Raw genomic sequence first — 72,089 nt, 5'->3', positions numbered from 1 at the left:
AAGGTTCCAACAATATAAAAAAAATGTTAATTCAATATGCATGTTCCATATAACCATGATTAGATTGATTTTGTACCATAGGTCATATTCTGATGATTGAGCTTAAAGTTGGCCCAACTAGCGAAAGTTCCATTTCAAACTCATCGTGTGTTCGATTCTTAGGACGTCCATTCTTTATTGAAATCAAATTCGTTCAAAGCTCGAGATGGAAAGTAATTCAAGTGGGTTCAGATAGTTGTGGTCCTCCGTAACAATTTGTCTTTAAGTTAATTGGTTCTAATAAGACTCTTATTAATTAATAAATAGGGTCGAACTTTTAGTTTGAATTAATTAGAATCCCTTAAAGTTTTTCGTTAATTAACTATTTTTTAAGGGGATTTGAGGTGAGTCATAATAAATGGTTTATGGCCTTTCGAGCTTTAGTTTGAATATCCTTTCAAAAAAACGGAATCAAGGTGCATCACGCCAAATAAAATCCCAAATGTGTGGCCCTTATTTAATTTTTCCTTTTAAAATCATTTAAACTCGAGGCATGCCATTTAGCAAATTTTCCGTGGCCCTTGCAAAGTTGCAAATGCTTAGGTGTTTTAGACACATTATTTTAATAATGTACCTTCCTAAACCCGGGTGCACATTTATGTGACCCAAATCCAAATCCTAACAAAGTTATATAAAATATGTCGTGAACCGCGGGTGCATTTCATGTGGCGTGGTTCATGACGTGTTTTAGATAATATTGAATCTTCCTAAAATATTTAAAAGCGGTTAATAAGTTAACAAATTGTACCATAGGTTAAAACATGTAATAAATCGGATAATAGGCCAATTTTAATAGTTTAAGCGACCGTGCTGGAACCACGGAACCCGAGAATGCCTAACACCTTCTCCCAGGTTAACAGAATTCCTTACCCGGATTTTTGTGTTCGCGGACTGTAAAACAGAGTCAATATTTTCCTCGATTCGGGATTCTAAACCGGTGACTTGGGACACCATAATTTATCCCAGGTGGCGACTCTGAATTTTAAATTAAATAATCCCGTTTCGATTGTCACTTTAAGTTAGAAAAAAAACTCCCTTATACCCCTTCCGGGGGTAGGTAAAAGGGAGGTGTGACATCAATCCCTTCACTCAACCCCAAAGAGAATGGTCCCAAGGTAAAGTGATTCATATAGACATACGTGAACCCTTCTTTGGAGTAGGTAACTTGCTCTACCATATTAGGGGCAAGGATTTCAATATGGTGGTAGTGGCAGTCCTCCTTCACAATTGGGATACTAGAAGGGTGAATAATACGTATAGACATACGTAAACCCCTCCTTGGAGTAGGTAACTCATTCTACCATATCAGGGGAGAGGATTTGAATATGGTGGCAGTTTCAGTCCTTCTTCACAATTGGGATACTGGAAGAGCAAATGGAGGAGGGATACCTACAAACTGGCGAAAATCGATGGCTTTGAGGTTTTGTTGAAGAAGTTTTTTCTTGGAGATCATTTGCAGTGTTGAGCTGCAATGGTATGATAGTGTTAACAGTTGGAGAATCAAATTCAACGTCAACCTCCATGTTTTTGCTTTCGTCGGGCCTCCACCGAATAAGAGACCGGTATTACCGAAAGAAACAGTGTATGAAGACATGATGGTAAGAGGTTTGCGAAAGAAAGGTTTTTGCTGAGAAAGTTGAAGGTAGTAAAAGGTTTCTAAGAAAATGCAGAGAAGGAGAAAACTTACGAAAATTTCTGAAAGTAGAGAAGTAAAAAGGATGAGTAGTAGAGAAGCTATTGACGGCAAAAATTGTGGTCATGATTACCTCAAAAATCGACGAAAATATTTGTTGAATCGTTGGACAACACATGTTCGGTGTATTAAATGCGAGAAGACGTGCGTCCTTTCAAGCGTTAGAGACCGTTCAAGAACTTTCCCACCAAGAAAGGAATCTTCACCTACTTCCCGGTAATACTAAGTTACGTCACTGAAAAGTAGTGGGACTATTTGTATGTGGTACAATTGGTTGATAACAGATCGTGTGATAACATGACACGTGGAATCGAAGATAGGCAAAGGATGAGTCGGGAAGCAACCAATACCGGATACAACGGGTGTGACCGATACTAGATAAATTTCGAAGGGAACTTAGTTGACGATACGAGTTCAAAAATTTGTCGTCGTATAGCATTCAATGAAGGAATATTTGCTAACACTAAATGAACGACTGTTATAGAGAATATTCTTATTGAAGGCTTGTCGTTACATGTTCATTAATGACTCTTTTATCACCATTTAATAGGAGTTTGATTCTAGAATCTGTTTTCCTAGGTAGAGCTATTAATAGCGGGGTCAGCAACCATTGTAAGATCATGAAACATTCTATACAAAAAACTATATTTTACTATTTTGCTCTCAAATTAATAGATTTCCTTCACTTTGTCATTATTTTTACTTCTGCTCTTGGAGACGCCGAGATCGGAGCCAGGCTTGTTATCTTCTCTATATTCAATCGTTAAATCTTAATTTTACTTCTATCTCTTTATCATTTTTGGATCAAATCAATTCGCTTGTCTATAAATCACGTAACAAATTTAACTGTACCGTCTTAGGTAAATAGTAACTGTCTTCAGTGTTTTCTTCTGGTTATTTTTTATTGATCCTGTCTCAAGAATCCAATGAGCAGGTGGTGTAAATATGTTTACTTGGTTAAATAAAAAAATTTGTTTAACCAACAAAAAAAGTGGTCATAAACAAAAAAGGAAAATGCACTTAATGGCTAGACTACATATTAAAATAGTAGCGCATAATGGTAGTACTTCTTCCAGTTTCTTTTTTTATGATCTTATCTACCTTGAAATATTTACGTTTAAATGTGAAGAAGGTACCTAGTGAACCTTATGAAAGGGCATTGAAATGTTTCCAATTAAATTTTTTTTATTAATACTTGAAAATCTCAAAATACCTAGTTGATGAATTTCTTTACGACTGAGTTGGTGGGTGCCTTTAACGCGATTAGGCGAGTATAACTGTGACGACCCGAAGGGTCATCACCGTAGTTCTTCCTTGTTCCGCGCTTTCGAGACATTGAAAACCTTGCTTTTAGTTGCCTCGATTAGCGTGCGCAGTTCGGGCGCGTAGCCGGAAATTTTTATGTTAGAATATGAGAATTATGTAAAAAAATTGATGAATTTCGAATCACAGGTCCGGGTCCATTTACCCAAAATGTTGACCGAAGTCAATATTATGCAAAATGTGGGACTTGGGCGTGTGCCCGGAATCAAATTCTGAGGTCCCAAGCCCGAGAAATGAATTTTTGAAAGAAATTGTTTTTCTGAAAGTTGATATGAAAATTTGAAATGAAAAAAAAAGGTTAGAAAATATAGGTATCGGGCTCGTATTTTGGTTCCGACGCCCGGTACAAGTATTAAATATGTGTTAAGCACTATCTGTAAAGTTTGGCTAAAAACGGACGTCATATGACGTGTTTCGGACTAAAAATGAAGAATTTGAGTTATGAAAGTTGAAGAAAGAAAATCATGTGTTTGAGGCTTGATCCTATGTATATGATGTTATTTTGGCGATTTGATCGCACGAGTAAGTCCGTAAGATGTTTTTAAGGTTGTGTGCATGTTTGGTTTGGAGCCCCGAGGGCTCGGGTGAGTTTTGAATGGGGGCCGGGAGGTTTTGGACTTAAGAAAATGCAGGTTCAGGTGTTGCAGACACCAGCGCGGCCACGGTCATTTCCGAGCGGTCCGCGCTGGAGCCGCGCGGCAGCGATGCCTTTCTGTGTGGTCCGCGTGGCTGAGTCTGAGGGCTAGGGTTTCAGGTCAACCAGCGCGGCCGCGCACCAAAACAGTGCGGTCCGCGCTGGAAGGGTTCAGAGAAGCCCCAATTTTTCTCCCACTCGACGCGGCCGCAACACATTTTTGTACGGTCCGCGCCAGGTCCTCAGAAAGGTATACAAGTTCGGTAAATCTCAGTCATTTTTCACTTTTCAAAAATCCAAAACCTAAGAGGCGATTTTCCAAACAACCTTTTTTCTCCAAAACGATTGGTAAGTGATTTCTAACTTAATTTCTTTATTCCTTAACATCTTTTAACATAATTTCAACTTCAAATCAAATATTTTCATGGGGAAATTGGGTGTTTTGGGTAGAACCTAGGTTTTCTACAAATTGAGGAGTTGTAGATTCATTTAGTAATTATTAATGTAATTAAGTAACTTATGACTAGATTCGAGCGGATTGGTGGTGGAATCAAGAGGTAAAGCTATACTAGAAGCGTGAGTTGAGTTTGGAGCATTCGAGGTAAGTGTTTGTTCTAACTTTGGCTTGAGGGAATAGGATTAGGATGATATTTGCTACTTGCTAATGTGGAGTACGGTGTATAGGCATGGTAACTGTTATCTATGCACCGGAGTCTAACATGACCGTGAGTCTTGATTGCTTTTAATTCGAATAATGTGACACAAGCTCCTTGTTTATTTGATAAGTTTCATATAATGTGAACGGTTGAGGAAGAATGATTTAAAAGGAGAATGTGTTGTGAATACTCCCTTGTCGGGATGTGTAGACTGATATATATATATTCTCCCTTGTCGGTATATTTTGGGCTGTTAGCTGTACCCCTTGTCGGGTTAAAGGTATTGAGTTGTTATTCTCCCTTGTTAGCTGTACCCCTTGCCGGGTTAAAGGTATTGAGTTGTTATTCTCCCCTGAAGGGGTCTACTATATGAAGTCAGATATTATGAACTATATAATGGGATCGTGTGGCACGCCGTCCACTTATATATGATATTATGGGATCGTGTGGCACGCCGTCCACTTATATATGATATTATGGGATCGTGTGGCACGCCGTCCACTTATATATGATATTATGGGATCGTGTGGCACGCCGTCCACTTATATATGATATTATGGGATCGTGTGGCACGCCGTCCACTTATATATGATATTATGGGATCGTGTGGCACGCCGTCCACTTATATATGATATTATGGGATCGTGTGGCACGCCGTCCACTTATATATGATATTATGGGATCGTGTGGCACGCCGTCCACTTATATATGATATTATGGGATCGTGTGGCACGCCGTCCACTTATATATATATATATCATGGGAACCCGAGTCTCTTCTGCTTATTTCCGATATTTCATTTTTATCTGTTACTCCCCGATAGCATGTCCCCTCCCAGTTTTACTTTGTATTATCTTGTTATTGTTTTCTTGCACTTGTTGTATATATATCTGTACAGGTTAATTGTGGTAGGTACTGTCTAGCCTCGTCACTACTTCGCCGGGGTTAGGCCAGGCACTTACCAGCACATGGGGTCGGTTGTGCTGATGCTACACTCTGTGCATTTTTGTGCACAGATCAGGGAGCAGCTTACGGACCGCAGCAGTAGGTCTTCTGGGAGCTATCTTCAGTCCAGGGACTCTTGAGGTAGCCTAGATGACGTTCGCAGGCCGAAGTCCCTTATCCATGTTTTTTTGTTTGTTTATCTTGTATCAGACAAACATGATGTATTTTCCCTTCAGACATTGATTATAGTATTCTGTAGTAGTCCGTGAGCTAGTGACACCAGACTCTGGGTAGCATTTTGGTTCAAACTTCCGCACTTTTGGTTTTCAGTTGCTTTAGATTTAAAGTCTTCCGCTTAGATTTTGTCTCGTTTATTATATTGTTTGAAAGAAAGCAGGAAAGATGTTTTAAATTTTTGGCTTGCCTAGCTCCGATAGTAGGCGCCATCACGACACCCGATGGTGGGAAATCCGGGTCGTGACAAGTTGGTATCAGAGCACTAGGTTACTTAGGTCTCACAACTCACGGACAAGCTCAGTAGAGTCTGGGGGATCGGTACGGAGACGTCTGTATTTATCCCGCAGAGGCTACTGAGTTAGGAAAACTTCACCTTGTTCATTCTTGTCGTGCGATTCTGTTTCTCAAGTACTGATTGACTTTCCACTCTATTCTTTCGCAGATGGTGAGGACACGTGCTTCCTCTTCTACCGCGCAACAGCCTGAGCCCCCAGCAGCAGCCCCTATTAGGGGCAGAGGGCGAGGCCGAGGCCGTGCCAGAGGTCGAGGCCGGGGTAGAGCTCAGCCCCGAGCAGCATTTCCAGCGACGGAGCCTCAGGTCGGTTTTGAGGAGGAGGTTCCGGCCCCAGCTGTTCCAGTGGGCCCAGCTCAGGTCCCAGAGGGTTTCATAGCCACTCCTGTGCTTCAGGACGCTTTGGTCCGACTGGTAGGCTTTATGGAGGGCATTTTAGAGCGGGTTTGCTTCTCATTGCTCTAGCCACATCTCAGGCTGGGGGAGGAATTCAGACTCCCGATACTCGTACTCCAGAGCCGGTAGCTCCTCAGGCTCAGGTTCCAGCAGTTCAGCCAGCCGTGGCAGTTCAGCCAGCTGTGGCAGCCCAGCCAGGTATTGCGGCTCAGTCCAGCGATGGTGCGGCTATGTCCGCGGATGCTTTGTGGAGGCTTGATCGTTTCACCAAGCTCTTCACAACCACATATAGTGGCACCCCCTCAAAGGATGCTCAAGATTTCATATTCAACTGTCATGAGGTTCTACGGACTATGGGCATTGTAGAGACCAATGGGGTCGACTTCGCCACTTTTCGCCTGGCAGGATCCGCCAAGACTTGGTGGAGGGATTTCTGTTTAGCCAGGCCAGCAGGGTCGCCATCATTGACCTGGGATCAGTTTTCAGAGTTATTTCTGGGGAAGTTTCTTCCAGTTACTCAGCGAGATGCTCTTCGCAGGCAATTTGAGCGTCTCCAGCAGGGTCCTATGACGGTCACCCAGTATGAGACCCAGTTCATTGATCTTGCTCGTCATGCCATTGTGATACTCCCCACCGATAGAGAGAGGGTGCGGAGGTTTATTGATGGGTTGGCCCAGCCGATCCGTGTTCAGATGGCCATGAGTGCCGGTAGTGAGATTTCATTTCAGGAGGCGGCAGATGGTGCCCGCCGGATAGAGATGGCACTTGCTCAGGGAGGTGGTCATGGGTCTGATAAGAGGCCCCTTCATTCGGGTAGATTCAGTGGTACCTCGTCTGGAGGTAGGGATTCTTATGGTAGAGGCCATCCTTCGAGGCCCTTTTAGTCAGCTCTCCAGGCTTCTCATGGTACACCAGGTGGTCGTGGTTCTCAGCCGCAGTATTCTGACCAGCAACTCTTCAGTTCACCATCAGCACCTATCAGTGCACCACCACTTCGTTATTCTCAGCAGCCGAGGGCTTGTTATACTTGCGGCGATGTGAGTCACATTGCCAGATATTGCCCTCGAGCTTCCAGCAGCTCGCAGCAGCAGGGTTCTCGCCCAATGATCCAGGCACCAGTTGCCCCACCGCCTGCCCAGCCGGCTAGAGGCGGGGGTAGAGGACATAGAGGTGGAGGTAGAGGTCTTAGAGGTGGAGCTCAGACCGCTAGAGGTAGGGGTCAGCCAACAGCAGATCGTCCCAGGGATATGATTCAGGGAGGTGGGGGCCAGCCCCATTGTTATGCTTTGCCAGCTAGGCCAGAGGCTGAGTCATCAGATGCTGTGATTACAGGTACCATTCTGGTCTGTGATAGGGATGTTTCTGTGCTATTTGATCCCGGATCTTTGTATTCATATGTGTCGTCCTATTTTGCACCCTATTTGGTTATGCCTAGTGACTCGTTGAGTATTCCTGTTTATGTGTCAACACCGGTGGGTGATTCTATTATGGTCGACCAAGTTCATCGTTCTTGTATCGTAGTGTTTGGGGGTCTTGAGACCCGTGTTGATTTGTTGCTTTTGGACATGGTCGACTTCGATGTTATATTGGGGATGGATTGGTTATCCCCGTACCATGCTATCTTGGATTGCCATGCCAAGACCGAGACCTTAGCCTTACCGGATTTACCCCGTTTAGAGTGGAGAGGGACTTCTGGTCATTGTACCCGCAGTGTTATCTCGTATGTGAAAGCTCGGCGTATGGTCGAGAAGGGATGTTTGGCCTACTTGGCGTATGTTCGCGATTCTAGCGCGGAGGTCCCTTCTATTGATTCTGTGCCCGTTGTTCGGGAGTTTCCTAAGGTTTTCCCTTTAGACCTGCCGGGTATGCCGCTCGACAGGGATATCGACTTTTGTATTGATTTGGCTCCGGGGACTCAACCCATTTCTATCCCGCCATATCATATGGCCCCGCCGGAGTTGAAAGAGTTAAAGGAACAGCTGCAGGATTTTCTTGAGAAAGGTTTCATTAGACCCAGTGTTTCGCCTTGGGGTGCGCCGGTGTTGTTTGTAAAGAAAAAGGATGGTTCGATGAGAATGTGCATCGATTACCGGCAATTGAACAAGGTTACAATTAAGAATAAGTATCCACTGCCGAGGATCGACGATTTATTCGACCAGCTTCAGGGTGCGAGGGTGTTTTCAAAGATAGATTTGAGATCTGGCTACCACCAACTGAGGATTAGGGCGTCTGATGTCCCTAAGACAGCATTTCGCACTCGGTATGAGCACTATGAGTTTTTGGTCATGTCATTTGGATTGACTAATGCCCCAGCAGCGTTCATGGAGTTGATGAACCGAGTGTTCAGACCTTATTTGGACTTGTTCGTGATAGTCTTCATTGACGATATTCTTATATACTCCCGTAGTCAGGAGGAGCATGAGCAGCACCTCAGAGTGGTCCTTCAGACCCTAAAGGATAGTTAGTTGTATGCTAAGTTCTCAAAGTGCGAGTTTTGGTTGAGTTCGGTCGCATTCCTGGGTCATGTCGTATCAGCAGCAAGTATTCAGGTAGACCCGAAGAAGATAGAGGCAATCAAGAACTAGCCTCGACCAGCTTCAGCTACGGATATTCGGAGTTTCCTGGGGTTAGCAGGTTAATACCGTCGGTTCGTGGAGGGGTTTTCATCCATTGTAGCCCCTATGACCAGATTGACCCAGAAGGGTGCCCAGTTCAGGTGGTCGGACGAGTGTGAGGCGAGCTTCCAGAAGCTCAAGACGGCTCTGACTACGGCACCGGTATTGGTTCTGCCCACAGGTTCAGGGCCATATACAGTTTATTGTGATGCGTCTCATATTGGGCTTGGTGCAGTGTTGATGCAGGAAGGCAAAGTCATTGCCTATGCTTCGAGGCAGTTGAATATCCACGAGAAGAATTATCCGGTTCATGATCTCGAGTTGGCAGGCATTGTTCATGCCCTGAAGATCTGGAGGCATTACTTATATGGCGTGACGTGTGAGGTTTACACTGATCACAAGAGTCTTCAGTATCTATTCAAGCAGAAAGAGTTGAATTTGAGGCAGAGGAGGTGGTTAGAGTTGCTAAAGGATTATGATGTTACTATCTTATACCACCCGGGGAAGGCCAATGTGGTGGCCGATGCATTGAGCAGGAAGTCCGCCAGCATAGGTAGTCTTGCTTATGTTCCAGTCAGCCAGAGATCGCTTGCTTTGGATGTTCAGGCCTTGGCCAATCGTCTTGTGAGGTTGGATATTTCTGAGCCTAGCAGAGTGTTAGCTTGCACGGTTGCTCGATCCTCACTATTAGAGCGTATCCGTGAGCAGCAGTTTGAGGATCCCCATTTGTGTGTCTTGAGAGACACAGTGCAGCGTGGAGGTGCTAAGAAAGTAACCTTAGATGATGATGGTGTATTGAGATTGCAGGGGCGAGTTTGTGTGCCCAATGTTGATGGGATTCGAGAGTTGATCTTAGCGGAGGCCCACAGTTCTCGGTATTCTATTCACCCGGGCGCCGCAAAGATGTATCAGGATCTAAGGCAGCACTATTGGTGGCGTAAGATGAAGAAAGAAATCGTTGCGCATGTCAGCTCGGTGTTTGAATTGTCAGCAGGTTAAGTACGAGCATCAAAGACCCGGTGGTTTATTTCAGAGGATTGCACTTCCCGAGTGGAAGTGGGAGAGGATTACGATGGATTTCGTTACTGGACTTCCTATGACTCGGAAAAGGTTTGATGCAGTTTGGGTCATTGTTGATAGGCTAACCAAGTCAGCGCATTTTGTTCCTGTTGCAGCCACCTATTCGTCCGAAAGGTTAGCCGAGATTTATATCAGGGAGATTGTTCGCCTTCATGGGGTGCCGCTATCTATCATTTCGGATCGGGGTACGCAGTTTACCTCGCATTTCTAGAGAGCGGTTCAGCGAGAATTGGGCACCCAGGTTGAGTTGAGTACAACATTTCATTCCCAGACGGACGGTCAGTCCGAGAGGACTATTCAGATTCTTGAGGACATGCTCCGAGCCTGTGTCATTGATTTTGGAGGCTCGTGGGACCAGTTTTTGCCTTTAGCAGAGTTCGCCTACAACAACAGCTACCAGTTCAGCATTCAGATGGCTCCGTATGAGGCATTGTATGGTAGGCGATGTCGGTCTCCAGTTGGATGGTTTGAGCTGGGAGAGGCTCGATTATTAGGTACGGATCTGGTTCAGAAGGCCTTGGACAAGGTCAGGATTATTCAGGATAGACTTCGTACAGCTCAGTCCAGACAGAAGAGTTATGCAGACCGCAAGGTCAGAGATGTTGCTTTCATGGTCGGTGAGCGGGTATTGCTCCGTGTATCGCCTATGAAGGGCGTGATGAGATTTGGGAAGAAGGGCAAGCTCAGCCCTAGGTTCATCGGTCCATTTGAGATTCTTGATCGTGTGGGAGAGGTGGCTTATAGACTTGCCTTGCCACCTAGCTTGTTAGCTGTGCATCCCGTGTTTCATGTATCTATGCTCCGGAAGTATCGCGGAGATCCATCGCACGTGTTGGATTTCAGCACTGTCCAATTGGACAAGGATCTGTCATATGAGGAGGAGCCGGTGGCTATTCTAGACCGACAAGTTCGACAGTTGAGGTCGAAGAGTTTTCCTTCGGTGCGTGTTTAGTGGAGAGGTCAGCCTCCTGAGGCATCGACCTGGGAGTCCGAGTCCGATATGCGGAGCCGTTATCCTCACTTATTTCCCGACTCAGGTACTTCTTTCTTTTGTCCGTTCGAGGACGAACGATTGTTTTAGAGGTGGAGAATGTGACGACCCGAAGGGTCATCACCATAGTTCTTCCTTGTTCCGCGCTTTCGAGGCCTTAAAAACCTCGCTTTTAGTTGCCTCGATTGGCGTGCACAGTTCGGGCGCATAGCCGGAAAATTTTTATGTTAGAATATGTGAAGTATGTGAAAAATTTGATGAATTTCGATATTAATATGCATAATATTGACTTCGGTCAACATTTTGGGTAAACGGACCCGGACTTGTGATTCGATAGTCCTGGAGGGTCCGTAGAAAAATATGGGACTTGGGCGTGTGCCCGGAATCAAATTCTGAGGTCCCAAGCCCGAGAAATAAATTTTTGAAAGAAATTGTTTTTCTGAAAGTTGATATGAAAATTTGAAATGAAAAAAAAAAGTTAGAAAATATAGGTATCGGGCTCATATTTTGGTTCCGACGCCCGGTACAAGTCTTAAATATGTGTTAAGCACTATCTGTAAAGTTTGGCTAAAAACGGACGTCATATGATGTGTTTCGGACTAAAAATGGAGAATTTTTTTTATGAAAGTTGAAGAAAGAAAATCATGTGTTTGAGGCTTGATCCTATGTATATGATGTTATTTTGGCGATTTGATCGCATGAGTAAGTCTGTAAGATGTTTTTAAGGTTGTGTGCATGTTTGGTTTGGAGCCCCGAGGGCTCGGGTGAGTTTTGAATGGGGCCCGGGAGGTCTTGGACTTAAGAAAATGCAGGTTCAGGTGTTTCAGACACCAGCGCGGCCGCGGTCATTTCCGTGCGGTCCGCGCTGGAGCCGCGCGGTCGCGATGCCTTTCTGTGCGGTCCGCGTGGCTGAGTCTGAGGGCTAGGGTTTCAGGTCAACCAGCGCGGCCGCGCACCAAAACAGTGCGGTCCGCGCTGGAAGGGTTCAGAGAAGCCCCAATTTTTCTCCCACTCGGCGCGGCCGCAACACATTTTTGTGTGGTCCGCGCCAGGTCCTCAGAAAGGTATACAAGTTCGGAAAATCTCAGTCATTTTTCACTTTTCAAAAATCCAAAACCTAAGAGGCGATTTTCCAAACAACTTTTTTTCTCCAAAACGATTGGTAAGTGATTTCTAACTTAATTTCTTTATTCCTTAACATCTTTTAACATAATTTCAACTTCACATCAAAGATTTTCATGGGGAAAATTGGGTGTTTTGGGTAGAATCTAGGTTTTCTACAAATTGAGGTCCAACTCCTCAATTTGAGGTCCGATTTCAAAACAAATCATATATTTGGACTCGTGGGAGAATGGGTAACCGGGTTTTGGTCCGAACCTCGAGTTTCAACCACGTGGGTCTGGGGGTGTTTTTTACCATTTTGGAAAAAACCTTGAAAAAATCTATTTTCATGCATTGGGGATGATTCATTTAGTAATTATTAATGTGATTAAGTAACTTATGACTAGATTCGAGCGGATTGGTGGTGGAATCAAGAGGTAAAGCTATACTAGAAGCGTGAGTTGAGTTTGGAGCATTCGAGGTAAGTGTTTGTTCTAACTTTGGCTTGAGGGAATAGGATTAGGATGATATTTGCTACTTGCTAATGTGGAGTACAGTGTATAGGCATGGTGACGGTTATCTATGCACCGGAGTCTAGCATGACCGTGAGTCTTGATTGCTTTTAATTCGAATAATGTGACACAAGCTGCTTGTTTATTTGATAAGTTTCATATAATGTGAACGGTTGAGGAAGAATGATTTAAAAGGAGAATGTGTTATGAATATTGCCTTGCTGGGATGTGTAGACTGATATATATATATATTCTCCCTTGTCGGGATATTTTGGGCTGTTAGCTGTACCCCTTGCCGGGTTAAAGGTATTGAGTTGTTATTCTCCCCTGAAGGGGTCTACTATATGAAGTCAGATATTATGAACTATATTATGGGATCGTGTGGCACGTCGTCCACTTATATATGATATTATGGGATCGTGTGGCACGCCGTCCACTTATATATGATATTATGGGATCGTGTGGCACGCCGTCCACTTATATATGATATTATGGGATCGTGTGGCACGCCGTCCACTTATATATGATATTATGGGATCGTGTGGCACGCCGTCCACTTATATATGATATTATGGGATCGTGTGGCACGCCGTCCACTTATATATGATATTATGGGATCGTGTGGCACGCCGTCCACTTATATATGATATTATGGGATCGTGTGGCACGCCGTCCACTTTCCCCTCCCAGTTTTACTTTGTATTATCTTGTTATTGTTTTCTTGCACTTGTTGTATATATATCTGTACAGGTTAATTGTGGTAGGTACTGTCTAGCCTCGTCACTACTTCGCCGGGGTTAGGCCAGGCACTTACCAGCACATGGGGTCGGTTGTGCTGATGCTACACTCTGTGCATTTTTGTGCACAGATCAGGGAGCAGCTTACGGACCGCAGCAGTAGGTCTTCTGGGAGCTATCTTCAGTCCAGGGACTCTTGAGGTAGTCTAGCTGACGATCGCAGGCCGAAGTCCCTTTTCCATATTTTTTTTGTTTGTTTATCTTGTATCAGACAAACATGATGTATTTTCCCTTCAGACATTGATTGTAGTATTCTGTAGTAGTCCGTGAGCTAGTGACACGAGACTCTGGGTAGCATTTTGGTTCAAACTTTCGCACTTTTGGTTTTCAGTTGCTTTAGATTTAAAGTCTTCCGCTTAGATTTTGTCTCGTTTATTATATTGTTTGAAAGAAAGCAGGAAAGATGTTTTAAATTTTTGGCTTGCCTAGCTCCGATAGTAGGCGTCATCACAACACCCGATGGTGGAAAATCCGGGTCGTGACAATAACGAATGAATGTATCGTGACAGAAGCCTTAATCCTTCAACTGAAAATAGACTTTTATGAACTCTCAGTAATTATCGACTTTATTTTATTAGTTGGATAATTATTAGTGGCTTAGCTTAGTTGTTTAATAATTATGATAGATAACAGCTTTTTGATTTAGGAATCTCTTAGGTGGAAAAAAAGTAAAAAAGGTACGCGCAAACCTATCTAAATAAGTATAAAACTTGTAAAAAATTATACGAATATTATTTTTGAATTAAAATAAATGTGTAAATTTATTTCAACAAAGAATGTTGATTCTGTATAGCTAATTTAGTAAGGAATATCAATTTATACCTTTTCCTCTCTATGTTTTCTTTTAGCTCCTTTAGTTACTACCTTAAATTACTTATGAATAAATGTATCTAATTTATTTTCATTAATTTCAATAAATAAATTGATCTTATCTATGTTTTACTTTTTGAGTATTGTAATTGAATTTGTAATTTAATATGGTACAAATTTACAATATGTATTCAACTTATTCAAATAATTAACTTAAAGTACAATATAATACTTACTACTTTGAATTGAAATACTACTATTATTTTCAAAACGTAAGCGTGTCGTATTAAATATATTTATAAATATTTTCATACCCGACTTAGTATGTTGTAAGTTTGGTTTACATATTATTAGTACTTTTTAAGTTTTGAAGACTTGAAATTAGATCTAAAAATTTTTTGGTAGATTTCTAACATGTTTATATACATTTTGTCTAATACACATAAGATAAAGTCATAATTACTTTACATAATTTATTTAAGGAAATGATTTATAAATAAATTTTTATTTGGTTTTAAATTCTTAATATTTAGGAGTTTATATATATGTAGTTCGAATAAGGGAAGATTTAATGACCAAAATTTAGTTGATTTTAATGTCCTAAATATTAATAGAATAATTAAATTATAATTATAACCAATTATAACAACATTTCGCTAAGGGACTTCGTGTTAGGATATGCGCGATGTGTGTGTACCTTCTATCGATGCGTATAAAATTATCCAAAATATAAGCCTTTAAAAATAAGATTTCCAAAAATATAAGCTCTTGAATATAACGAATATTGAGCCTACTTAGTCAAAAATAAATAACGGATGGCCTATCTAAGCATGGCAACAACCAAGATAATCTTGAAAGTTTTGTGTTATTATGTATCTCGTTCTTTTATATTAATTTCATATCAAAATAGTCGTCTAGGTGTCATGTATTCTAAGACAGTTAACTATAAGAGAAGAAAAATTAACGATAAATAAATTATGTAGTTAAATAATAAAATTAATCGCTAGTCCTACTTAGTGACAGAAATAGTTATATATTATAAAAAATCTTATTAGCTATAAGATGAATTTAGTAACTAACTCCTGTTTTATAAAGTTAAATTATGTAAGAAACTTTCTTAGTAATAATAGTAATTTCTTCTTCACCAAAAAATAAAAATCCTTACCCATCTATTTATTTTAACATATGCATTGAGGTAACTTAGATATTTTTTTGTAAATTAAATTATGATAATTAATTTCTTATCACAAATTAATGATTACAATTTTTTTCAACAATAATTACGATTTCAAAACCTAATGCCATAGTAAATTTTAACGACTTTAACAACCAAGCTTCTAAGAAAATACTTATGATTAAATTTTCAAAAAAAAAACAAATAAATCATATGAAAGGAAAATAAAGGATATGATTAAACAAGGACAAAGAAAAAAAAATATCACATAAAAACGTGAAGTTTCCTTGTTGGAAACCAACAAAAATCTTTCCTCCTACTTTTTTTGTATTCTTTTATGTCTTAATATATTGTATCCTTATTAGGAGAATATAATATTAGAATTTTCTTATTTAGAACTCCTAAATATAAGGAAAATTTTTTGATTTTACAATTTTATCTAATGTAAGAAATATTTTTAAAGGGTAAAAAAGGTAAACGGCATTTCGTTAAGGGTCTTCGTGTTTTTAATATAGTATAGATATATAAAGGAGGGGAAAAATGTTGACATGGCATCCCTCTTAAGCTAGGATTACTATTTATCTCTTCTCTCATTTTTTTGGCATTTTTTCTCATATTTCTCCTTAGTTATTTCTTTTTCTCTAAAAGATGTGACCTTATCAAGAACTGGCCTAGACCTGCATCAGCTACAAATATCCGGAGTTTCTTGGATTTGGCAGGCTATTATCGTCGGTTTGTGGAGGGATTTTCATCTATTGCAGCCTCGAAGACCAGGTTGACCCAGAAGGGTGCCCAGTTCAGGTGGTCGGACGAGTGTGAGGCGAGCTTTTAGAAGCTCAAGACAGCTTTGACTACGACGCCAGTGTTGGTTTTGCCCACAGGTTCAGGGCCATATACAGTATATTGTGATGCATCTTATATTAGACTTGGTGCGGTGTTGGGGCAGGATGGCAAGGTCATTGTTTATGCTTCGCGTTATTTGAAGATTCATGAGAAGAACTATCCGGTCCATGATTTGGAGTTAGCAGCCATTGTTCACGCATTGAAGATTTGGAGGCATTATCTATATGGCGTGGCATGTGAGGTGTTCACGGATCACAAGAGTCTACAGTATTTGTTCAAGAAGAAGGAGCTAAATTTGAGGCATAGAAGGTGGTTGGAGCTACTGAAGGACTATGATATCACCATCTTATATCATCCAGGGAAGGCCAATGTGGTGGTCGATGTTTTGAGTAGGAAGTCCGTCAGTATGGGCAGTCTTGCGTATATTCCGGTCGGTGAGAGATCGCTTACTTTGGATGTTCAGGCTTTGGCCAATCAGTGCATGGGGTTGGATGTTTCTGAGCCCAACCATGTATTAGCTTGTACAGTCGCTCGTTCATCTTTATTGGAGCGTATCCGAGATCGGCAGTATGATGATCATCATTTGTGTGTCCTTAGAGACACGGTGCAGCACGGTGGTGCCAAGCAGGTTACATTAGGAGATGATGGGGTTTTGAGGCTACAGGGTCGAGTTTGTGTGCCTAATGTGGATGGACTCCGAGGGTTGATTTTAGATGAGGCCCATAGTTCTCGGTACTCTATTCATCCGGGCGCCGCTAAGATGTATCAGAATTTGCGGCAGCATTATTGGTGGAGAAGGAAAAGAAGGATATTGTTACGTATGTGGCTCGGTGTTTGAATTGTCAGCAGGTAAAGTACGAGCATCAGAGACCTAGTGGTTTGTTTTAGAGGATTGAGCTTCCCGAGTGGAAGTGGGAGCATATCACTATGGACTTTGTTGTTGGACTCCCACGGACTCAGAGCAGTTCGATGCAGTGTGGGTTACTGTTGATAGCCTGACTAAGTCAGCGCATTTCGTTCCTGTGACAGTCTCCTATTATTCTGAGAGGCTAGCTGAGATCTATATCCGGGAGATTGTTCGTCTTCATGGTGTGCCCGTGTCTATCATTTTGGACCGAGGTATGCAGTTTACCTCACATTTTTGGAGAGCAGTTCTGCATGAGTTGGGCAAACGGGTCGAGTTGAGCACAAAATTTCATCCCCGGACGGACGGGCAGTCCGAGCGTACTATTCAGATTTTGGAGGATATGCTCCGAGCTTGTGTCATTGACTTTGGAGTCTCGTTGGATTAGTTTTTGCCTTTAGTGGAGTTTGCCTACAATAACAGTTACCAGTCGAGCATTCAGAAGGCTTCTTATGAGGCTTTATATGGTAGGCGGTGTCGGTCGTCGATTGGATGGTTTAATCCGGGAGAGGCTCGGTTGTTGGGTATAGATCTAGTACATGATGCCTTGGACAAGGTCAGGATCATTCAGGATAGGCTTCGTATAGCTCAGTCCAGGCAAAAGACTTATGCCGACCGTAAGGTTCGTGATGTGGCATTCATGATTGGCGAGCGAGTGTTACTTCGGGTATCGCCTATGAAGGGCGTAATGAGATTTGGAAAGAAGGTCAAGCTTAGCCCTAGGTTCATTGGCCCATTTGAGATTCTTGATCGAGTGGGAGAGGTGGCTTACAGACTTGTGTTGCCGCCGAGTTTATCAACCGTGCATCCAGTGTTTCATGTGTCCATGCTTCGGAAGTATCACGGCGATCCATCCCACGTGTTAGACCTCAGCATTGTCTAGTTGGACAAGGAATTGTCATATGAGGAGGATCCGGTAGCTATTCTAGACCGACAGGTTCGTCAGTTGAGATCGAAGAGTTTCCCTTCTGTTAGTGTTCAGTGGAGAGGTCAACTTGCTGAGACATCGACCTTGGAGTCCGAGTCCGATATGCGGAGCCGTTATCCCCATCTTTTCTCCGACTCAGATACTTCCTTCTTATGTCCGCTCGAGGACGAACGGTTGTTTTAGAGGTGGAGGATGTGATGACCTTTTGATTTACGAGTAAATTCTGTGTTTCGAGGCCTTAGAAGCCTCCTTTTTCTCACCTCAATTTGCATGCGCGGTCCGGGCGTATATCCTGAACGCTTTTATGTGGAAATGTGATGAAAATGTTAATTTTGCCTTTAAAATTTAATTTAAGTTGACTTCCGTCATATTTTGGGTAAACGGACTCGGACTTGTGATTTGACAGTCTCGGAGGGTCCGTAGGAAAATATGGGACTTGGGCATATGCCCGGAATCGAATTCTGAGGTCTCAAGCCCGAGAAATTAATTTTTAGAGAAAATTATTTTCTCGAAAATATATGAGTTTTTGGAAATTTGAATATTTTTGAAATTGATGGTATTGGGCCCGTATCTTGGTTCCAAAGCCCGATACAGGTCTTATATGGCGTTTAGATTGAGCCTGTAAAATTTGATAAGAAATGGACTTGAAATGACGTGAATCGGACCCTCGGAGGTGAAATTTGAAACTTAAGTGTTCTTGAGATTTTTCTTTGATTTTGATGCCAAATTCGTTGTTAAGGCTGTTAATTTGGCGATTTGATCGTACTAGTAAGTCCATGTGATTTTTTGAGTTAGTATGCATGTTTGATTTGGAGCCCCGAGGGCTCGGGTGAGTTTCGGATAGGTTTCGAAAGGTTTTTAAACTTAGAAAAGTTGCAGGTTTTCAGTTTCTGGTGTTCTGAAGTTTTGTTCTTCGCGTTCGCGGAAGGACTCACGCGAACGCGAAGGATAAGTCAGGTTGAAGGAATTTTCCTTCTACGTGAACGCGAAGCTTTAGGGGTGCTACCCTTTGCGAACGCAGACCTGCTATCGTGAATGCGAAGGCCTTTGGGCTGGGGCAGGGGAGAAGGGGATTTTGTTCTACGCAAATGTGGCCACTGGCCCGTGAATGCGAAGGCTTGAGGAGTCAAAGCTCCGTAAACGCGAAGGCTAATGGGCCTGACCCTTCACGAACGCGACAGGCCCTTCACGAACGCGAAGAAGGCCTGTCCGGTGACTTAAAAACAGTAGCAAATCGGGATTTAGTTCAAAACTTCATATTTTCAAAACTAGAGAGCATTGAGGCGATTTTCAAAGAACAAGTCCTTCCCCAAAGCATTGGTATATGATTCTAAACCTTTTCCTTTCGATTTCCCATTGCATTTCATCAATTTTCATCCAAAACTCTAGGGTTTTTATGGTAGAAATTAGGAATTTGGGTAGATTTAGGGCTTTTTGATTAATTGGAATTTAGACCTCGTTTTGGGGTCGGATTTCGAAACTAACTGCATATTCAGGTTCGTGGGTGAATGGGTGATCGGATTTTGGTCCGAACCTCGAATTTTGACCAAGCGAGCCCGGGATCGATTTTGACTTTTTGGGGGAAATGATAGAAAACTTATATTTAAGCATTGGGTATGAATTCTTTAGCATTTATTGATGTTATTAAATTAATTTGGACTAGATACAAGTAATTTAGAGGCGAATTCTAAAGGAAAAGCGGTGTTTGAGGCTTGAGTTGGCCGTGGAAGTTTGAGGTAAGTGTTTGGTCTAACCTTAGCTTGAGGAATTAGGAGTTGTGTCTTATTTGCTATGTGTTAATTGTGGAGTACGATGTATAGGCATGGTGACGAGTATCTATACGTCGGTGTCAAGCATGCCCGTGAGTCTTGTATTGTAATTGTTGTGACTCCGTTGTGGTTTATTCGTGCTTCATATGAGGATTATCATTATTGTTCCCTTGCCGGGATGTTGTTGTGATATTATTGTTCCCTTGTTGGGATGTTGTTATCATATTATTGTTCCCTTGCCGGGATGTTGTTGTTATATTATTGTTCCCTTGTCGGGATGTTGTTGTTACATCATTGTTCCCTTGCCGGGATTCTTTTATGATTGGTGTTGATAAATGAAAAGGGAGCGGGTTGCACGCCTGCAACGGTACTATATGAAATGGGAGCGTGTTGCACGCCTGCAATGGTATTATATGAAATGGGATCGGGTTGCACGCCTGCAACGGTATTACATGTGTACTTGTTTCTTATTTCCTTATCTTTTGCTGGTAATTGATTTATGGCGTTCCTTATATTTCTCTATTGTTATTCTGTTGTTATCTGTTACTCCCTGCCGGATGTTTCCCCCGCCCAATTTTAGTTGTAATTATCTGCTTTTATTTCTGTTGTATATGATTTAACTGCACAGATTTATTTGGTAGTCTGGTCGTAGCCTCGTCACTACTTCGCCGAGATTAGGCTAGGCACTTACTAGCACATGGGGTCGGTTGTGCTGATACTACACTCTTCACTGTGTGTAGATATTGATACCGGAGCGTTTGGACCGCAGTGAGGGTGATGTCTTCAGTCCACTCAGGCGACCCGAGGTAGTCCTGCAGACATTCGCGGGCTTTGGCGTCCCCTTCTATCATTTCTCTTTCTGGTTTTACTTATTCAAAGACAGATTTGTGTATTTCCATTCAGACCTTATTTGTAGTATTCTTAGATAGTCCGTGACTTGTGACACCAAATTTTGGGTAGTATTATATTTTAGATTATGTAGCAAATGTTCGGTTAATGATTAAGTTTTCGTCTTCCGCATTTCTGGTTATTTAGTTTATTCTGGTGCTTAAATCACTTATTACTTTGAATTATTGAACATGCTTAATAAAAAGGGTAATGAATTTATAATACTCTGCTTGCCTAGCTTTCACGCGTAGGCGCCATCACGACTTCCGATGATGGAAAATCCAGGCCGTGACAGTTAAACTGAGAAAGGGATAACTTCAAATCGTATATGATTGTGCAATTACTTGTATGTAAAAACTGCTAATAATTAGAAGATGCACTGTTTTTAAATTAAAAAAGAATTAATATGCATAAATATATTAAATTACAGAAGCGTGAATGTCATTTATGTTCAATGTGAATGTAGTAACCAAATGCAAAATTCACAAACGCCAAGGCTAAGTCTCTTTCACAAAATCACAACTTGTGACCAAACAAATTACGAATCTAAATGATGGTTTCGGCTAGTTTATCGCAATAAACTGATAAAACGTGGTGTTAAAATGACAAAACTGAGGGATAACGTTGAAGGGAATCTGACTGTACAATCACACTTATATTTAAACTGTACGATCATTTATATTTGAAACCGATAACTAGATATCACTGTTTTGATATTAAAAATTTATGAATAAAGTAACAATAATGACCAGTGATTACGCCTGTGAAAAACGACGTAAAGAGAACCATGCATCACCTTTTTGGATTTCTTTTCAACGATCACATTTTGGATTAAACTAGCCATCAATTATGAGAATGAGATCTGCAACTCTGCATCGATGCTTCAGTTTTTGCTCATAAAATCAAGGGAAATAAATGGACAAATAGCTACTTTCTTAGCGCTAACTAACATTTTTGTCATTGTATTAATACTAGTCAAACTTTAGCCTTTTTTAAAATACAAAAACAACTTTAGCTAAAATATGGAAAAAATTTACTGGAGTATCAAATGCCACGATTTTGAATTTCAAAAAGAAATCTTGGATTTTGAACGACGATTCAAAAAGAAGGATGTATACCCGTAAAATGATACAGTTGAATTTATAAGTGATTTTTAGACAAGTAAATTAATTCGATCCTAAAATAATAAGATAATTGAAGAAATATATAACACTTAGCCTTGATACAAAAATGAAATGACAGAAATAAAAATTCTGGTAGTGAAGCTTCCGGGCTCAACAGCAATAAGAACAGTAATAAGAACAGAAAATAAGAAGATAAGATTGAAGAGCTTTGAGTAGATTGTAGTATCAGTTTGCCAGAAAATTCATGTCCTTAAAATGATAACAGAGCTCGCTATTTATAGCTACATCTAGGAAACAAGGTCTTAGGATCGTGCCTTCTTTAATGTCAATTATGAGGGTCATTGGTGAAGATGTAACGGTGAGCATAGACGCCAAATTCCTTGTAACGGACAGCGTACTTAATGTTGTGGAATATTCTTTATTAATGCCACCGGGGGAGGGCATTTATTGCTTCTTTATGAATGTCATTCCTTCTGGTATCGGATGGGATAATTGTCTTCGGTTCCATGCGTCATTCTTTTAAACGGCCACCTGGTATACAATATTTTACCCTATACAGATAGTCCCCCTACTTTCCGCTTTGTGTCACCAGGAAGTTAGTACAAACACTCTTTTGTCGGGAATTACTATGATTCCCTCTGAAGGCTTCTAACGGTTGATTAGGCACACGTCTCTCCGCATATAATACCCTGAACATGCGTCATCCCATGATTCACCACAGCTTTTGCCGATTATCGAGGTAATCATGGCTATGAATTTAGCCGCCAAAACTTTTACTTATACGCATCAATCTTCTCCCCTTATACTCCATAATTTTGCAAGCTCTCTAAAATCGTCCTTACTGTTAATTAACCTTTCTTAACTCCCTTCAAACGGAAAAGCTTTTCTTTCATCCAAATGGCTTCTTCTTCAAAGAACGTCAGCTCTTCAAAGCGCAAGAGCAAATCCGATGACGTTGCTCCTCCAACGGTAGATTCTATCATTCCTAGAAGTCTTGTTACAGCAAAATATTTCGAAGAGAAATTACCTTCAGCTCTCCCTCGCACGTGGGCTATTGGCAAATACCCTTCTTCCATCCGGCCTTCCAATATTTCTGTTATGAAGGAAGATTGTCGCGGTCCTAATTTGGATATTGTTGCTCTTGAGCTAACGGGATGAGTAAGCCTACCCTGGGAGGGTTTGACATATTTTTGCATGTATCCCTTTACTTGGGGTGTGTTCTTTTGAGTGGAGAGCTTGACTCCGTTATTGCGGAGTTCTGCCTCTACTATCAAGTATGTTTGGTACAAATAAGTCCTTCTGTGTGGAGGATGATTGCCTATCTTCGACGCTTGTGCCAAGAAACAGGAGAGGAGCTATCTTTAACTCATGTGATGAATCTATGCTTCCCCAAAATCTTTCGTGGGGGAATGATAAACTTTAGCAAACGCGACCATCATGCTCTATAATCTAGCATGGATGATGATAACGACCATGGGTGGATGGAACGGTTCGTTGCAGTTGCCACCAATGAAATCATTCCGGCAATGGCTTCATCCTTTCCGGGATCAAGGAACCGCACTCATAAGTCCCTTGTCCTATTTTTCTTTCGTTAGAGATTTTTTCATACTCGTATTGATCTTCCATTCTTCGCCTGTTTCAGCAATTCGATAGGTTCTACCTAGGGTTGAAGGCTTGGACTGGTGGGTTCAGAAAATCCTGGACTTCACTACGCCCGAAACCCGTTCATGGAAATAACTGGCCCTCAAATATGGCTGGAAGGCCAAAAATCATGGTAATTTAGACTCACCTTATTTCAGCTTTTTTCGTGAACAAATTGATTGATTCCTTCTACTTTTTTTCTGAAATCAGGTCTACCCGCGGGCTTGGTTATCGTCCCCAAGGAGGATGTTTTGGTTGGCCCTGTTGATACGGCGAGACTGCTTCAGGAGGTGCTTACTCGAACAGGTGTCCCCGGGTCTGCTTCGCATACAAGGGTTTCATTACGGAGTCCCTGGCCGGAGAACAATCAACCAAAAAGAAGGCGTTCCTCCGTGGCTAGGGGAAAGAATAAGAGGGCAAAGCCTGTTTCCCCCGAGTCATCTCCGGAAGTGGGTCGAAATCATCAAACCAATCAAAATCTGATTTCTAGTTCACTATTCTTATGATAAGAAGTTATGTCTCATTCATGTGATGAGAAAGCTGTGGTGACTAGCCCTCCTCCCGGGCGGTCATAGATACAGTGATGATCGACGATGATGGAGAAGCTAGTGATGGGGGAGCTTCTCTACATAAAAGGCGACAATCCTCATCAACTCAATCTTAATACATATCTTGATATTCAGATATGTATTCAAATTCAGATGTCTTAATCTTTAAAAAAATGAGACCTAAAAGACTCGATGCAAATACTGAATCTAACAAAAAAATGTCATTGTGTTCAAATCTTAATCCAATCTAGTTAGTATTGTTGAGTAACACCAAAATCCTGCATATGACGAGGCTTAGGTGACGGGCTAGGGATGCCTTAAATCAAAGTCATTATTGAACATGACGCTTGCTTAATGGTCTTGGATAAGAAATAAAGTTGTGCACCTTACTATCACCTATAACTTTTGGCGTGAAGGTAAGCGCTTGATCCTAACAAGTAGTATCAAAATCAAGATCATGTATTCTCTTCTCATGAACAACATGCTGCATGTGGCAGGTGTCGGAGAATGGGGGAAATTATTGGGTAACGTCAATATCCTGCCTATGACGAGGCTCAAATGATGTAACGGGGATGGCCCACGTCAGAGTCAAGATTGAACATGGCGCTTGTTTGATAGACTTGGTTAAGAAATAAAGTTGTGCTCCTTACTATCATCCATAGGTTTAGGCATAATTGTAAATGCTTAATTCTAACAAGTATAAGAGTTATTTTTTCATCCAGTATATTCGTTTTTCATTAATATAAATTTCTCTAAATAACTTATCTCCATGTAATTTTAGATTTAGCTCATCATTTTTAAAGATCTCAACCATAGATTTTCACAGCTATGCATCGATGCGATCAAGAGATATAACTAAAATTAATTTTTATTTTTCTAAAATATTTTAGAAGTCTCCTCAAGCACTTCAGTTATCCTGCATAAGAGTCCCTACTTAAATGTCACTTGCTCGTGATTAAATTCACTTAGCGTGGGTGGACATAAAATTCAAAAAACTAAGAAATCAAACCAGACTGAATTAATTCGATACTTCAATTTCGATTCTTTGGTACTTCGGTATTGATTCAATATGACTTTTTAACAATTTGATACTTTGGTACGGTTCTCAATTTTGAAGTTGTGACATTTTTGTTAACCGAAATACCAAACTTTTTAATATATATAATCCATTGATCTTATACGCTTACGCCCAAATATGCCAGCCCAACACATATACCATATTGGCATTCCCTTACCATTTATGACGTTAAAATTGCACGGTGTGTAAGAGAGATTTGAGTACAAGGTCGATGGGTAAAGTATGTAGTTTGCCAAATTTTTTTAACTCGTACCAATTATTTAAATAAATTCAGGCCCCTTTCTTCTTCTTCTTGGAGTAACAGTGATTTTATGGTGTTTGTGAACATATAGAGTTTTGTTGAATGAGGGGCTTATCCGTCGGAGATGGCAGACCTACTTCCATAGTCTCTTGATGAGGAGGGAGACAGGAGCATTGTACTGGGTGATTTGGAACTCTCCGGGAGTCGTTGTGACTTTGGGTATTGTAGGTGGATTAGAGTAGATAAAGTTGAGGGGGCTATGCGTAAGGTGAGCAGGGGCAAAGCGACCGGGTCGGATGAAATCTCGGTGGAGTTTTGGAAGAGTGCGGGAAAGACAGACTTGGAGTGGATCACTAGGTTATTTAATGTTAGTTTTAGAACGAAGAAGATGCCCGAAGAGTGGAGGTGGAGCTTGATGGTTCCTATATACAAGAACAGGGGTGATATCCAAAACTGCAATAACTATCGGGGTATCAAGCTGCTTAGCCATACTATGAAAGTCTGGGAGAGAGTGGTAAAGCTAAAGGTGAGGAGGAGTATGTTTATTTCCGAGAACTAGTTTGAGTTTATACTGGAGCGTTCGACTGCAAAAGCCATCCACCTTGTTAGGAGATTGATGGAACAGTATAGGGAGAGAAAGAAAGACTTGCATATGGTGTTCATCGACTTAGAAAAGCGTACGATAAAGTTCCGGGGTAGGTTTTGTGGAGATGTTTGGAGGCTAAAGGTGCACATATTGCCTACGTTAGGTTGATTAAGGACATGTATGATGGAGTAATGACCCGAGTGAGGACGGTGGGTGGGGACTCGGACCGTTTTCCGGTTATGATGGGGTTGCATCAAGGGTCGGCACTCAGCCCTTTTCTGTTTGCTCTGGTGATGGACGTACTGGCACGCCACATCCAAGGGGAGGTGTCGTGGTGTATGCTATTTGCAGATGATATTGTATTGATTGATGAGACGTGAGACGATGTGAACGCGCAATTAGGGGTATGTAGGTAGACCCTGGAATCTAAACGTTTCAAGTTAAGTAGGACCAAGATAGAATACTTGGAGTGTAAGTTCAGTGGTGAGACTCAAGGAGGGGAAGGAGAGGTGAAGCTAGACTCGCAGGTCATCCCTAGGAGAAAGAGTTTTAAGTACTTTGGGTCTATTATTCAGGGGGATAGGGAGATTGATGAAGATGTCACACATCATATTGGGGCAGGATAGATGAAATGGAGACCCGCTTCCGGTGTTTTATGTGACAAGAAGGTACCACCGAAACTTAAGGGTAAGTTCTACATAGTGGTGGTCAGACCAACAATGTTGTATGGGGCTGAGTGTTGCCTAGTCAAGATCGCTCATGTACAGAATATGAAGGTAGCAGAGATGAGGATATTGAGATGGATGTGCGGGCACACTAGGTTAGATAGGATCAGAAATAAGGTTATTCGTGACAGATGAGTGTGGCCCCTATTGAGGACAAGATGCAGGAAGCGCGGATTAGGTGGTTTGGTCATGTGAGGATGAGGAGGAGGAGGAGGAGGAGGAGGAGGAGCACAGACACCCTGGTGAAGAAGTGTGAGAGGTTAGAGGTAGAGGTAGGCCAAAGAAGAGGTGAGGAGAGGTGATTAGGCAAGACATGGCACAGCTTCAGCTGACCGAGGACATGACCCTTGATAGGAAGGTATGGACGTCGAGGATTAGGGTAGTAGAGTAGGTACTCTAGAGTATTCATAACAGTAGTATTGGCACGCAGTCTCGCTTTCTGTTAGTAATAGGTTTTTATGACTAATCGTTAATTTCTTTCATTGTTGATTACCTTATTGACTTCTTGTTTTTATTCTTCTTTTATATGGCTTTTTGGTATTGTCCCTTCTTGTCTATATTTTCATTAATGTTGTTATTATGCTTTCCTTAGTCGAGGGTCTACTGGAAACATGCTCTCTATCCTCACAAGGTAAGGTAAGGTCTGCGTACACACTACCCTCCCTAGATCCTACGGTATGGGATAATACTAGGTATGTTGTTATTATTGTTGTATGATGTTTTACAGTGGTGAGCTGTTGTGGCGCTTTATTTCTTATTATTGCTTAGGGGTTCTTGTTTTTCTTTTTTTTTAATTGCAAAATGGGTTCATTAGGTTTATTGTTGTTTTGAAAAATTGATGATTGGGGTTCTTTCTTGATGATATTTGGAGTTTATGTTTCAAATTTGAGCTCATTTGGAGTAATTTAGGTATTAAATCGTATATTGAATTGTTAAAATTCGAAAAATAAATTTCTGTTTCTGGGCAATTTGCACTTCAGACCTATTTGGCCTTAAGTGCATGAAAACGTTGGTTGCACTTCAGACCTTTTGACCTTAAGTGCATTTAAAATGCAACTTTTCACTTCAGACCTATTGGCCTTAAGTGCATAAAACCATTTGTTGCACTTCAGGCCTATTTAGCCTTAAGCGCATCTGAAGTGCAAATTTTCACTTCAGGCCTGTTGATCTTAAGTGTAGGAAAACATTTGTTGCACTTCAGACCTTTTCGCCTTAAGTGCATCTAAAGTGTAATTTTTCACTTCAGACTTATTGGTTTTAAGTGCATGAAACCATTAGCTGTACTTCAGACCTATTTAGCCTTAAGTGCATCTGAAATGCAATTTTTTCACTTCAGACTAATTTTTTTAAACTTCAGACTCGATAAGTCCGAAATTAATTGTAAAGTGGATAGACTTACAATGTTTTTTGCAAAATAAATATAGGTTCAATTGTAACTCCAAAACTGGACATAAATGCAAAAGCCGCTTTATGACTTAGAATATCTATGTTATTTTTGTTGTTTAAGGTTTTCGTTCGATGATACCAGTTTTTCAAGTTAATTGAAAGTCAATGTTTCCACAAACTTAAGCCACTCTATTAGACGCCATCTGCTTACCTAGATGCACCTATTACACTTCCAGATTATCTTTTTACGTCTTGTGTTCTCTCGAGCAAAAAGTTTTTTTTTTTTTTTGTCACAAAGATAACATATATTAATAATTAGTAATTGCGTACAAAGGGTTGGGGCCTAGCTGGCTCCCTAGTACAAACCGTTGTCCTATTACAAAGCCGTAAATTACTAGTACTATTTACAGTTGTCATGGTCATCCTATTGGAATTATCATCATGACAACTAATTACATTGCAGGATAGTTGATCCGTATTGCCACTATGATTTTGCCAAGCAGTGTGTTGGCCTGATTGATTTCCTTCCATACAGGCCTTGTCTTTTTCAAAATTTGGTGCAACAAAAATGGGAACAGCTTCAAAAACTCTTGGCGAATATTCATTTCCAAAATTGTGACTTGCTTTTACTAATTGATCTGCTACCATATTTTGCTCTCTGTACGCATGTTTGACTACAGAATTACCTAGTTGGCCCAGATAGTACCTGCAATCCGCAATTATGTTAGAGAAAGCAATAGTTGAACAGCGTTTTCTTCACTCGTAATATTATAAAGAACTTGTTGTTTGATTTTTTTTCTTGTCTGTACTATGAAAACTAAAAATAACAACTGATATACTGAAATGACAATGGAGGAAAAGATTACAACGCCGTATAATTGAAAATACCAAATCATATCGAACTACTTTGATATAATATTTGATAGATATTTCGAATATCAAAGTACCGCACTAAAATTCTTATACCAAACTGAAGTACCGACAGTCCACCCCTACTTCTCAAAGAGGGAGAAGATGGTATAAATTAACTATACGAAGATAAAGACGAAACATACATCAATCGGTGAAGCATGATAGTGTTGAAGTTTGGCAAAATGCCAAAGTCCCACATCGGTTGGGAGTTAAGTTTGGGGGGATTTTTCCCCTATAAAAGAAGGCCTAATGTTTAGGATTGAAACACACCTCTCATTTGCCTTCTCATCTGTTTAAGGCATTTGTATCTTCTCTCTTTAGTATTATTTCACTTGTATTTTTGGAGTGAAATAAAATATTGGTTGTGTCCGAGGAGTAGGCAAAATTAGCCGAACTTCGTAAATTCTAGTGTTCCCTTTATTGTTGCTTTATTGTCTTATTTATTATTTGGTGGCTGTCATAATTTTTGGGATAGTAGTTGTGACTTATTCATATTATATACATTTGGCTTCCGCAACAATTGGTATCAGAGCCAAGGTACTGTCTTAGTATGCTCTGTGGTTGCAGCATAGTCTGATCTTCCACATCAGAAAAGATTTATCTTGGTAACTGTGTCAAGATTCTGTCTTAGTATGCTCTGTGGTTGCAGCTTAGTCTGATCTTCCGCACCAGAAAGGAAATAATCTTGATTTGTGTCGTCAGCTATTAAATAATATTTGTGTCAAAGATGGGAGACAATAAACAAGAAGAATCTACATCAAGTGTCAACAATACGTCATCATTGGCATCTTCGCTTATGACAAGAATTGTGTCAAATGCGAAATTTGCGGTAGAAATATTTGACGGGTCCGGACATTTTGGGATGTGGCAAGGCGAGGTTCTAGATGTCCTTTTTCAACAAGGGCTAGATCTTGCTATTGAAGAAAAGATACCAAATGCTATTGGAGAAGAAGATTGGAGAATTATCAATCGTGTTGCTTGCGGTACCATTCGATCCTACCTTGCTAGAGAGCAGAAATATCCATACACAAAGGAAACTTCTGCAAGTAGATTATGAAAAGCACTGGAGGATAAATTTTTGAAGAAAAACAGTCAAAATAAATTGTACATGAAGAAGAGACTGTTTCACTTCACCTATGTTCCTTGGTACCACGATGAATGAACATATCACCAGTTTCAATAAGTTGGTCACAGATTTGCAAAATATGGATACAACTTATGATGATGGTGACTTGGCCTTGATGTTGTTGGCGTCACTTCCTGATGAGTACGAGCACCTTGAAACTACTCTACTCCATGGAAATGACGAAGTTTCTCTCAGAGAAGTTTGTTCGGCTTTGTACAGCTATGAACAAAGAAAGCGAGAAAAACAGAAGGGCGGAGAAGGAGAAGCACTATTTATGAGGGGTCGTCCTCAAAGTCAAACGAGGACAAAGAAGGGAAGATCCAAGTCAAGATCCAGACCCAGCAAAGATGAATGTGCCTTTTGTCGAGAAAAAAGGCACTGGAAGAAAGACTGTCCGAAGTTGAAGAATAAGGCCAAACATAACAATGGAAATGCCATTATGGATTCAAATGTAGCTGATTGTGATGATTCAGACTTCTCATTAGTTACAACAGAGTCATCAACATCATCAGACATATGGTTGATGGACTCGGCTTGTAGCTATCATATGTGTCCCAACAGGGACTGGTTCGTGGAATTTCAAGAAGGAGAATATGGAGTCGTCCACACAGCGGATAACAGCCCTCTTACCTCATATGGCATTGGTTCAATACGATTAAGGAACCATGATGGAATGATCAGAACATTAACAGATGTTCGATATGTACCGGATTTGAAGAAGAATCTCATCTCTGTGGGAGCCCTAGAATCAAAAGGTTTCAAAATCATTGCAGAAAATGGAGTGATGAGAGTATGCTCCGGTGCACTAGTGGTAATGAAGGCTAATCGGAAGAATAATAATATGTACCGCTATCGTGGCAGTACAGTTATTGGGACAGCGACAGTGACATCCAGTGACGACAAAGAGGCAGAAGCAACCAAGCTATGGCACATGCGCTTGGGACATGCTGGAGGAAAATCCTTGAAAACTCTATCAGATCAAGGATTGTTAAAAGGAGTCAAGGCTTGCAACTTGGAGTTTTGTGAGCATTGTGTTAAAGGGAAACAAACAAGGGTTAAATTTGGTACATCGATCCATAATACTAAAGGAATTTTGGATTATGTACACTCTGATGTTTGGGGTCCTTCCAAAACACCTTCATTGGGTAGGAAGCACTATTTTGTAACCTTTGTTGATGATTTTTCCCGAAGAGTATGGGTGTATACAATGAAGAGCAAAGATGAAGTGTTGGGAATTTTTCTCAAATGGAAGACGATGATGGAGAATCAAACAGGCAAGAGGATCAAGTGTATTCGCACAGACAATGGAGGTGAATACAAAAATGATCATTTCAATAAGGTCTGTGAAAATGATGGCATCGTCCGACACTTCACTGTTAGACATACACCACAACAGAATGGAGTGGCAGAACGTATGAACCGGACCTTGCTGGAGAAGGTACGGTGTATGTTGTCCAATGCTGGCTTGGGCAAAGAATTTTGGGCTGAGGCAGTTACATATGCATGTCACCTCATTAATTGCTTACCATCTGCTGCTATTGATGGCAAGACACCATTTGAAAAATGGTATGGAAAGCCTGCTATAGATTATGACTCTTTGCACGTGTTTGGCTCAACTACATATTATCATGTGACAGAGTCAAAATTGGATCCAAGGGCAAAGAAGGCTATTTTTATGGGAATTACTTCTGGAGTCAAAGGATATCGCTTATGGTGTCCTATGATAAAGAAAGTAATATTCAGCAGGGATGTTACCTTTGATGAATCTGCTATGGTAAATAAGGTAACAGAAGATACCAAACAAAATAAAGGTGCTTCTAAGCAGGTGGAGTTTGAGGGAAAATTTATTTTTCCTACATAAGAAGCAGAGGAGGAAACAAATGAAGATTACCCTCTGGAAGGAGAGCCAGTAGAGGAGATTCCAACTCAGGAACCTCAACAACAACTTGAATCAATAGAAACCAGCAGGCCAAAAAGAACAATAACGAAACCTGTTTGTCTCATAGAGACAGTTGCTTGTGCAACCTCAATTGTAGCTGATGATGTTCCTACCACTTATAAAGACGCTGTCCAAAGTTCAGAAGAAGATAAGTGGAGGATTACCATGAATGATGAAATACAGTCCCTTCATCAGAATCATACATGGAGATTGGCTAATCTCCCGAAGGGAAAGAAAGCAATTGGGTGCAAATGGGTATTTGCAAAGAAGGAAGGATTTCCTAACCAAGTAGATGTTCTCTACAAAGCAAGATTGGTGGCCAAAGGATATGCTCAAAAGGAGGTAATTGATTACAATGAAGTGTTTTCTCCAGTTGTAAAACATTCCTTCATTAGAATTATGTTGGCTTTGGTAGCACAATTGGATTTGGAACTAGTTCAGATGGATGTAAAAACTGCGTTTTTACATGGAAACTTGGAGGAGGAAATCTACATGACTCAGCCAGAAGGATTCAAAGTTGCTGGAAAAGAAAATATGGTATGCAAACTTGAAAAATCGTTGTACGGATTGAAACAATCTTCTAGACAATGGTACAAGCGATTTGACGAGTTTATGTTGCGGCAAGGGTACAAGAGAAGCAAATACGATCATTGTGTGTATTTGCGCAAGCTTAAAGATGGTTCCTTTGTATATCTTCTCCTATACGTTGATGATATGTTGATAGCTTCCAAGAATTCGGAAGAAATTGATAAATTGAAGAATCAACTGAAGAAGGAGTTCGAGATGAAGGATCTGGGTGAGGCAAAGAAAATTCTTGGCATGGAGATAATTAGAGATAGACGTTCAAAGAAACTCTGTTTATCTCAGAAAGAATATTTGAAGAGAGTACTACAACGTTTTGGCATAGATGACAAGACTAAGCCAGTTAGTACTCCACTTGCTCCCCATTTTAAGCTAAGTACTACTATGTCGCCAATGGATGAAGCTGAACGAGAGTATATATCAAAGGTACCATACGCAAATGTTGTTGGTAGCTTGATGTATGCAATGGTTTGCACAAGGCCTGACATTTCACAAGTTGTTGGAGTTATTAGCAGATATATGCACAATCCAGGGAAGGAGCATTGGCAAGCTGTGAAGTGGATTCTACGGTATATTCATAATACTGTAGATATCGGGTTATTTTTTGAGCAGGAATACAATCAGTCTGTAGTTGGATATTGTGACTCGGATTTTGCGGGTGATCTGGACAAACGAAGATCAACTACTGGTTATGTGTTTACTTTTGCAAAAGCACCAGTTAGTTGGAAGTCTACTTTGCAGTCAACAGTTGCTTTGTCTACAACAGAGGCAGAGTACATGGCTATTACAGAGGCTGTGAAGGAGGCAATTTGGCTTCAAGGATTGCTAAAGGAGCTTGGTGTTGAACAAAAAGGTATCACATTTTTTTGTGATAGTCAAAGTGCTATTCAATTAGCGAAGAACCAAGTTTATCATGCAAGGACGAAGCATATTGATGTTCGGTATCATTTCGTACGAGAAATCATAGAAGAAGGAGGAGTCACAGCGAAGAAAATTCATACTACGGAAAATCCTGCTGATATGCTAACTAAGGTGGTGACTGCGATCAAGTTTCAACATTGTTTGGATTTGATCAACATTGTTGAACACTGAATATTGAAGATGAAGACACAACCAAAATTTGTTATTGAGAGAGAATTGAAAGTGTGGAATTTTGCCAAGGTGGAGATTTGTTGAAGTTTGGCAAAATGCCAAAGTCCCACATCGGTTGGGAGTTAAGTTTGGGGGGGATTTTCCCCTATAAAAGAAGGCCTAATGTTTAGGATTGAAACACACCTCTCATTTGCCTTCTCATCTGTTTAAGGCATTTGTATCTTCTCTCTTTAGTATTATTTCACTTGTATTTTTGGAGTGAAATAAAATATTGGTTGTGTCCGAGAAGTAGGCAAAATTAGCCGAACCTCGTAAATTCTAGTGTTCCCTTTATTGTTGCTTTATTGTCTTATTTATTATTTGGTGGCTGTCATAATTTTTAGTATAGTAGTTGTGACTTATTCACACTATATACATTTGGATTCCGCAACAGATAGGAAAGGTGTTTGGGATGTGGGAAAATGTTTTTCGTCGAAAATATTTTTCTAAAAAAGAAAATTTTCTTAGGTATTTGGTAAGTAAGCAGAAAATATTATAAGAGCAGCTATATATCGTCTACGCAAACAATATAAGAATGAGAGCATAGATGGATCAGTGTGGACGTGGGTTAGGATTCGATGTGGGAGCAGATATATTCATCGAAAATATTTTTCTAGAAAAGAAAAATCATTACCAAGACTGTTAATTCCATGAAGCCGAGTACTTATAAATAGGAAGTTCCTTCCATTACCTTTAACACTACTATTCTTATCCCACATTGTTCCCTCGTCCCCAGTTAGTATTTTCCATTGACTACCTACAAATTTTTTGGTCTAACATAAGGGGAAAAGTAAACGCTGAAACCTAGTAAACATTACATGAAATCTGTTCAATTATGCAGATATCTCATATCAAAAGTACCCAACCAAAAGCTACTGGAGTATAAACAGTTACCACTAGAAAAGAAAATAGTTCCTTGAGAGCGGAACAGTAGTAGCTGGCGTGCATGTGAGGACTGTTCCATCAGCGGTCACCGTGTATGTCTCCGGATCGACTTTGATGTCAGGAAGTGCATCGTTGAGCTTCATGTCTAGTTTACATATGTTTCTCACATTACTTACAGCTTCCACCTTCTTATTTAGTCCATATGAGTGTTTTATTCCAGCATCCAGAGCTGCCTGTTTATCCAATGCAATAGACAGAGTTGTGTTAGTACACATGTTATAGAGATTCCGTTATTCTTCAGTGCATATTCGTATGTGTAGCGGCAGAGCTTCTAGCAAAAGAACATCCTTCAAGTTTTGACGGTCCTAACGTCAACTCCTAAATTTAACTTCTACCCCCCGGCAGTATATAGCTATTTTGCACCATTAGGTTACATTACCTACAACAATAGCTGTCCATCCTTAGCTAATCTACTATGGTAATAACTCAGAAAATAGAGTAATAAACCTCTTGTAACAGGTTAAAATACACTTTGTGTATACAATCTTTACATTGCCAGTAAATCTCCACTCCTAAACATATGAGAAAATGGCCATACACTTTTGGGCTGAGAGAGAGAGAGAGAGACATGCCTTGCTGACAAAAGCAATTGAATTAGTACTTGCAGCCTTGGAAAATGCTCCAAACATAGGCCTCATTAACACCTGTAACAACTTGTGCTTCAGTAATGAAAATGCAGATAACAGCTCTGCTTTCAACGGGATAACAAAACCGAATAAGGGTCTAAAGGTGGAGGCTAGTAGTAAAACGTAAGCAATAATTCAAGATTCGCTTATGAAAGCCAAAAAAGAAATACACTATGAAGTTATTTAAGAAACATTAGTCCAATGTTGGATCTCTTGCATGCAAGAACGTAGATTCAAAAGTTGGTTAATAGCAAAAAATGCGAATAAAAGAGTCCTCCAATGTAAAAGAGTTACCGGTTCAGGAGTTGGGATGCTAGCATTCGGGTCTCCCATGTTTGACCAAGCTATTACCCCTCCTTTGATCACCATTTCTGGTTTCGTCCCAAAAAACGATGGTTTCCACACCACAAGATCAGCTAATTTCCCTACCTGCAAGATATCCAAAAAAATAAAACTGGAATCTATGACAATGAGATTTGAAGTGCTCAACTTTTCAGAGGATAATGCCTTCAGCACTATGATGACAAAGGAGAGAATAACTACCTTTCAAGATTCTAATAGCTTTATAACAATGCAAATTTCTACGAAATTAGTTGAACTAGATGTGCTTCAAGTTTTCTAACATCCTCCCCCCCCCCCCCCAAACAAAAAAAGAACCCAAATGTTATGTAGCCTCGGATATTAGGTCTGGATATGGATCTGACATGGTCACGTCCAAAGTTTTACAGGTGTTTTAGTGTATTTTGAAGGACTTACACAAAGTATCCATACCCTTGTCATAGACGTCCAACACATCTAGGTAAACGAAGAGTCCATATATCATAAGCACCTCACCCCCTAAAAAGGAAGTAATGAAAAACTGTAACAAAAGAAAAATTTCCAATTCATAACATCACAAAAGTATCTCTAGAGAACTATAGAATTTAGTATTGAGGGGCACGAAGGAAAACAGTCAGTAATCAGTTTAACAAACTCATGAGATTAACAGTGATGATAAAGACAGACCTCAACTGATCCGACATATTGAGAGATTCCATTAGCAATTGCAGGATTTATAGTGTATTTTGCGACGTATCGTTTGATCCGGAAATTGTCATTGTCTGGCCCATCAATGTCCAATGGTCCTCTAAATGACTTCATCTTGTGGGCAGTCTGCCATGTTCTACTAATCACCTGGTAAGAGAAGTATCTGACCAATATATATATCATACAGCCAAGTTTTGTAGAAAGTGTAAAACATATATTCATCTTAATCACATTCAGTGCTAACTCACAGCAGGTAGCTGATTACAAGCTTAACAGAAGGACCTGAGCCTACTCAGTTAATTGCAATTTTCATATTGGCTAAACAACAGAAATTTCCCTACTGCCAAGTTCAATCCCCTGTCCAATTTTTACACCTCATAGCAGAAACACATATCCCTTGATAACGACAGAGTTAAACTTTATCATATACTTCTGAAGCTCCCTTGAACTTTTAAGAGGGTGACACTCAAGTTATTTTAGAGGATGACACACAAGTTACAAAGGAGAAAACAAGCAGTTTGAGTCTCTGCAAGTGTTATGAGGTGGCAAACTAAAGAAAATAGTTTAGGAGAGCTGGACGGAGACATCAATATGGTGCTTCCTCTCCTTCAGACCAAACTAACTTTGCTGCTAGTATGGTCCTAGCACAAGGACAATTAATCACAGTTTCCTGGCAAATTCTGGCAGCTACAGGGCGTTCAGTCTAGGATATAACCTACTCGGTTACCTTCTTTTTCAATATTCCACCTTCAAGAAATAACAAAATGCCAGAAAAGAAATAAATTATACTATATAATTGGATGGATCCCTCTGGTTCTCTATTATTTTTATTCAGCTTAATTAGGTTCCAATACAAGGGATTGTAAGGGAGATTGGTAAAAAGTTTTCTTAATATGCACTTTCGCCTTAATCGTGACATGAGCTTATTATCAACTAACAACAAAGAAAGAATATATTTTGCTTTTCTGGAAAATCCTAACCGTAATAGCAGGAGACATATTATAACATAAACCCAACAGAAGTGTGTGATCATCTCATCTAAAAGCTTAAGCTGTTAGAGAAAACACAATTTTATTTACTTAGATATGTCTATAACATGCCCCCTTGCGTTTTGATTCTTTTGAATGATCAAAGCACATAGAAATTCTTTTTGATAGTGGTGTCAGGGAGACTCTAACCTAGGACCTCTACGTGCTCTGATACCATAATAAAAAAAGGGATTTTAGGCCTAACTCAATCCCAAAAATTAGCTCAAGAGCTGAGGATTTTTCAAAATCATATAGCAGATAACAAACTATTTCCTCCACCAATATGGTACACTTCACCCCTCTCACGCTCAGGACCAGACCAGACATCTGGAGCGTGGACAATATAATATGGGGGTCAACATTGGGTAAAATTGGTTCTAGCTCTGAGATAATGTAAAATAAAAAGAAGCTTATCGACTTGATTCACAATGTACAAGAGGTTCTCCATATATTCTGTGCGGCTGAGAGATCACGAGTAATGTGCCTGAACGTCACACTTATGATAATTGAAGCCATATCAGGTTCACACGTGAACATGTCAAAAAGCACAATTCATGGAAGAGCTATCTGATATAATGTGCTGCAGTGTGGGATCCTTCCCCACTACATACCTGGGTCTCCCATTGGAAGCTTCATACAGATCACAAGAAATCTGGAGTGGGGTTCATGAATCTAGATACATATTCACTTAATATTCTAGCAACATATATAACACGTTGGGTTGTGGTAGGTAGGTTAAGAACGTTGATGTACTTGCTGCTTACTGCATTATGCTGATGTGATTATACAAACACCAGACATTCTGTTTACCAGCTCTTAACAGAAAATATTGTGAGAAAACTAATAATTGGTTGAGTTTGCCTGCAATGTGATGTTTCTCAATCCAAAAATTAATTGGAAATTAGACTACTGAAAACCTCTCCAATTCGACCCATGGCTTGTGAATCAGAAGATATAATGCTAATTGCTCCCATATCATGCAAAATGTCTTCTGCAGCAATTGTTTCAGCTCGAATCCGCGATTCAGCAAAAGCTACATCCTCTCGGATGTCCTTGTTAAGATGATGGCATACCATCTGCATGTAGAGCTATAGGTCAATATATTGTTCAGGAGCATAGAAACTTCACCCTAGTATAAGCTTTTGTTACCAGCATGTCAAGGTGCTCGTCCACAGTATTCAAAGTGAATGGACGTGTGGGATTGGTTGATGAGGGAATGACATTCTTTACACCACAAACTTTGATGATATCCGGAGCATGTCCACCACCAGCACCTTCACTGCATAGTACATGTTACAACATGGGATAGAAGAGTCGTGTTCGTTAATCTAATAGGAAAGCAGCAGTGTATTTTATCCTTTTTTTCTCTATTCATCATTCTTGGCTCTCTTTCTTCTTTTTGCCATTTTCCTTCAGAGTTGGAGGGAGAAGGTACATTAAGTGTTTACCTGTGGTATGTATGTATGGTGCGACCTTTAAAAGCAGCAATTGTATGCTCAACAAATCCAGATTCGTTCAAGGTGTCAGTATGGATGTTGACCTGCATTTCAGAAATCATAATCACTTTTTAACTTGTAAAACTTAGTTAAATCAGCAAACACAGAAAGGAACGAGCACCTGAATGTCATATTGATCTGCAACAGCAAGGCACATATCTATAGCAGCAGGAGTAGTTCCCCAGTCCTCATGAAGCTTCAGGCCCATTGCTCCAGCTTTGATTATTTCATGTAAGCCCTCAGCCTTGGAACTGTTACCCTGCAAAACAATTGGACAAAGAAATAAATGCACTGGAAACATGCATACCACATTGTTGGAACATCTTCTAATGGACTTCAAGTTGGACAAACCACCAATGCATTACACTACAGAAATCAGCATAAAATCATCCGTGTATGCCCGACACAGAAACAAAGATCTTTTGTTCCATTTGTTGGTCACAATAGTAGGAAAGAGGGTGAAGAGATCTGGTTCTGACTCTGTGAAGTGCAGTTATGCCACTTGAGCTTACAAGCAAGTGAAAGAATGTTCGCAAAATCTGAAGCTACACACAGTTATTCTTTTACAGTAAATCCCACAAAATAAGCATACTTTTCTTTCATCAGTAAAACAAGCGAGCAAATAAGCATACTTTTCCAGTGAAGCCAAAATTTAGGGGAAGTTCGTCTGTTGACTGCAACATCAATTCCATATGCACAGGCCCCGGTGTACAAGTGGTTGCACGTGTCCCATGAGCAGGTCCTGTACCACCTCCCACCATTGTAGTGATTCCTACAAAACATAAAGAAGGAAACAAGACAATAAATTAAACATCGCTAGCAATTTATCACTTCACTCCTCTTTCCTAGAACACAATAGATTAAGTTTGCTTTATAGAAAATGAAAGCCACTTATAGAACAATTCAAGGCAAGCTTAAGTCTGAGCTATTGGATAAACAGCTTAGATAGGAGCTCCTCTGCTTCAGCTTTGATCCTTATTGCGTCCAAATGCATGTGGTTCCGGCAATATTTAGTCAGTTAAGCAAATCAGTTTATGGATGGACTCCCAAAACCGCGGATAAGAAACCCTTCTCATAATTTGCTTAGACCCAAACGTCGAGCATCAGACAATCAACAGATACTTAGTATGACTATCAGCAGATGAATAGTAACTTTCAGTCTTTCAGCTGCCAAAATCTTTGAAGTCTCTTTTAAAGGTGAGTTAAGACCATATCACACCCAAAAAAAGGAAGAAAAGAAACAACAGTGCTCTCCAACATTCAATCAAATTGGACGATCATCTCCAAAAGAAAACCACAAACCAGATAAAATCTGCTCACTTTGATAGTGATCGTACATACCAAAGACAGGAGGTTACAACATAAATCTGGAACACTACAAGAGCACGGGGGATCATATTGTTTACATATTTAGCTACACACAGCTATTACATAAACATGCTACAAAAACGTAGAAACAAACGGCATGTATATGTTGCGCGGACTCTCCAAAATGTAGCCGCACCCGTGTCAGATCCTTCAAAAATGCACTACTTTTGGAGGATCCAACACGTATTCTGCCACATTTTCGGAGAGTCCGAGCAACATAGGTATTAGCAATTTTTCAAAGGGAATTCTAAAAATATACTTCCTAAAAGTTACAGATTTTACCACTTGATATTGCCTCATATGCCAGCTGAGGGCATATAAAGTGCACATGACAATCTATAGCTCCTGCTGTTACAATCATTCCTTCGCCTGCAATTACCTCAGTGTTAACCTGAAAGATCAGGAAGTATTAGCTTCACATTCTAGTGACTTCTGCCTACTTAACATCAGAATGTTCCCAGACTTACCCCAATTATCGTATCGCCATCCATGACATCTGGGTTACCTGCCTTACAAACGGAAAAGATACGACCATCTTTAATTCCAATATCGCACTTGAAAACCCCTGTATAGTCAACCACTACAGCATTTGTTATAACAGTATCCAAACATTCTGCTGAAGGATATCCAGACGCTTGACCCATTCCATCTCTTAGAACCTTTCCACCCCCAAACACGCACTCATCACCATAGACACTAAAGTCTTTCTCAATCTCAGCAAAAAGGTCAGTATCACCCAGACGTATTCTGTCTCCGGTGGTGGGGCCATACATGTTGGCATATGCCTCATGAGACATTGAAAAAGAAAAGCAAGATTCTTCTCCGACAACACCTTCCCTGCACAATATTTTCAAGCTAAGATATTCCTTTTCTCGCAGCTAAATTAGTTAAGCAACTCAATAAATAACTCAAATTCTTCAGGAAAGTTATGGGAGAAAAGGTAATGTAACAATACTACCAGACCTTGCATTTGGTTCTTCCAAATGGCCAAATCCTCCTTCAGTCAGAGCTCCTATTACTGTCATGACCTTTGCATCATCAACTGGACCATCAGCAATAGCATTACCTCCTCTGATCACTTGCTTGCCACTAATCCTAACAAGAACAACGCTTTTTGTTTCTCCTGGCTAGACAAGTAATCAACATTTGTCAACTCCAAGCACGAGACAGCGGAAATTGAAGAGAAGATAAATGCCAAATTTGATTAACATGTTTGAGCACCACTACTTCAAAAAATAAAGGACTTGACCAGAGATGAACAAATATAAAAACATCTAAGCATGGAAAAGTTACTGCTAATTCTTGCAGACTATTTCAGCTCAAACCTATACTGGAAATGGAAGCACGTCCGGGAACGGCAAGAATCTTCTCCAATTACTCTTCAGATGATACTATTAATTGTCTGTCTATTAAATATTTGACTATGTTAGCGGAAACGTAAAAGAAAGAACACAAGATTTAACGTGGTTCGGATCAAAATAATCCTACGTCCACCAGAGAACAATTGCCCTTTTAATATTAACAAAGGAAGGGGAGATTTTCCAATTACACTTAAGAGAATTTCTCTCTTAACTCTCTACTCACTACAATGTATTGTATCATTTTGGGATGATTTCTACAAGTGAAGGAGTGCATCTATTTATAGAGGTAAAGACCTCATCTTGATGTCATTGGTGACATCAAACTACCTCCTCTTGATGTCATGGGTGACATCAAAGGAGGAAGCTTCCTCCTAGCATCCACACCAACTCTTTCCACCAACTCTTCCAATTGGCATGCCATTGTTGACTAAACATAAACCAACATTTTCAGCATGCCATTGTTAACTAAACATAAACCAACATTTTCAATCTCCACCTTGGTTTGCGTTTCGAGCGTGTGAACAACTCTGGCCAAAACTTCTAAGCTTACTGGGCAACCCCGTTGTAAGAAACAAGAAGAATCAAACCATTGTTGAACATACCACCTCCACCTAGCAACTGTTCTCTTCGGAGTTGCATCAGTTGATGCACACCCCCGCCAAGTCCTTGCAGTGTGCAAACTTAGCGAGCGGGACTATCTTGGTCAACATGTCTGCAGCATTATCGTCTGTGATAACCTTCACGACCTTGATAGTTCCCTCATCAATAACATCTCGAATAAAATGAAATCTGACATCAATGTGTTTAGTGCGCTCATGAAATCTCTGATTTTTCATTAGATGAATAGCACTCTGACTATCACATCTAAGAGTTGATTCCAGCTGAACCAAACTCAATTCCGCTACTAAACTTTTCAACCAGATAGCTTCTTTTACCGCCTCCGCTGCTGCCATGTATTCTGCTTCTGTCGTAGACAAAGCGACAATCGACTGCAAAGTCGACTTCCAACTGACGGCACTGCCAACGAGGGTAAAGATGTATCCAGTTGTGGACCTTCTTCTGTCAAGATCTCCTGCATAGTCAGAATCCACATAACCGAGAATTGAAATACCTGTACCACTTTTTCGAAAGGTAAGACCAACACCAGAAGCTCCTTTGAGATATCTCAATATCCACTTGACAGCTTCCCAATGCCTCTTTCCTGGGTTGGACATGTATCTACTTACCACACTTACAGATTGAGCAATATCTGGACGTGTGCATACCATATCATACATAATACTACCAACTGCACTGGCATAAGGAATCTTTGACATATGCTCCACCTCATCCTCGGACTGAGGCATTTGTGACTCTGAAAGTTTAAAATGAGGAGCTAATGGTGTACTTACAGGCTTGCACGTTTGCATATTGAATCTCTCGAGAACCCTTTCAATATACCTCTTCTGAGAAAGATGTACAACATCGTCTTCTCTTGAAATCTCCATACCAAGGATTTTCTTTGCAGCTCCTAAATCCTTCTATGTCAAATTCCTTACTCAATAGTTTCTTCAAAGCATTTATCTAACTATCAAATGCACTCCTTGAGAATTCATGTGTAGTCATGAATGCATCAAACCTCTTGTACCACTGTCTAGGGGATTGCTTCAAACCATACAAAGACTTCTTTAGTTGGCATACGTGATCTTCTTTTCCCTCAGCTAGGAAACCTTCAGGTTGATCCATATAGATTGTCTCTTCTAGATCACCGTGTAAGAAAGCAGTTTTGACATCAAGCTGTTGAAGCTCCAAGTCAAATTGTGCAACCAATGCTAGTAGCACGCGAATTGAGCTATGCTTCACGACCGGAGAGAAAATCTCATTGTAGTCAATTCCCTCCTTTTGGCTGAAACCTTTTGCAACCAATCTCGCCTTGAACCTAGCATCTTCCACTTCAGGAATTCCCTCTTTCTTTCGGTAGACCCACTTGCATCCAACTGTCCTCTTCCCTTTTGTCTTTTCACTAAGACCCATGTCTGATTCTTGTGAAGAGACTTCATCTCTTCAGTCATGGCTAACCGTCATTGTGCGGCATCCTTGCAAGAAGTTGCTTCAATATACGAGGAGGGCTCCAGATCTTTAATCTCTTCTTGTGCAGCTACGAACGCATATGCAATCAAGTTTGCTTGATTTATAAGGCGTTCCGGTTCTCGTGTCTGCCTCTTCTCCCTCCCCTTCGCAATTGTGTATGGTTCATTGACAGCAAGTTCTTCAACGCCTACATCTTCTGACTCATCTTTAACCTGAGTCTCTTGATCCTTTTCCTTGGCAAGCTCCACCGGAAGCTCCACCTGCTCGTTGTTCTTGTTTCCTGAAAACTCCACGGAAACTTTACGGGGATCAAGTATAGAGGATTCATCGAAGGTGACATCTCTACTAACTATAAATTTGAGTAAAGACAAACACCAAAGTTTGTACCCTTTTACTCCATCCACATACCCTACGAATATGGCCTTCTTAGCCCTTGGTTCAAGCTTTCCTTCATTAACGTGATAATAAGCTGGACACCCAAATACTCGTAAGTATGAATAGTTAGAGGGTTCACCTGACCATACCTCATTCGGAGTCTTAAAGTCAATTGCCGATGTTGGAGATCGATTGACAATATGAGCAGCAGTGTGAACTGCTTCAGCCCAAAATACTTTGGACATTTTGGCTTGTAGGAGCATACAACGAGCCTTTTCAAGAAGAGTTCTGTTCATTCTCTCGGCAACTCCATTCTGCTGTGGGGTATGCCTGACAGTCCTATGTCTTGAGATCCCATGAACCTTGCAGAATTCATTAAACTCTTCATTGCAAAACTCCAAGCCATTGTCTGTGCGAAGATACTTGATTTTCCGCTCCATTTGATTTTCAACCAAAATCTTCCACTCTTTAAATGCTTCAAAAGCATCACTTTTTGCCTTCAAAAAATACACTCAAACCTTTCGTGAGAAATCATCAATAAAAATGAGAAGATACCTCTTTCCGCCCTTCGATGTAAATTTAGAAGGACCCCATAAATCTGAATGGATGTAGTCTAGCACTCCTCTTGTCTTGTGTTTGCCAGTGCTGAAGCTGACCTTCTTCTGCTTCCCTAGAACGCAGTGCTCACGGAAGTCAAGCGTGTTGATCTTCTCACCTTCCAAAAGTTTACGATTGCTCAACATCTCCAGTCCACGTGCGCTCATATGACCCAATCTCATGTGCCATAGTCTTGCCTTATCATCATTAGATAACTGCACTGTAGATGCATTTGCAGAGCCAACAATGGTGCTTCCGGCCAATGTGTAAAGGCCGTTCTCCAGCTTGCCTTTCAGCATGACTAAAGAACCTTTAGTCACCTTCATAGTTCCTGCTTCGCTCATGTACCTGTAGCCTTGTTCATCCAGAGTACCCAAGGAGATCAAATTCTTCTTCAGATCAGGAACATGACGGACTTGTGTAATAGTCCTCACGATTCCATCATGGCAGCGAACCCGAACTGAGCCAATGCCAACTATTGCACAAGTTGCATTATTGCCCATTACTACGGTTCCTCCACTTTTCTCGTAGCTGCTAAACCAGTCTTTTCGGAACGTCATATGCAGAGTACAAGCAGAGTCTAACACCCATTTGTTTTCATAACTACTATTATTATTACACGATGTTGTTAGTACATAATCATTATCAAAATTATGTACCTGTTCAACTGTAGATGCACTCGCCTTTTCCTTGGACTTTGACATTGGGCAATCTCGTTCAAAGTGCCCCTTCTTGCCACAACCCCAACACTCTGTATTCTTCTTGTTCACACGAGACTTTGATCTGTGCTTTGATTTGGTCTTTCCCTGTTGGCTAGTCCGGCCTCTTACAAAGAGGCCACTTGCCTGGTCATCTCTATCTCCTTCAATGTGCCTCCGCACATCACTAGAGTTAAGTGTCTGCCGCACTTGCTCAAGCTTGATAGGCTCCTTGCTATACATCATTGAATTCTCAATATCACGATATCCTGAAGTCAATGAAAATAGCAAAGCACATGCAAGCGTCTCCTCCTCCCTTTTAATTCCTGCAATCTGTAAGTCCATGACAAGTTTATTAAACGCATCTAAATGATCTTGTAACGAAGTACCTGACCCCATCTTAAATGTGTGAAGACGCCGTTGTAACAACATTCTTGTTGTCACTGATCGGTCTTTGTATAGCCCTTCTAGCTTTTCCCACAACTGTTTGGCCGTCTCTTCGGTACCCGTACTCACTTCACAAAGCACGTTAGGTGCAAGGGATAGTTGGATTGCACTCAATGCATCCCCTTCAATCTTCTCCTTGTCGGGAGCTGATATATCCGTAGGATACTTTCCGTCAATAGCATGGATTGAACCTTCCCTCCGCAGTAACGCCATCATCTGGATCTTCCAGATATTGAAGTTGTTGCGTCCATTGAATCTATCAATTTCAAACTTCATGGAACTCATATTTGCTTGTTCTTTCTCCTTGGATCGTTAAAGAATCCTGTCGCTCTGATACCAATTGTTAGCGGAAACGTAAAAGAAAGAACACAAGATTTAACGTGGTTCGGATCAAAATAATCCTACGTCCAGCAGAGAACAATTGCCCTTTTAATATTAACAAAGGAAGGGGAGATTTCCCAATTACACTTAAGAGAATTTCTCTCTTAACTCTCTACTCATTACAATGTATTGTATTATTTTGGGATGATTTCTACAAGTGAAGGAGTGCATCTATTTATAGAGGTAAAGACCTCATCTTGATGTCATTGGTGACATCAAACTACCTCCTCTTGATGTCATGGGTGACATCAAAGGACGAAGCTTCCTCCTAGCATCCACACCAACTCTTTCCACCAACTCTTCCAATTGGCATGTCATTGTTGACTAAACATAAACCAACATTTTCAGCATGCCATTGTTAACTAAACATAAACCAACATTTTCAGACTAGTTTTCAGTTGAATATTGAGGCCTTTTTTATCTACTTTATCCTGGCATATCAGGTTAATTCATCATGTTCTTTATCAAGGAGCTTTTAGGTCCAAATGACATATTTAATGAAGCCATAACATATATTCCCTCTATTCCATTTCATGTGGCACTATTTCCTTAATAATCCGTTCAAAAAAGAATGCCACCATCCTATTTTTTGAAAGAATTTAGCTTTAAAATTTCCCATTTTACCCTTAATGGTATACTTTTATAACTACATAAATGTCATGGCAGGTTTAAGACCACAAGATCCAAAAATCTTTCTTTCTTTCTTAAACACCATGCCGAGTCAAACACCGCCACATAAATTGGAACAGAGGAGTACTAGCTTTATAGGCATATGTCCGGTAGTATGTACTCTAAGAAAGGTAGGTATCCTATTCTTACAAGCATCTTTTTCTCTGCAAATTTGCTACAAGTGGAGCCAAGATTAGCTCATTTATTCATTAATTAGATGCTTAATCACAAACATGACAATTGCGCCAACTCATGTATGTGTTCCTGAGCAAAAGCAATATGTCCACAGTGTCTTAATTTCTCAAAAATCAATGAACTAGCCAGTTCCGGAAAACCCCAATTCACAACCAAGCTCAAGTAGAATGGTTTACTTAACTCCACAATTTCCAGATAAACTTCTATCAACCATATTACAAAAAGTGAACATTACAGCCAAAAGAGATATCCGGGAAGAAAGAAACATGCTAGTTGCTTTTCCTATCCTTGAAAAAACCAAGGCATAGATTTGAAGTAAAGTGTTGCTTCAAAGCTAAAAGTGTCAGAAGTCTTACTTCAAACCTCGTAGCTGTGCCGGCAGGTATATTTAACCGCATGCAATGCGCTCTCCTTCGATCAAAAATCAAGGATGGATTGACCTCGATGAAGTGATAGTGGCTCCCAACCTGGAAATGCTAGCAATTAGATCCACGAGAGTCAATCCCATTTATATCTGGATACTGAATGTACTACAGCTCTAAGAGGGGAGCATCATTATAGACTTGTAACAAGAAAGGCAAAGGATCCAGGAGCTACCAGCTTACAGTCACCTAAAACAGAAAACTAAACTGAATAAGGCAAACAATATGAAACTTGTTTCAGCAACATATGTAGCATAACTAAACTATCTTCCCTTCCATATTTAAGTAAGTCATGTAGGATACCTTCAGTTCAACTCAGAAACTCAGGATAACTCAATTTTTTCTCTCCCATTAGTCTCTTTGATCTCTTTTCCATAATATTTTTCTTTTCATTATTCATATTGAGGGATTGGCAGTGGGCGAACAGGGCTGAGTAGAGCAATGCAGTAATGCATGAAGGAGGGCAGAAAGAAGCACCTGAATTGGTCTGTCACCCGTGTTAGTGACTTTCAGAATTACCGCCTTCCTGTGTGGATTAAGGACAATCAGCCCACCTCCAAAGCACAACTGACCAGGAATTTTACTATCTTCTATCACCGGAAACTTGTCCAGAGGAGGAACTGCAAAATGATATCTTTCAAACAATAGTACCTATCGTCCATCGGAAAATATCTTTCAAAAAAAGCAAGCCTAATTGAATATGCTTCACTTCCAGAACAGGTTAATGCTAATATATGCCTGAAATTTCAGGATATAACCGGAGAAATCACTAGATTGCAAAACTTACTCAGAAATTTCAAAGGGCACCATGAAATGAAGCAACAACTAGTATGCTTAGATAAAATATCATATGGGTCTAAAAGGGGAAAGATACCTATTCTCAAGAGCTACCACTAAATTCCTGGACACAGTAAGAGGGAAATTCTTACACAGTAAAAATTGTTACAGATGTCAGCCAGCCCCTCCCAAACTATGGTGCAGAGACAGCAATGTTGGGTGGAAGAATTCAGAGGAAAGAATCAGCAAATAGAAACTCCAAGAATACAACAGAGCTATCCACCAAATTGAATTAGGAACAGACTCAGGGGCAACTTGATCCACAGCTTAACTTTGACATTTGGAAATTCAGTTCAATGATAGGTCACGAGTACTTCTATATCATTATTTGATTCTGCAATGCAGCATTAGAGGGATGAACAGTTTCAGATTCATTGAAGGGCTCTTTAGACAACATTTCGGTTTGAGGTACTTTTGGGTCCTGAAGGGAAATAAAGTGGCTTACGGATATTGGGATGGTGATTCCAAATCGGGATCACTTGGTGTGAGTTTTGGTTGGAGCCAGCAAGCATCAACCTCAATGAAGAGGACCTTATTCATACAAGTAAAATAACGCTTCCACCAAATTCAAGTCTTAGTCAAATAACCTTCGTTGTACCAATATATGGAGAAAATGTGCCTCTTCCAAGATATTTATTTCTATAGCAAAGAGTGACATCTTGTTTCTTGCCAATGAAAGAAAAATTACAGTTAAAGATGCTAAAAACAGTACATCACATGATTACCAGGAAGGAAAGAACCGTGCAGAGCAAGATCCAGATTTCCATTTTCACATGCTATAGGATCATGGATGGTGATTAGTTTTGTTCCATCCGGAAAGGTCCCCTCTACCTAAAATAAATTACCACTGAATAGTCACCAGCTGCCTTGAATTGCAGACGAACGATGGCAAGGTCAATCAGCAAAAACAGAGAAAATGAGGAAAGTGTAGTACCTGAACAGTATCCAAGATATGAGGAACAGTTGGAAGAACTTGTCTCCTGACAACAAAAAAGTTTATTGTAAGCTCATTGATCTCCATCAACATCAAGCAATCATTTAAACAATTACATTATTTGAGGCACTTCGCTCAACTCATATCAATTTCACCGGGGCTCAATTCATATGCACTGTTTCTAATGATACTCTCTTTATTTATTGATTCAATCCCTCCACTTTCTAGGTGCATGAATTTATTACTTCCTGTTGCGAAGGCAATCATATGTGGTAACCAAAAATATACACCCCAAACAAGCCTTCGATGCAAGTTGTCTCACTTAACAATCTGAATGGCAATGCATAAGATATTGCTATGCCCAAATTATTCTATTTCCTGCCAACAGCATTCCTGGATCAATTCACACTGTTTGCTTTCTTACGTGGACGTGTGGAATTTTAAGTGTTTATCTAGCCTGGTGACATCTCTAGAAAATAGAGAAAGCAATGCAAATGCCCTGTTTGCAAACAGTAATCCAATTTATTATCAGACCTTTTTACATATCAAGGGTAGCATTGATCTCATTAATATAAGTCAGTAGACTATATGGCATCTGCCATTCATGTACAGTGTACCTTCCCAGTAATTGTCTCCCTACGTCCATCAGCTCGGCCACACTCTTATCTCCATCACGGACAAATTCTAATACCTTGTCATCGTGAAAAATGAAATACATCAAAACGAATCTGGCTGCATAAGACATGATTGCAGATAAGCTTCTATAAGTACAAAAAACAAACACACACCCTTCCCCCTACCCTCAAAATAATATTTGAACGAATCATATAGTCCCCACACTAGATGAATTCTTGTATCATTCTGCTCTATTTGGGTCCATTTCATTAATATAAAACAACCCAAAGATCAATTTGAAAGAGCAAAAGTAACCTTTTTTTTTTCACCAGCAACTATAGCTGAATCCCAAAGTAGTTTGCTCTATTCAGCTCTCTTTCAACAACAAAACAATCCAAGTATCTATTTAAAATAGCAAAACTAAACCTTTTTCGATAATCAACTATAGCTCAATCCCAAAGTGGTTCATTTTTTATTCAAATACATAAAATCGCATACTTTATATGAGGTTGGGGTAGCCATATCATTCGGTTCTATTCAGGTCCTTTTAGTGCAATACAAAACAACCCAAGTTTCCATTTGAAATAGCAAAAGGCCAAAAGTAGAACTGTTGACTCAACAGGTAAAATTAACACTAGCAATATTACAAGGTGGTGTTTATTCAACTCTTTTGGCTGGAAAATAAACGGGTCTTGGATTATATATTAAGATACCTGAGTTGCAATAAGAGCAACGGCTTCAGTATAATTAAGAGGTAGGGCACGGGCAAGACGCTTTTGAGCCAGAAATCCAGCGTTATGGAGCATCAATTTCTCTATTTCTCTTGGTACCAACTTCATTTTTTTTCTTTTTCAGTCTAAATTCACTAGCAGGACAGAGTAGAAGAATCTCAATACATAAGTTAACCACTCGCTATTACTTAATTATAGAAAATTTGAAGGGGAAATAACTGTAGCAGTGAATCAAGCCTGATAAGTTGACTGACGGAAACCTTAAACTCTCCAAAGGCTGCGGACATGAAAATATCCGTGTTATTTACCAAGTCTTGAAATGGGTTCACTTAGAGTTTGGTCAAAGATGAAAATACCTTTGGACATAATTTTTCAAAATAGTTTTTTTTTTAAATTATGAAATGTGACTGATACCTATAAATTTTAGAAACTATCAAAAATATCCAATAACACTGGAAAAAATTCATACAAAACAAGCAAATAAATCTAAAGAAAATTCATACGAAACAAGAAAAATAAATATTAGCATAATTTGGCAAAATATCTTCAAATTTTATCTTTTGTGGTGGATTGTCACAACAACTTTGGAAAAGATTTTCTTCTTTTTTTATAGAGAAGGGCAAAGCCGCTTGAGTTTAACGAGGAAAAAGTGGGTAGATATGGATTAGTTGGGTCATAATAACATAAATTGGGCGTTTTTATAAAATACAAAAGTTTAGAGCAATTTTTGAAATTTTTGTAAAACCCAAACCGTAATATTTTGGACCAAAAACAGCTCTTGAGCTGGTTTTATGATTTGGGATTTGAAAATTTGTCAAAATATGGATAAAATCTATAAACAACAGGTACTCCCTCCGGTCAAAAATAAGTGAACTTTTGATTATTTTTATATATATTAAGAAATTCATCTTTTAACACTAATTAGCAATGAAATTGATCATATTATTATCTCTTCACATAAACACTCATAACACATACTTCAACATTATTTACTCCAAGGGCAATGTAGGGAAAAATAATTAATTCATTCTTAAGATTTTAAAAAAATTACTTATTTTTAATTATAAAAATAAAAAATAAAAAATCACTTATTGTGGACCGAAAGGAGTAAATTGACAAAATTTATGACTAAAGGGAGGTTTAATATGTCGAAATTCTACCAAAAGAAAAATATTCCTTCATTTTTTATTATGATTTAAAACTTCATTCAAGATCATAAAGCTTCATTCGAGGTCAAGTGGGAAAAAATACCTTAAATGCGAGCTAACATTAAATCGACAATTAAATAAAGCATAAAATTGTTCAATTTTCAACAATATATGTAACAAGTTTGATCTTTCAAAAAATAAAATCATGTGATAACCTAGAAAAAAATGATATTCTGCCCACAATAACAGGGCCAAATGAATTGTACACGGCAGAAAAGTCGATTTATCATATTTTAGTTCCCTTGCTAAACTTCTGAAATGCGTGGAGAAATAATCTTTTTTGCTCCTTACTAGGTCCTTTAGTATGTTTTTATGTCTTAAATAAATACGCTTTGATTTGTGGTTTTATTTTTATCAATAGTTAATTGCATCGTATGGGTTCTATTAGATGATGATTGATGAGCAACTTCAAGTAGGGCGGGCCTCCGTCCTAAAATTCCACTCTATTTAATGGAGTAGTGATTTTACTTTAGCTAAAAAATAATGTGTCCAAGTTTTATAAAAGAGAAAAAGTAAATCTAATAAAAACTATAGAGATCACAATATCTATTGTTGATAATAATAAAAATGTTATTTTAAAATTGTAGGAATAAACAAACAATTTGACTAGCACATTGTAATAGCATTGAACGTTTTATGGTAGAAAAAGTAACTTTATTAAGAGTACCATTGAACTTTTTTTGTTTTGGTAGAAATGCATAAAAGTAAGAAGATCAGAGTTGCTCAAGTAGTTGTGTGTTGAAATCACTTGGCTGTGGAACTTGTTGATGGGGAAGACCTTTAATGTTTTCTTCTTCTACTTGTTTTTGGATTCTTAGGTCTGAGAAAACAGTGTTCCCTTGGTCAGATTGGGTTGTGGTACTGTCTTGGGGTTTGGTCTTGCCATCAATTTCCTCTTTATCTGTTTCCTTGTGCTTGCTTTCTTCCATGGTATATTGATAAATGCCATCAGAACAAGTTTCTTCTTTAATTAATACCATATAAGCCAAGAATTGAACGAAGCTCTGCCATCAGAGTCCCACGTATTGCCACAATTGAGACGTGCTAGCGTCTATTTTAGCCACGTGGATCCTGCAGGATGCCACTCCCAAGACTAATTTTCTTCACAAGAGTTTGAAACATTACATCGATAGAACTAGAAAAGATACGAATATTATTCAGACTACATACGAAATATGATTTTATCATTTTGTTATACTTTAAAGTATTGTATATTAATAAAACAATCATTTCGTTGGAACTTCAATATAGACTTGATAATTTTCACATGTGAAAATAATTCAAGAAAGATTCAAATTTAACCTTCTATTTTCCTATACAACAACAATAACTCAGTATAATCTCTATAAGTGGGGTCTAAAGAAGATAATGTGTACACAGATCTTACTCATGTCCTAGGGTAGAGAGACTGTTTCCAATAGATCATCCGCATCTTTTCTTCCAAGAACCCCCCACCTTGCTCTTGGGGTAACTTGAACTCACAACCTCTTGATTGGAAGTGGAGAGTGCTACCATCCGAGCAACCTCTCGAGAAAAAATATTTTTTTTCATACAAAACACCCTAAGTCTATTTAAAGTTCCCAAAATCTTCATTGAGGTGGTCCTAATAGGACTATAGTATTAGTACCTACTGCTTGTTAGCGGAAAGGTGGACAAGATGGAAAGTCATGCTAAGAGACGAGACATCTTCAATCCTGGAATAATGATGTCCATATTTGCTTAAACCTAATCAACATTCTTTGCAAGTCTCATTATTATTCAATGATCTAAAAGTTTGAAAATAGTAAGACCACAAAGTGCGAAGCCTGAAGAGAAAAAAAATAAGTTAGACTTCAATTACGATCAGTTTTTAAACCAATAAACTAGTATTAGTATCCGCGCGATGCGCGGACACAAATTATATCGGGTTGTGATTTGGATTATTTGAATTATGTATAGATAACTTTAAAATATAAACCTTCCAGATAAAATTTATTGATAATCATTAGATATTAATTAAGAAGCAAGACATGAAACTATTTCACAAATCTCATGGTGGATAACCTGTTTTCTTTTTCTATATTTATATAATCCAATAGGTTAATTTTAGTACTTGAATTTCGTTTCGTTATCAATATTAAAAATTACTAACTATATCATGTGGTGATTTGTTTCATTTGAACATATTAAATTATATTATTTTAATAAAATTCTCAGTATTAGTTTATTTTTTATCTCAAGCTTTAATAAGTTTTATTCTTTTAAATTTTACACAATTTTTTTGTTCTTTGATTATAATTATTATATTATTTATTATTTAATATTATTATACTTTTCATGTGATTTTTTTCGGCTTACTAATTGACTTTATATTTTGCTTATTATCCTTTTAATAATTATAATATATTTTTTAATCTTGAAATTTAATATATTTTACTCTTTTATCCTCTTACTCAAAACTATTTTACTATTTAAATCTATCAATAATATTTTTGAAAATAATTCAATTATTTACTTTATTTTATTTTAAATTAATTTAAAGTATAAATATTCACACATTGTATCTATTTTTTTCTTTATATAGTCTTTTTCCTATTAAGAAATTTTTAATTAGTATTTTACCCGTAATTAAAATAATATCATATTTGACTTTAAGTTGTAACTTTGATTAGTATAAAATATTAATATATAAATTCTTTGATTATTATATTCCAAATGTATTAAGTTTTCTTATATTTATTTTTTATATTACATGCAATAAAAAAAATCTCTTTTTGTTTCAACATACAAAAATTGACTTTTAATTTTAGTTAATATAATTACTTATATTAGATATTTATTTTATATTTTTAAATTTTAATTCTATATCTAGTAAGACTTTAATTTAGGTGCCACTTTATTTAGTATTATATCCATTACTATCCTTTAATATAATATAGATAATCTAGAAATATTTTAATCTTAAAATAAATATCTATTTTATTTTAAAAATATTTCTTGTATTCTTAAGTTATTTAAATTTATCAATAGTATTTTTAAGTATTTTATTTCACTTTATTTTATTTTCTAAACTAATTCTTAGCATAAATATTCTCACGCTATTTCTAATTTATTTTAAATATTTTTAAGTTCTTATTTTATCTGTTAGACATAAGTTGTGTGGTATTATCCACGATATGATATTTCTTATCATAATAGATAAATAACAACTTTCTCATCTCAAATTTAAATAAGTTTATCATTTTCTTTATGATGAAAAATTTGATTAATTTTTCTCTATTTATTCCTTATTTTTGCTATTCTATTATTCAATACATAATATTATTACATTGTTATGTGGCTTTCATTAGCTTGTTTAATTTAATATCTATTTCTACCACACTCATTTTAGTATTAATCATAAAAGTTAATTTCTTATTTGTTTGAACACATTATATCTAATGATAATGTTTTCATTATCATTATATTTCTCTATGTACTATTTCTAAAAATAATAAAATTATGAAATGAAAGAAAAAACAGATCAAGTGGTTAATGAATAATTATATTTGGAAAGCTATCAAAATTTATTTACTATAAGAATGTGAGTCAATTTTAATTGATTTCTACCATAAATTAAATTTGTTCAAATCTAAGTTGTTTTAATCCTTATTAAATTTGTCTAAAAATTTATTTAAATTATGTCTTAAAAATGTTAAGTGACATTTTCTGAATATGCCCCTTGGCTTAATGTCATGCCTCACTACCTTCCTTTTAATATAATATATATATAGAAGATACAAATATTTAAGTTTTTTCTTATCTTATAAATAATTGTATACTTTATGTAAGATCTTATTTTACTGCTTGAATATTTTAATTTTTGAAGTCAATAAATCTTTAATATCATAAGTAAATTTTAGTTTTATTTTATATTTTAACTTACTTCAAAGTATAAATAGTCATAGGTTATCTCAATTTATGTTTTTGTATATTTTTTATTTTTTCGTTTTTTAATTAATTTTTTACCTCCATATTTCTAGCTAATTTAGAAGAAAATCTATGAGTGAATCAATATACTTGGCTTAACCACAATGCATACTACTCTCCTTTTAATATTAGTATTAGTACCCGCGCAATGCGCGGATAAAAATTATGTCAAATTGTGATGTAGGTTATTTGAATCATGTGCGAATAACCTTAAATATAAACCTCTGAGATAAAAATTATATAACATTAGATATTAATTATGAAGCAGGATACGAAATTATTGTTCAAATCTCGTAGCGGACAATCTATTTTTTATATATATATTTGTAGTAGCATAACCCTTAATTTTAGTAATTGTATTTCGTTTCGCTGTCAATATTAAAGAATACTAAACATGTCATATTGTGATCTGTCTTGTTTGAGCACATTAGATAATATTATTTTAACAAAATTCTTACTATCACTTTCTTTTTATTTTAAAGTCAAATATGTCTTATTTATCACATCATTTTTATGCATTTTTTTGTTCTTTTCTTATAGTTATTGTATTATTGTAATATTTAATTTTATTATACTATCATATAATTTTTTATTAGCTTAATAATTAAATTAATGTCTTGCTTATTATCCTTTAATAGTCTTTAATAAATATAAATGTTTTATTCTTGAAATCTAGTATATTTTTATGCTTGTAACCTCTTATTCGAAAATTTTTAATCATTTAAGTTTATAAGTAATATTTAAAATATATCTTAATTATTAATTTTTTTTATTTTTAAATTAATTTAAAGTATAAATATCCTCACACTATCTTTATTTTTTATACATTCTCTTCCCTAATGCAATATTTTAGTTAGTTTTTATATTAATGTTTCTGTAAGCACATGATTTTTGCTTCACGAGCAATCACTCCAAAAGGAAAACAAATAGTGATAAATGACCTCACTGTACAATTTGTCGCTTTCCGAGACATGTGTTGTTAGTCATTTGTGGGTCTGCCCACTTTGCATTTCATCTCACCGATCAAAATACAAAGCATGTCTGCCAGGATAATCAAAAATCGTAATTCAGTCGTTAAAAAGAACGAAAATTCAAAAAAATGTATACATGTGCATCGTTCGTTCTAGGTTGTGATGTAACTTACTTAAACATTTTAATGTGGTGTGATAATTGTGTTGAGGTGTTACATTGTTGTTTGTTTTAATTTCATTTGTTTTATTTTGTTATTTTCATTTTTTATGTTGAAATTAGAAAACAAAGAAAAAAGGGATTAAAATCGATTTGAGCCCAGAAAATGAAACAAAAAAAGGCCCAAAACCGGCACTCAAACCCAGTCCAAATCCGGCCTGCCCAAACGTTGATTCAAACGACGCCGTATCAGCATCCTTATTAGAGCCGTTGATCTGACTCAAACAAACGGTCCTGATCAAGCCACTCATTCAACCCCAAACGACGTCGTCTTAGGCATTTGATCTGAGCCGTTCAACCCCTTGATCCAACGGACCCAGGTTTTTCCCCTAAACCCGTCCAGTTTTGACCCGATCCAGCCTTACCCGGCCTCACCCACTACCAAAACCCAAACGACACCGTCTTCCCTAAGTGGATAGATCCTGGCCATAGATCTCATTTGATCCGACGGCCAGGATCTAAACCCCTAGACCATATATAAACTCAACCCTTCACCCCACGCCCCCTATCCGAACCCCCCTTCAGGCATCTCTTTCCCCAAACACTGAAACCCCCAAACCCTGGCAAGCCGCCCTAGTTCCCCTTTCACCAGAACCCGGCGGCATGAACGCCGGTGACCACCTCCTGAACACCCTAAGACCCCCTCACTCTCCTGAACATGGATCTGTTACCCCCTAGCCTCGAATCATTTTCCTTCGTCTCGAATCTTCATCTGAAGATTTGAGTCGAACCCGGACCTATACCAAATTACCCCATCTTCATACCAGACACTCCCTTGACCCTCCTCGTGACCAAACCAAGCTTGGTTTGGTCCGAATCTACCCACAGCTCCCAAAAAATCAGATCTGAAGATCCAAAACCTAGAACACATGCACCTGGGGAATCCGGCCGGTCTTAAAAGGGGTTTGAGGTTTAATGGATCTTAACCAAGGTGTTCTCATGTGAGAACACCCTGGTTAAAATTTGTTCGGCCTCAAATGGTCAAAGCTAAGTCGGATTTGGGATAGTTTGGTTTAAACTTTTTCAGTAAGTTTTCCTGCTCTTTGTTTTAGTTTTGATTGAGTTGTTAACATGCTTTGTTGTGAGTATTTGTTATTGTCTGTTACTTTTTCTGTTTTCTTCCATCTCTAGCAAAGACCTTTTATTTGGTCGATTGATTTTCTATGTGTGTGTTCTGAATGTACTCTGTGATATACATGTTCGTCGATTAGATTAATCGTCAAATAAGTTAACTTATATAGGTTCCCAGTGATTGACCAAAGTTGTCCGAAGCCCTTTAGGTCCCTTGAACGTATTATTTTTATGAGCGACTGATTATTACTTGTTATAATTAGTATAGTCGACCTGATAAATGTCGTCGATTAACTTCCTACGACTGAATGTTCAAATGTTCTGATATGCACAACCTCACTTGACTGAATGGATCTGTATTGTGAAATGAATATTGGACATTATCTGTGAATGCTAGTTTGTAACTACATTGTAAAAAAAAATTAAAAGGATCAGGCTAGGGCAATTCTGAAATTGAACTTTCAGAAGTTCAAAAATGCCCTGATACTGCAATGGGCAGGGCAGTAATAATCAAGGGCTAACAAGGGTATTCTGGGGTGTTGAAAAGGACAAAACGATTAGTTTAAATGAGCTGACAAGTAGGGTACTAATTTGGGATTAAACTAATACCAATGGGGAACAAGACACAAGGGTATGGGGCTTAAAATGAATAATAAAATGAGCCCATAACTCTTGATTAAAGAAAACCAGGCGTGGGGAACCAATGGCTGGCACCAAAAGGTGTTTAAGCATGGGTTTAAAAGAGTATGGGCCTTCTGCAAGTAGGGGGGAGGCAGCTTGGCTGCACTGGGTCATTTTGGCTTATATATAGGCCCTTTGAGAACTTAAAGAGGGCTGGAATTTTTAGTCTTGAGGCTGAAACTTTTAGTCTGAAGAGAGGTCTACTGAGTTTAAAGAAAACTGAAAACATAAGGTAGTTTCCAGTAAACATTGTAACCAAACACTGTCTGAAAGTGGTATAAGAGTTCATATTGGTTAAGCTGCCTTGGCCAAGTTCTGTTGTTTGCATTGACTGAGCTGTTTGTGTTTGTTGAACTGTTGGTGTTGCTGCATCGAATACTCTGTTACTGCTGTTGTTTCCTTACTCTTTCCTGGGATTGCTGGTTTGGTACTCGACTATCTGCTGGTTCTTTTGTTCTGGGAAATATTGCTGGTTGTCTGTGGGCTGTTGGAAAACATTTGATTGTTGGTTTGTTGCTGTGCTGTTGCTGTGTATCTGTTGTTGCTGTGTTTATTGCATACTGCCCAGCTGATCATTCCTTTCTTCTTTGTCCTCTATACCAGGTACACAATTACACTACCAATGTAACTCGAAAGTTTGAGCAATGAGTGTAAAAGAGAAGATCTGCAGATGTTGTTTATATACATGTACTGTTGTGTTGAATGTCATGTAGTGTCTGATAGCTCACATTTTTGGATGCTGAAGGTAGCTTACAAGCCTAGTTGATGTCAATGTAGGGGATCGAATGATAGTTGTATATGTATGCTGTTAGATAAAAGTATTCTCAATGAATTAGGTTGCATCTCAGATTTAGTTTACTTTGCAGTATATGCTGTAACGTATGCCAAGCATGAAAACTGTACATCATGGGTTAAGTTCTTCCTTTTCTGATCAATGGTCTCATATAACTAGTAAACCACCTGTTAAGACAAAGAACATAAAACTTGCAATATCAACCCCATGAAGGTCGAGTTCAGGTCAAAACAGGCCAAGCAGGCCTGCTTCGAGCAAGCAGTGGCCCAGGTTTGGCCCATCACGCATGGGTTGGATTTGGGCCCGTGATTATTTACTCGACTGACTGTGCACGCAGCCTCGTTCCTGATTTTTTTAAGCATTTCCGAATTCCGTTACAAATAACTTGCAAGCATGTAATTAATTAGGACTATCTACTGTTTTCAATTGATAGAGACAAACACGACAAGAAACGTAGTTGCTATAGGATATCCTTTTAAAATAAGAACGAGATGAGCCTCGACGAAAATAAACAAAACGCGCAGATGCGGGGCCCTTGTTAAATGTATATTATCGAAGCATTTAGTTTCCAGGACGGGTTGTTTAGCAAATCTCACAACCCTCCTAAAATAACAATACGTTAGACTCTTTAGGACGCGCCTTAATAAATCTTACCTTCTTAAACCCGGGTGCACATTTATGTGACCCAAATCCACTTCTCAACGGAGTCGAAATGTGTTTCTAACCACGGGTACATTGATTGTGGCGTGGTTCGAGGTGCGTGTCCATGACGTTGCAAATTCATTTTAAAATAAGAATGAGATGAGCCTCATCAAATAAAATACAAATTACGGGGCCCTCAGTAAATATTTGCTTTAAAAATTGTTTAGATTTCAGGATGGACCGTTTAGTAAAATCCCACGGTCCTACCCAAAATAAATACGCTAGTCGCTTTAGGCGCGTCTTTAATAACTTAATTTCCTTAAACTCGGGTGCACATTGATGTGACCCAAATCCAAATCTCAACGGAGTCAAAGTATGTCGACGACCACGGGTACATTGATTGTAACGCGGTTCGAGATACACTTTCACAACGTTGCAATTCTTGATAAACACAGTAAATGATAAAAGCGGTTAAAAGTTAAATTTTGCACATAAGTTCACACTTGTATAAAATCAGATAATCAAGCCGAATATAACAGTTGAGCGACCGTGCTAGAACCATGGAACTCGGGAATGCCTAACACCTTCTCCCGGGTTAACAGAATTTCTTATCCGGATTTCTGGTACGCAGACTGTAATATAGAGTCATTATTTTCCTCGATTCGGGATTAAAATTGGTGACTTGGGACACCCTAAACCTCCCAAGTGGCGACTCTGAAATAAATAAACAAATCCCGTTTCGATTGTCCTTTAATTGGAAAAAACTCCCTTGCGCCCTATCGGGTGCGGAAAAAGGAGGTGTGACAGTTTCGCCTATAACCAAAATAATATCATATTTTATTTTAAATTGTAACTTTGAGTTAAGTTATTTGATTATTATGTTCCAAATGTATTGAGTTCTCTTATAATTATTTTTGTATTAGATGTAGTTAAATTTTCTTTATTTTTTAGCTTCAAGATACAAATTTAATTTAATTTTTATTAGTAAAATTACCTATATTAAAATTTTATTTTGTATTTTTAAAATTTTATTTTAATCATAAACAAATATTTTTTAATTATTTTAAACACATTATATCTGAATATTGTAGCAATATTTTCATTGTCATATTATTTCTTTATGTAAATTTTCTTTCTTTTTTATTTTTAATACACAAATTTAATTTTTAATTTTTAATTTTTATTAGTAAAATTACCTATATAGAAATTTATTTTTATTTCTAAATTTTATTTTTTTATTTTTTTATTTTTTTATTTTATTTTTCGTAAATAAGACTTCAATTTTGTGGTATTATCCATAGTTTGAGTATTCTCGTCATAGTTTTAAGAACTTTCTAATCTCAAATTCAAATAGTCTTTCCCTTTCATTTTGAATAGTAAACTTTTAATAATTTAACGTAATTTTGCTATTTTTTAATCTGATATATAGTCTTATTATGTTTTATGTGGCTTTTCATTAATTTGTAACTTTATTTAATATCATTATCAACTACTATTCTTTAATATAATATAGATAAATATATAATTTCTTAATCATAAAATAAATATTCATTTTGATTTAAAAATATTGCTTGAAAATTTTAAATTTTTATAATATTTTTAAGTATTGTATATTTCCTTTATTTTATTTTCTAAAATTATGATTTATAAATATCCTCGCATTATCTCTAATTGATTTTTATTATTCAATATTTTAAGTTTTTGATTTTGTATATTAGACTTGAGTTACATGGACTTACCCATATTATGACTTTTCTTATCACAATATAAAAGACTTTTTTATCTCAAATTTAAATTAGTTTTACCCTTTTTCTCTATGATAAAAATCTGAATTTTTATTTTTTCTCTAGGGGTCAATGCTTGCTTGATGAGGAAGAGGAGGTTCTTCAGAAGCTGTCTACCCTAGCATTGGCATGTTAAATTTAATATATATTTCAATCACACTCATTCTAATATAATATAGATAAAAATTGAATAACTTTTGTCACACCTCCTTTCTGCGCGCCCACCCCGAAGGGTAAATGCGCGAGGGAGTTTTTCCAATTTAAGTGACAATATTCGAAATGGGATTATTTATTTAATTCAGAGTCGCCACTTGGGAAAGGTTTGGTTTTTGGTGTCCCAAGTCACCGGTTTATCTTGAATCCCAAATCGAGGAAATTTTAGACTTTTCCAAATGAAGTCTGCGAACCAGAAATTCTAAGTAAGGAATTCTGTTGACCCGAGGGAAGGTGTTAGGCACCTTCGAATCCTGTGGTTCTAGCACGGTCGCTTAAATTGTTATAATGACTAGATATCTGATTTAATACATGTTATTACTTATGTGCTTTCATTAAGTTTAAAAACCGCTTTTATTATTATTATTTTTATAGAATTGCAACGTCGTGAAAATGCATCTCGAACCACGTCACAGTCAATGCACCCATGATTGTTAATATATTCCGACTCCGTTGAGATTTGAATTTGGGTCACATAAATGCGCACCCGAGTTTAGAATGTAATTTAATTAAATCGCGCCTAAAGCGTCTAACGCGTTTATTGTCTTCAGGGAAGGCAGTGAAATTCACTAAACAGTCCATCCCAAATTCTAAGTATTTTATTGTGATCAGTTATTGAGGGCCCCGCAGTTTGCATTGTTTTATTTGGCGAGGCTCATTTATTTTAACAGGATAATCCTAAAGTGCCTACATTTTTCTATTAAAATTGTCTCTACAAAAATGAAAGAGAAAAGGTCTTAATTTATTTACATGCTTGAGTTGTTATAGTTGAGTTTCGGATATGATTCATAAATTCTGAAAATGATGTAAGCAGGGCAGTCCGTTGCCAATGCGGGCCCAGGCCCAACGTGTATGGCATAAAACTAAACCTGGGCCATCTTATTCACGTATTACTACCTAGTTACATTATACTAGGCATGTTCTCAGTTTGTCAAATTAAAAAAAAAACTTAGCAATCTAATTTTAATCCTAAACCAATTACATGCTGGAATTAACCAATATTATTTAACTAAACAATATTCTTACAAGTTCCGAAATGGTCTATTCGTTTGATTTTTAATTTAGACGGAGTTACTATACCATTTATTTATTTTTAGGCAATATATATAGATAGTTCATCTGTTAAGTTATCGTCAGATGTTCCACTATATATATTAAATAGCTACATGATTCTGATTTTATAAACTAAATAATTTATACATACAAATAAAATTCAGAATATAATTAAAATAAATTTAGAACTTCAACTCTTCATTTTTTCGTATTCATACTTCCTGTTTCAGTTTACAATAATCAGCAACCAGTAACAACCAGCAACGAGAAACTTAGTGACAGATTTTAAAATCAAGACAAAAATACAAAAACAAACAACAATCAACGGACAGAAGCAAATGGAATCTTTTCAGATTTTTGAAAGACTAATTAGTATTTAACCCTTAATTTCTCAATCCGTATATCAGAATATTTGGATTGTATATCAGGTGTATATTCTTCTTCTTTTGAATTTCCAGAATGTTTTTCTTTTTATTTTTCTAAAGTCTTAGTATTTTTTCGGAATTTCCTCTCTCTTCAAATTTTTCTCCTCTATTCTTTTTTCTCTCTATCTCTGTCTGTCCTCTTAAAATCTGATTCAAGACTTCTATATATATCTCATCCCATAAATCTTTTAATCAATTAAAATCAACCCATTTTCTCTACCAAACCCATTATCTTCTCACTCATCCCCATTACATTAAATAAATATATCATCACTACCCCATTATCTTTTGTCCCTCATGCTTCACTAAACAAATACAAGATTCTTCCCCAATAACTTTTGTCTTGTCCCCCCTTTATATTAAACAACTATATCACAACCCATCCCATTACAATTTGTCCCTTGTAAGCACGTGATTTTTGCCCTATATGAGAATTACTCCCAAAAATTCAAAAATAAAATAATTTTTCTTGGTGTGCAATTTTTGTGATATTTTTAGGATATTTTGAATAATTATTTGTATTTGTTTGTGCATGTTTATTTGCTAAATTAATAAAAAATACAAAAATATGTCACATTTTGCATGTAGGATTTAATTCTACAATTGTTAGTAATTAAGTTTGTTTTACAAAATATAAAAATCACAAAAAATAGGCATCGTTTGCATTTTTAGCATTTAATGTCCAAATATACAATTTTATGTTTAATTATTACTTAATTCTGCGTTAATTGTTATTGGGAGTTAATTTGCGCTTTTATAACTTAATTTAGTTCTTAATAATAGTTTAAGTATTTTTATAATTTAGTTTTAGAAAAAATAAAAGAAGAAAAAAGAAAACGAAAATACAAAAAATCGGAATTAGGCCTCTTCTTCAAATTCAAGCCACAAGCCCAAAAAATACTCAATCTTCCAAAACGACCCAATCCATTTCGAACTGGGTCGACCCAGTCCATAACCCAAAAGACCCAAACCCCCTTTGTCTTTCATTTTTTACAAAACAAAAACAAAAAAGAAGAAGAAAACCCTAAAATTATACTAACCCATCCGCCCCCCTCCCTATCTTCTTCTTCTCCAAGCATCCAAACACCCCTCCCATGGCTGACCTTTACCCTCCATTATCACGTCCAAACAACCCCTCACAGCTTCATCTTCACCCTCACCATGGACGACCCAGTTGCGTCTTCATCTTCTCCATGTCGAGCTCAAAAAGCTCATCCATGGCTGCTCCTCCTCCTTCGTTCTTCGTCGAGCTTTAACCAACGTTGTTGCTTCTTCTTCCTCACTTCAAGACTGTTGTTGCTGCTCATCGAAGCTCCTGCTACGTCGCTTCTGCTGTCTCGTCCGCTTCTGCCCGTCGAAGCAGTGGGTTCGAAGCCACCCCTCGCCGCTGCGTCATCGTCTTTCTCCGGCATCAACGTTGCTGCTTCTTCTTCCTCACTTCAAGACTACTGCTGCTGCATCCTCCATCTCCTCGACGAACTGCTGTTGTTGCTCACGTTTTTGGTGAGTTAATCATCGTCTATGGCATCATCGTCGCGGCAGCTGCTTCAATCTCCTTCTCCAACTGCTCCCTATCGTTCATGCTCCTTCATCTTCTTCGTCTCGTCAAAGTTCGAAGGTTTATTTTTTATTTGAGTCGAAACACGGACAGATTTGTTTACGATCGAGTTCGTCGTTGATTCATCTCCGGTTAGTTGTTTTTGAGTTTTATTTTTGTCCATATTTCGTTTTTATATTTCTCAAAGTTAAAATCGTTAAATATTTGATTCTTGTTTTGTTCGTTGTTCATCGTTGAATTAATTTTTAGTTTGTTCATGTGTTTTGATTGAGTTAATTTTTAGATTTCAAATGGAAAGTTAATTAGTGGTTTTTCATGTTTATTTCATGTTTGTTTTATTGTTTAGGTAAGAATTTGTTAGTTTGATGTTTGATAGATTCAAATTGAAATTTAATTGATTATTTCTTCAATTTGTTTCATGTTGTTATATATTTTCCAGAAATTATTAATGTTGATTGAGTCATTTAATCCGTCATGTTTGTTGTTTTAAAAAAAATAGATTCATTCATGTTCATACTTTGTTTGATTGTTCTTGAATCCGAAATTTATATAGCTTGATTTTTTGTTTACCATTTATGATTATTTCTTGAATTTGTCTCATAAAGTTTAATATAGGAATTGTTGGTTGTAATGTTGTTAGAGTTAATTTTAAGTTCAATATTATTGAATTTAGAAATCTAAATATACCTGTTTGATTGTTGTTGTTTTTGAATCCGAAAATAGGCTTGTTGTTGCTAAAAATATTGTTCAATCAAATTTTAGTTGTTCTTTGTTGTTCAATTTGTGTTCATGTAATATTGTTGTTATGATGTTCATCCGTGTTCATATTGTTGTTTGAACATTGTTAGAAATTGATCATATTGTCTATATTTTGGTTAAGTTTGATTAATTGATTGTTATAGCTGATGGGGTAGTTTGGTAATTTGTAGTACGTTCAGGGTTAAAATGGTAATTGCAATAAGGTCAGAGGGGTAGTTTAGGAATTGTACATTTTGTAATTTTTTATGTGAAGCATGGGGGACAAAATGAAATGGGGTGGGTTGTGATATAGTTATTTAATATAAAGGGGGGACAAGACAAATTTTAGTGTGGGGGAATCTTGTATTTGTTTATGTTAGGCATGGGGGACAAAATATAATGGGGTGGTGTGATATGTTTATTTAATGTAATGGGGATGAGTGGGAAGATAATGGGTTTGGTAGAGAAAATGGGTTGATTTTAATTGATTAAAAGATTTATGGGATATATATAGAAGTCTTGAAATCAAGAGAGGAGGACAGAGAGATACGAGAGAATACAGATAGAGAGGGAAAAAATCTGACAGAAAGAGAATAAGAGAGAGAGAAAAAAGGGCTGAACATTTAAGAGAGAGAAAATTCCGAAAAAATATTTAAACTTTCAAATAAAAAAAAACTAAAAAAAAATCTTCTGCTTTCTTTCATTGTTTGAAATTAACATTAATTGTTGTTGTGTCATCAAAGCTTGAAGCTTTGTTTTGGGATTAATACTCCACCGGTTTGCAAACTTTGTTCCTGGGTTGTTACTGTTGTTGGATTGTTGCTGCTGTGTTGTACTGTTATTACTGCTGCTGATTCTCATCTTCATTTTCTTTTGCTTCCAATATCAGGTACACAACTGAAAAGCTGGTTATTGTAATCCGAATATGAAGCATGAATACGAAAAATGAAGAGTTGAAATTCTGAATTAGCTTTAATTATATTCTGATTTTTATTTGTATGTACAAATTATTTAGTTTGCAAAAAATCAGAATCATGTAGCTATTTAATACACATCGTGGAACATTCGACGATAGCTTAACAGTTGAACTATCTGCATATATTGCCTAAATAAATAAATGGTGTAGTAACTTCGTCGAGTCAAAAAATCAAACAAATAGGCCATCTAGTAGGAACTTGGTAGAAATATTGTTTAGAGTAAATATTATTGGTTAATTTCAGCATGTAAATAAATTAAGACTTTTTTTTATTTTATTTTGTAGAGACAGATTTAATAGAAAATAATGTAGGCATTTTAGGATTGTCTTTTAAAAATAAATGAGATGAGTCTCACTTAATAAAATGTATAGATTGCGGGGCCCTCAATAAATGTACATTTAATTGCTTAGAATTCGGGAGGAGTCGTTTAGCAAATTTCTCGGCCCTACCCAAAATAATGATACGCTAGTCGCTTTAGGCGCGTATTTAATAATATTATCTTCTTAAACTCGGGTGCGTATTTCATACGACCCAAATCCAAATCCCAAAACATTGAATAAAATGTGTTCCGGATTGCGAGTGCATTTCATGTGACGTAATCCAAAGACATGTTTTAAACAATGTTCACATTCTTGTAAAAATAAAAATAAATAATGATAAAAGCGGTAAAAAGATAAAACTTGCACATAAGTTCATATTTGTATAAAAATCAGATAATCAAGCCGAATATAACAGTTGAGCGACCGTGCTAGAACCACGGAACTCGGGAATGCCTAACACCTTCTCCCGGGTTAACAGAATTCCTTATCCGGATTTCTGGTGCGCAGACTGTTAAACAGAGTCATTCTTTTCCTCGATTCGGGATTAAAATTGGTGACTTGGGACACCCTAAATCTCCCAAGTGGCGACTCTGAAATATATAAACAAATCCCGTTTCGATTGTCCTTTAATTGGAGAAACTCCCTACGTACCCCCGCGGGGGCGGAAAAAGGAGGTGTGACAGCTCTGGCGACTCTGCTGGGGACATCCTTCTATGGTAACCCAGAACCACTGGTTCGGGGTTAGAGATTCGAGCTTAGATAAATTGTTATATTTGGCTTTATCTGATTTTTACATGTTTGAGCCTAATGTGCTAAATGCTGCTTTTACCGCTTTTATATTATCTGAACTATATATAAACTGTGCCGACACCCTTCTCTCTTTACCTCCGGGGATGTGCTTACTGGTTGAGACTCCCTATTCTGTTAGTGTCATACCCTGAAATAAGAAAGAGGTCGGACAAGTTACGAAGCCGGATGGCCTTTTGGTTCCCGGTAAGTTGCCCCCTCCTCGACTCGAGTTGTCCGCTCGGGTACACAGTCTAGTACACTGAACCAGGTTTTGAATATAGAATAACATGACTTCATGCCGGATCCCTAGTAGGAACGCTTATTTGCATCACGTTGCATTTGACTTAGGGGACTCAACACAGGGGTTGGGTCCGTCTAGGACTAGCAACCTGAAATGAAAAGACCATTCTGATGCATCCTACTTGCTCTGTACATATATTTGTTTCGAACTTGCATGTTGACCGGTTTCTGAATCTCGGGAATGTTGGAAAATTGAAGAAAAAAAAGAAAAAAGGGGAAAAAGAATATATCAGTTAGGGAGTTAATTGATTATTTTAGAAAAAAATCAATGACCAATTACTGGCGAAACTCTGCTAAAATTTTGAAAAAAAAAAGAGGAAAATATTTTATTTTGTTTTACTAAAAAAATATAGAAAAAAAAGAGTCTTTTATTTTTTTTGGAAAAATAGATTGTTTTATTGTTTGTTGAAAATGGAAAAAAAAATCGTTATTTTGTCTTTTTCAAAAATAGAAAAGGAAAATAGATTGTCTTGCCAGGAAAAAATAAAAATGAAAAAGAGTCATGTTTTAAAATAGTTCGGTTAATTTGCCCGAACTACGCGGGTTTGATTCTCACCGGATGTGAGATACGTAGGCAACCCTCATCGGGTCCAACCCCCTTTTGCTAAAAAAGCCAAAAACAAATAAAAAAAACATGTCAAGATTTTTAATTTTGTCATAAATAAGTCGGGCAGTGTCCAGCCTCCCCTTTTGCTAAAAAAAATAGCCAAAAAAAATATGTCAAATTTTAATTTTGTCATAAAGAAGTCGGGTGATGCTGTTTTGTCAAGACATAGTCGGATGTTCCCGAAAGGGACGCCGGAAGGCTGACTTTGCATAAACAGCCACCTTTTGGGTCATGTTTAAGATTTGGTCCAGTTGACCCACACAGCCTTAAAAAATCTTCGTCCCCGAGGCGCTGGAGGGCCGTGTTTGCAACACCCGATTTTTATTGCAATTTGAAAAAAAAAAGAGTCAACGGTCAGGTGAATACCGTTTGGTTTTTTTAGTCAAAATAAGTCGAGCCAGCTTCGGCCGCGTCTTAAACCGTTCTTGCCAAAATAGCCTTAGAGTATCTTTCAGTTGTCGAAAGGCTATTTTCGTAAAAGAACGGACAAGTGTGTAAAGTGTCATAAAATAATCCTCTCCGACCTCAAAATTTGGAAGGGGCCACGTTTGCAAAAATAACCGTTCGGTTGCATTTGTCAAACGGAGAAAGGAAGCTGGCCGTTTGTTTTTGGATTTTGTAAATCTTTTGATTAAAATATGTGGGTTGTTTGATTTTCGAGTTTGTAGGTCATCTTCAAACCATTGAAACCCAGTTTGTTTTAATATGAAAATTGATAAAAAATATTTATTGTTTATCTTTATTGGTCCGAACTACGCAAGGTCTGATTCATGCGGGGTCATGATACGTAGGTAATCTCCATAAGATTCGACCACAAAAAAAGAAAGGAAAAAATGAAAAAAAAAAAAAAAGAAAAGAAAAAATGAAGAAAAAAAATCGAAAAAAAATGAAAAAGAAAATGAAAAAAAAGAGAGGAAAAGATGTTATTAATAATGGGGACCAACGGAGTCCATTCTAACCTGTTTCGCTTTGAATCACAAAGAAAGTTAGGTGGTTGGTTTGTGGTAAGCCGGAAATACAAGACCCAGAAGCACACTTTGCGAGATATCAGGCTTGATAACAGAAGCACTCGAATCCTATTGGGGAATTGTTGACTAAGGTTGATGATATCGAAATTGGCAATGGTCTGGACAATACTGATGCGAAGCTCAGTGGCTAAGATGTCAATTTTGATAAAGTGGGAGGACGCTCCGTTCCTTGGTTAGTAAGAGAGAAGCTTGTGATGGCTTATTTTGTTGTCATTTCTGTTGTTCGGATTATTAGGGTTGTAATTCGGATATTGTCTCGTGTCAAACTGTCTTATCTTTCCGTTTTGTCATAGCGGTTTGTTTAAGTTTGTCCAGGTTGTTTTAGGATTTTATTCTGGTTTGTTTTTGTTATTCAAACCGTTTCACCGGTAGTCTAATACAAAATCCGGTCTTTTATTATTTCCATTTATCTTTTTGTTTGATCCTTTTATCATTTTGTTCAGCGCCAATTCTAGTAACATGACATGCGCACACAGTTTGGACCTAGTCTTTAAAGTTAATCATAAAACCCCGAAAAGGCAATCAGAACATTTAAAGGAAATAAGAACGGTTTGAGATTATTTGAAGCCCGAGTCATGTGGAATTGGGGCAAGTAAAACATAAAGAAAATCGTTAAATGCAAGATTCGCCAAATTGGCATGAGGGTCGTTCATGAGAGTGAGAGTGTCGCCCAACGGTGCTTTAGAAATGTCAAATGAAAAAGCAAGTGTTTAACATAATTGTCAAGTCCAGCACCATCGGAAGAGACTATAAATCTATGATCAATTGTGTTGTTTGCAATTGGCATGTTTTGAAGACTGGAATGACGAAGGCATTTTGTTCTGCTATCTAAACACTTTATCCTTCGTTACCCCCCTTTGAGCCTTATTTATTTTCTTTCATACCCCTCGTTCGGAATCAATAGCAACGACTAGGAAATACGAGCCTGGAAGGTAAAAAAAAAATAAAAAAAAAAACAAAAAAAAAAGAAAAGAAAAATGATAACAATAAAAAAAACAAAAGAAAGTCAACAAAGATGATACGTAGGCGCTTCACGACTCGGTCATAGGGTGCATAATGGCCACAATGGTCACAGTGTACATGGTGTAAATAAAAAAAATATAATAATAAATAATCTCCAAGCAAGAAATTGGGGCAAGTGTTGCGCTTGTTGTAAATATGATTTCGAAGGTTGTAATTTTGAACCCCAAATTTGATTTGTTTTTGAGCCTTTAATACCCTTTCTTTCTAGCCTGTCCAAAAACCCACATTACGGTCCAAAGAAAGACCTTCTGACCAGTCTGCAAAAGATGCCAAGTCAGACAAATGAGAGTCTTACCGGCGAACATAATATTCTGTTCCACAGCAGAAAGGACTCTAATCTCCAGCTGAGAGAGTCATACCGGCAACACTCCAAATCCCCAGCTGGAAAGTGATACAAATGAGAGAGTCTTATCGGTGAAAATCTTCACGGACACCATAAGGCGATGAAAGCTGAGAGAAAAACCCAAAATGAGAGAGGCTTGATAGTGAAAACCCTTCGGGCACTACAAGTCGAATAAGATTGAGAATCAGATGGGGAATTGCCAATTGAAGATCATGAAAGATGATTGGCGGTAGAGGATAGGCCACATGCGCATGTCATGACCATTAGAGTCGGTATCTGCATTTGATAGATTTTTATTCTTTTGTTAAAGAGTCATTTTTTCCTTTGTCTTTTTATTCTGTTCCCTTTTATCTTTTTCCTTTCATAGAAAAATCCCCAATAGAGTCTGTTTGGTCAGAAACAAGTGTGAATTGACTTCAAAATATGCCATCAGCTTTCCAAATATGCAAGATGATATCTGACTAGTACATCCAAGTGGTATAGTCAGCAAGGAACAAGCGCGAGGCCAGTGTCAAAAAAGATATCCCCAGCAAAAGGGAATTGACAAAAGGATTGACGAGTGTCAAGAGGGATATCCTTGCCAAAACCAAGGTTATAAACCTCAAGGCCAAGGCCCATGAACAAAGCAAGGAAAGCAATGAGCATGATTTGGAGAAATTCATGCGAGACTAAAAGGTCGGAAAAATGCAAGTTTCCGATCTATGCCACAAAAGAAGAGGGATATCCCCAGCAGAAAGGGATTATCCCCAGCAAATAATATCATCCCAAACAAGTTGTGGAGCGCAGAGCAAGGAAGGAGAAAAGGAAAAGTCATCCCAGTAGGAGTATCACAACCAACCACCACGTTTTAAACTAACAAATTTTGTTTGATTTGAAACAGGTAAAGGAAATGGCATTGATGACAGAAATGCATGCCATAAGGGAGACTGTCAA

At 38.0% G+C, this 72,089-nt stretch overlaps 1 protein-coding gene across 7 annotated transcripts; it reads right to left on the bottom strand.

Annotated features, from left to right (window-relative positions):
* Positions 1-34,292: 34,292 nt before the first annotated feature.
* On the bottom strand, positions 34,293-50,746 carry LOC107762985 (urease-like). 7 transcript variants are annotated; one of them, XM_075253625.1, is made up of 18 exons: positions 50,450-50,746; positions 49,739-49,812; positions 49,122-49,167; positions 48,913-49,018; positions 47,828-47,970; positions 47,285-47,404; positions 41,099-41,262; positions 40,603-40,972; positions 40,418-40,526; positions 39,400-39,539; positions 38,889-39,026; positions 38,720-38,811; positions 38,421-38,550; positions 38,189-38,347; positions 36,223-36,390; positions 35,512-35,646; positions 35,160-35,235; positions 34,293-34,760 (listed from the first exon to the last, which is right to left on the bottom strand). In XM_075253625.1, the coding sequence occupies exons 1-18, from the start codon at positions 50,573-50,575 to the stop codon at positions 34,543-34,545; spliced, it is 2,514 nt and encodes an 837-aa protein (XP_075109726.1). In that variant the 5' UTR covers positions 50,576-50,746; the 3' UTR covers positions 34,293-34,542. The 7 variants fall into 7 exon arrangements, with proteins under 7 accessions (XP_075109726.1, XP_075109727.1, XP_075109728.1 ...); XM_075253626.1 differs by having other exon boundaries at positions 47,285-47,395; XM_075253627.1 differs by having other exon boundaries at positions 34,293-34,764; positions 35,164-35,235; positions 47,285-47,395.
* Between the last annotated feature and the right edge of the window lie 21,343 nt (positions 50,747-72,089).

The sequence above is a fragment of the Nicotiana tabacum genome, chromosome 5, assembly GCF_000715075.1.
Source record: "Nicotiana tabacum cultivar K326 chromosome 5, ASM71507v2, whole genome shotgun sequence".
In the NCBI taxonomy this organism is placed as follows: Eukaryota; Viridiplantae; Streptophyta; class Magnoliopsida; order Solanales; family Solanaceae; genus Nicotiana; species Nicotiana tabacum.
Note: the sequence above shows the minus strand (reverse complement) of the source record. Positions and strands in the feature narration are given on the sequence as shown.

Bases quoted from the DNA above. Each gene is read 5' to 3' on its own strand.
- LOC107762985 (XM_075253624.1), bottom strand. From the start codon at position 45,968: ATGAGTTCCATGAAGTTTGAAATTGATAGATTCAATGGACGCAACAAC. The intron at 38,551-38,719 runs GTAAACACTTAA...TGTACTATGCAG, and splicing joins ACCATACATACATACCACAG to TGAAGGTGCTGGTGGTGGAC. The intron at 38,348-38,420 runs GTAACAAAAGCT...CTCTACATGCAG, and splicing joins ACGAGCACCTTGACATGCTG to ATGGTATGCCATCATCTTAA.